Source organism: Lepisosteus oculatus, chromosome 14, assembly GCF_040954835.1.
Source record: "Lepisosteus oculatus isolate fLepOcu1 chromosome 14, fLepOcu1.hap2, whole genome shotgun sequence".
NCBI lineage: Eukaryota > Metazoa > Chordata > Actinopteri > Semionotiformes > Lepisosteidae > Lepisosteus > Lepisosteus oculatus.
The window spans coordinates 18578706-18650794 of NC_090709.1; the positions used below are offsets into that span (position 1 = coordinate 18578706).

The 72089-nt window shown below is 41.2% G+C and overlaps 5 non-coding genes across 5 annotated transcripts; 4 read left to right on the top strand and 1 right to left on the bottom strand.

The window, feature by feature from the left end:
- The first annotated feature begins 27459 nt into the window (after positions 1 to 27459).
- Positions 27460 to 27532, top strand: trnak-uuu (transfer RNA lysine (anticodon UUU)). Its single transcript has one exon. It is a non-coding gene; the product is annotated as a tRNA-Lys (tRNA).
- Positions 27533 to 35656: 8124 nt separating this feature from the next.
- On the top strand, positions 35657 to 35750 carry trnai-uau (transfer RNA isoleucine (anticodon UAU)). The gene is made up of 2 exons: positions 35657 to 35694; positions 35715 to 35750. It is a non-coding gene; the product is annotated as a tRNA-Ile (tRNA).
- Positions 35751 to 58522: 22772 nt separating this feature from the next.
- trnal-caa (transfer RNA leucine (anticodon CAA)) lies at positions 58523 to 58633 on the top strand. Its single transcript has 2 exons — positions 58523 to 58560; positions 58588 to 58633. It is a non-coding gene; the product is annotated as a tRNA-Leu (tRNA).
- A 7122-nt stretch (positions 58634 to 65755) lies between these two features.
- trnat-agu (transfer RNA threonine (anticodon AGU)) lies at positions 65756 to 65829 on the bottom strand. The gene has a single exon. It is a non-coding gene; the product is annotated as a tRNA-Thr (tRNA).
- Positions 65830 to 69475: 3646 nt separating this feature from the next.
- trnaa-ugc (transfer RNA alanine (anticodon UGC)) lies at positions 69476 to 69547 on the top strand. Its single transcript has one exon. It is a non-coding gene; the product is annotated as a tRNA-Ala (tRNA).
- Positions 69548 to 72089: the final 2542 nt, after the last annotated feature.

Consider the following 72089-nt stretch of genomic DNA (forward strand, 5'->3'; position numbering starts at 1 on the left):
CTGTTGTTTCATCAGTGAAAAGTACATCATGAAATGCCTCTCCCTGTTCAATCCACTGGAAAAAAGAAAAGGAGCATAAAGCTTCTGATGGTCATAAACGATATTCATTTAGGAGCAGCATCAGAGGTATGTTTTTAACTGCACTGCATTGGAGAGAATACCATAGTGTGTTTTTTTTTTACTCCCTGGCGGAAACTGGCTTCCAGAAGAATCAGTATGGCTCAGAGATTAAATAAAACTTCACTCGCACCAAACAAATGTATATTTCTAAATATCACAACATGATCGAATTTAAGTCATTTTAATAACAATGAATAGTCACCTATGCGTTACAATATAAACATTTATATTGATTTAAATCGCGTTTAAATCACCTTTATTTAAAACCCATAAATAAAGCTGATACTGTTTAGACTTTCAATTATTTAAAACTGTATTAAAGCAGCACGATACACAATGCAACGTAAATCGCTATCTTTGTCTTCTGTGTAATAATGTTCACCTCTCTGTCCAGCAAATTAACAGCTTAAAAACAATACTGTTAGGCTGGGAAAACGATTTTTTTTTAAGAAATACAAAATGAGATATAATGATATGTTCCGGCTTAGACATTAACGAAGAGCATAACGCGTGTACTGTATACACTGCAAGTACAACCCCCCTCTCTGCAGGAGTGCTGGCTGTGACGAATTGAACCGGTTTCACGGGTATTTTCAAAGTAGGAGGCGAGATTTCCAGCGAAAGACACCTCCCCCCCCTCAAAAACCCAGTAAGTACAGTACTTACTAGTTAAAGGCTAGGCTCCCGACTACGGCGAAAGGAACCCTTCTTTCATTAGAATACAATGAACATATTTTAGCCCTGAATGAATTAATAGCAAACATGGTTTACATAAAAGACATTTTTCCAAGAAAGTTTAGCCTTTGTCACTAATGAAACCACTAAATAAAGACATAAATATAAAAATCTTAAGATTTTTAAAATACATGACTTTGCTAAAATTTTTTTGAAAATAAAAACAATTACAACCGCCAGGGGAGAGAGAGAACAGGGGAGGGATGTTGGTTTTGCATAAGGGGCGGGGCTATGGAAATTAGGTCTGTTTGGGAATGTGTAGTTATATGTTCTGGCTGTTTGTGAATTATCGTTGTTGAGTATGGAGTGTTGAGGTATTGATTTTGTGTAATGCTTTATGTTGAAAATTGAGGTGGATTTTGTTTATGATAAACAGGATAAACTGGGATGGGAGGAAGGTTTGGTTTTGCATAAGGGGCGGGATTATGATAATTGGAGGACTTTGCGAGAGTAAAATGGTATGATATATTTGATTTTGTATTGTGGTTGTTATCTATGTTTTTGGTTGGTATTATGTTTATATGGTTGTTTTTGTTGGTTGGTTGTTATTATGGTTATTAATAATACGATCTATAGTTGAAATCTGAGCCTAAATAAAAAGAAAAAGCAAGTGATTAGGTTTATGAGCAATCTAATTACTTATTCGTTTAAAACGCTATATAAAATAAAGTTTATTATTAATTTGCTGGACAGAGCGGTGAATATTATTATGCATAAGACAAAGATAACGATCCTGATCAGTTTAGAAATCTGTGTACGCTGTAAGGTTTTTACTTCTTAAACTTTTAAAATACACGTTTTGAATAGAAAGAAATCCTCTTCCTGGTACAGTATGTATAGCAAACCAGCACGTCTTTTTTCTCCAATCAGAGGGGTGTCAGATGGTGTCAGCCAATCACCATTCTGCGTTGGGTAGCAACGGGTGACTGTTCTCAGGCGGAAGATGTAAACAGCTTAATGTTCGTGTTAAATAATTTTTTTAAATTCAATTAAACGGGCACAGTTAAGACATTAAATATACATATACATACTGTATACAGTACAGTTTGCATACGGTAATATGTTTATGTTACGCGATTAAAAAATAAATAAATAAAACTGGAAGGCCCAGCACCCGCTGGATTCGAACACACAACCTGCCAGTTGGTAGTCACGCACCTAGACCAGTAGGCTACAAGACAGCTTGCATGAGCAGGCAGGCGAAACAGCCCTACACAGCCCTGCCGCAGTACACGGATATAATCATACCGTTATTAAATTCTTGAGATACGCGATTCCATATTATATTCCCTTTTAATCAAATTCTAAAAGTATACTTGTTGACTCCGGTATCACGTTAAAGACTTCGAAGCTTACAATGTTTAGGGAGAAATGGAATACTGGTGTGTATTTTTTTCTTTAAAGTACCAAGACCAGCTATATACTGTATGTTTATGTTCCAAAATTAATATCGTTTATGGCTTTCACACGCGTTACAGTATGCTCCTATTCTTTTTATGCTCAGCTACTAAGATTTCCCTTCAGTGGTTAAATTCAATATCTACAACGGGCACAGTAAAGACGTTTACTGTAAGTCTTTCTACGACAGACCAACGGACCACGAGTGCCCCTGTCGGTCAACCAATCACGTACTGCGGTGCCGCGCGTCATCTTGCGTCATACTGAGCGACATCACCTGCGGTACGTGTCTGTAACGCGCACTTTGAATGGCTGCATCTGTAGGTGATGTAAGAAAACCGGCTCAGGGACGCCAAAATGTAAAGTATGCCATAGCCAAAATGTAATGTAGTGGCTCTCTGAAGGCACCAGTTCTGTAGGGTTTGGGCATTTACTGTGACAATTATTAATTGTAGCAGTAAATCACAAAGTTGATTCTTTTGATGGCTTTAGAATCCAACCATGCGACATAACTCAAACAACGCACACACACAGGTACTAATACACGAGGATACATTTATTAATACATAAAATATGCATATAAAACTAACAGATCTTATCGAGAGGGTTATCAGAATACAAAAGATATATATTCATTCAGTTACGAAGTGTTACACATATCAAGAGGACATACGTTCAGTATATCATTCATTAAGACCGTTTCATAAATGAACTTGGTTATAACTTCTACATTAGATACTCAAAACAAGTACATAACTCTTAGGAATTAAATTGATATCAACTGGTTTGGATAACAATTGAATTCTCGAGCAGTAATGCAGTGAAGTTGAATACTCATCCAATCTCTGGGGATTCAGATCTCCTGCAGGCACAAAGAATCAGCTGCAGGCTTGTTGCTGTCCAATCCGCGCTCTCTGGCTCCGTGCCAGGCTGTGCTGTGCGGCTTGCGACGGTGCGCTGCTGATGCTCACTGACCGGCTAGTTAGTGTTGGCTTTAACTAGCACAGTTTGTGCACAGGAGAAAAGATGACTGTGGGTCCCAGCAAGTCAGGAAGAGGACCGGTTCGTTCCTGATGAAGACTAGTTCTGAATAGTGATTCAGCTGTCCACAGTTCCGACCTGTTCACGAGGCCTGCTGCTGGTTACTCTCTGGCAACCTCCACTCTAGACTCTTAGAACAAAGGAAAGTTCTGGCACTCGGACACACTGGCCGTTCCGTGGTTGTCCGGGCTGAGTCTCAGGATGGTCAGGAGGCGCGCTGCGAGAATGTCCTGCCCTTGGGAGCCTTCTGCCCCTGGGCCATCCTGCCCTGGAATTCTCCTTTGAATTCCCTTTAGAACAGTCCACAGAATCCTCTCCAGAATCTCACTGAATCTTCCAGGCTCTCTGTGTTGCCTGTTTTTACCTGGAGGAACTTCAGCTCGTTGATTGGCTGAAAGTTCCATGGGCATCAGAGTCCCACGTGGGTTACTCGGCCCTACCAGTCCCTGATTGGTTGATCAAGGTGAGATATGAGTCACTTACTCCTGACACTTAGGAATGCAGTCCAGATGTCCAACTGGCACTCCCTAGACAGATAGGCACCAATGGATGACCATTGATCATGATAGCCAGGCTTAGCTAAGTGCATCCCCCTTTGGGAGCTGTCCTAGGACCTTAAATCACCCTGCACTAATGGTCTCTCTGTGGCTGCACCACAGAGATGAACAGAGAAATGGGGCCTCATTTGGGAAGCTCAGAAACACTTAATTCTGCCTTATTATTAAGCCTCGCCGCTACAGTGAGCATGTTGAAGTTGACAGGAAGCCAGTGCAAGGACTCCAGGACAGGAGTAATGTGATCACATTCCAGTGCTAATTTCTTTCTTGTGGCTGCTGGTTCATTTTCAACTGTGGACTCTTAAGAAGTCCTTTATTTGACTTGATCAACACCAATCCCTAGAGGATTTCCAAAGGTTCAATCAAAATGATATATGACTTTGGTGGGACTCAAACCCACAACCTTTGAACGACTTCATTCTATCATGGCCTAGAAGTCCAACGCGCTCCCTGTTGCGCCACAGAGCCAGCTGTGTGAAAAAGTGTTTGCCCCCTTCCTGATTTCTTATTTTTTTGCATGTTTGTCACACTGAAAGTTTCAGATCATCATACAAATTGAAATATTAGACAAAGATAACACAAGTAAACACAAAATGCAGTTTTTAAATGAAGGTTTTTATTATTAAGGGAAAAAAAAATCCAAACCTGAAAGCTGTTTTAGCTGTTTTATATAGCTATATAAAACAGCTACAGAAAGCTGTAACTCATGCTTCTCCCGTTGTCTTTCAATTAAGCCCCATAAATATTGACAATGAGTGGCCTGTTGTCTACGAATAGATACCGCTGGGATTCGCACCCAGGGTCTCTTGGTTTTTAATGAGGCGTCTAAACCAGCTAAGCCATGGCGCCAAACCTGCTAAATGTTATCCACAACTTCAAACACCAGTGAGAAACGGGCAACTGCAGTGTTACACCTGCTGGCTCAACAGATAATCCTTTTTGAAGTTTAAGGAGAGGATTTCTTTGTCAATTCAATTAAACATTTCAGAAAAACTGAACGATTTATGTGTTTCATGCACAGCGCGGGCTCTGCTTTGCTTACAAATATTTTTTGCACTCAACTACGATTTTTGCTGAACATTGTTTGATTGCTTCCTATTGTATACTGCACTGATTTCTGTATTGTTCAATTTCCCTGTTGATTTTAATTTCTTGTCTTCTAAGACAATCAGACCAGCTGTTCTGACCTTAACTTGCACTGGAGCCACTCTTTTCTTTCCAAAGGCATGGAGAGAGATACTACCGCAGGTAACACCCCATGAGAAACATCATGAGCATCTGTAAAAGCTCTCTACCTGCCCGCTCCCCACATCGACGTGTGTGAACAGGGATTTAAAGGGACATTCTGAAGTATAGAAACATTTTATCGTTACGTACTTTTTCTGTGCAGTTAGTTCTCCTTCAACTCTACCCAACAACAGAGGTCGTTTTTAATACAGGAGTAAAGGCACACTGCACATCTGCAAAACATCACATACAGGTTTAGGGAGAGCGACATCAGTTTGGAAGGTAGGAAGTTTTGGGTCACTTTTTTATTATAGATTCAAGCAGCCCTGAATACCTTTTCAAGAAACATTTCAGAATCCCAGTCACATCCAGTACGATTGCTACACAGGTCTACAGTATACAATTAGAATACTGTTTGTGCGTTATATAAAACACACTGCCCAAAGCATTTCTAAAACAGGAATTACACATTTCTGAATGCGCCCTCCTTTATAAATAAAATAAAAGGTCTGAAGCCTGCTGTCACACAATGGCCTGAGCAAGGCCAAAGGAGGTCTGTTTTTTCCAAACTGGCTCCACCACAGAAGCACCCAAGCAAACAAGTGCAGTCTATTTACAGTGCTCCCAGTCCCCCACAACAGAAAAACAAAACTAATTATCCAAATAAAGGTAAGCCCGTAAGCCCGTAAGCCCACCACCAACAACAAACTCTTAGGCTGATGATTCAGCTTAAATAGCTTGTAAGCCCCTCCCCCTCTGGAGCAAACCATTTCTCTACTTCAAAGTGTTTTTTCCCCTTTCCATAAATAACCCTAGAGAACTGGGGTTAGGTTTGGCCTTTTGAGGCTACCATAGGCTGACTCACCCCAGAAGTACTGACACCAAACAAACAGTGAGTAACATCCATTTTGAGAGCGCTCTCCATTCACACCACAACACTCACTCATACCTGTGTTTAAGTATTTGAATTTATGTGAAATAAGGTATGTTTGTGTACGTGAATGTATGTGAAATTAAGTAATAGCAGTTACTAGTCAAGCCCTGAGTGTGCACCCTCAGGAACTTATCTAGCAACCACTCAATGGAAGGTGTATGAATGTTGTATTTTCTGTGCTATCTGTACCCCGTGACAGACTCCTCTGTCACATTACCTCCCTCCCCTTCAGGATTGCCAAGGAGGGGAAATCTCGACAGGTAGTCGGCTGTAATGTTGTATTTGCCCTCTCTGTGTCAAACATGAAATTTATAGGGCTGTAATGCCAGGTACCATCTTGTCACCCTGGCATTTTGATCCTTCATTGTTTGTAACCAAGATAATGCTCGATGTTCAGTATCTATCTCAAACTCTCTTCCTAGAAGATAGTAGCGTAGACTATCTAAGGTCCATTTAATTGCTAAACACTCTTTCTCAATTTGTGTCTCGAATTTGTGTCTCCCGTGATAACAATTTCCTACTTAAATAAAGGACTGGACGTTCTTCCCCCGTCTTCCCTTGTGCCAACACCGCTCCTATTCCCACAGAAGAGGCATCTACCTGCACCAGAAACCTTTCTTGGAAATTTGGACTCTTCAGTACCGGTATTGAAGTTAACCATTCCTTAAATGTGTTGAAGGCCTGTTCACATTCCTCTGTCCAGACTACTGGGTTTTTGGCGGTTTTGATTGGGAGGTTCGTGAGGGGAGCTGCTATGGACGCAAACTGTGGTATGAACCTCCGGTACCACCCCACTAACCCCAGAAACGATCTGACCTGTTTCTTTGTCCGTGGTCTAGGGCTATTCCGGATGGCCTCTACTTTACCCACCTGAGGTTTGACTTTGCCCTTCCCCAAGAGATAACCTGGATACTGAGCTTCTGACTTGGCCCACTTACACTTCTGGGTATTCAAGGTTAGTCCTGCTTGGTGGATCTTCGTAAGGACTTGTCGCAAATGTTGGATATGATCTTTCCAGGTGTTACTGAAGATGACTACGTCATCTAAGTATGCTGCACTATACGCATCATATCCCTCCAGTACGCGGTCCATGAGTCGTTGAAACGTGGCAGGAGCTCCATGTAATCCAAAAGGCATTACTGTGAATTGATACAGGCCTAGTGGTGTCTGGCATGCTGTGTATGGTCGGGAGTGTTCTTCCAGTGGTACTTGCCAATACCCTTTACAAAGGTCCAAAGTTGTAATGTAACTGGCTGATCCAATCTTTTCCAGTAGATCATCTACTCGTGGCATAGGATAGGCATCAAACTTTGATACTGCATTGAGCTTCTGAAAATCTAGACAAATTCATAGAGAACCATCTCTCTTTGGTACAATCACAATGGGGCTACTCCATTCACTAGTTGAAGGTTCAATAACCCCTACGTCTTTCATCACTTGAATCTCTGTCTTTAACGGTCCAATTAATCTCTCTGGTACTCGGTATGGTCGTTGACGGATCGGAGAGGGGTCCTTAAGGTTTATTGAATGATGGAGTACCTTTGCTTTTCCTGGTGTTTGTGAAAACAGGATGGGGAATTCAGTAAACATTTGCGGCAATTCTATTCCTTGTGTAGTTGTCAAATGTGTAAATGAAATTTCTGTCTGCTGTTTCCAATCTCTTGGCTCTCTGCTATCGTCCCCATCCTCTTTCTCAATCTTCCATGCCATACACACACTTCCTTGAACAGGTTCTTGTTCCTTCCATTCTTTAATAAGGTTCACATAATATGTCTGTTCCTTTCCCTTTTTCTGGATGATGAATTTCATATGTTACTGGTCCCATCCTCTGCAGAATAGTATATGGTCCTTGCCACTTTGCTAACAGTTTGCTAGTTGTAGATGGAAGCAACAGCAGAACCTTCTGTCCTTGGTGATATTCTCTATGCCGTGAATGTTGGTCATACCATCGTTTTTGGGCTTGTTGAGCTTCCTGGAGATTTTTCCTTGCTCTTTCCTGGTATGTCTCTAACCGGTTTCTCATCTGGAGTACGTACTACAAGATTCCCTTTTCAGTTGTTTTAGCAGATGAGCCTTGCCAACTCTATTTTAATAAATCCAGGGGTCCCTAGACAGTCTACCCGTACAACAGTTCAAAGGGGGAGAAACCTGTAGACGCCTGTGGAACTTCTCTATATGCAAACAACAGGAAAGGTAACCATTTATCCCAGTCTTTACCTGTATCGGATATGAATTTCCTAAGCATATTTTTAAGGGTCTGGTTAAACCGTTCCACTTACCCATCCGTTTGAGGATGATATGGACTTGTTTTGATTGCTGAAATACCAAGTTGTTTATACAGCTGTTTCATTAAACGAGATGTAAAATTGGTGCCCTGGTCTGTAATAATTTCCTCTGGGACGCCTACTCTTGCGAATAATTGTATCAAAACACTAATGATCCTGGATGTGGTAATAGCTCGCAATGGAAATGCCTCAGGAAATCTAGTAGCATAATCACAAATTACCAGTATATATCGGTACCCGGTGCTACTCTTTTCTAGGGGTCCCACTATGTCCATTGCAATTCTCTGAAATGGAGTGCTAATGATGGGTAATGAATGCAAAGGAGCTCTATCAGACCTACGGGCATTACTGGTCTTCTGACAAATGGCACAGGTAGCATAATACTTTTGTATGTCTATGTACATGGTTGGCCAATAAAATCGTGAACTAGGTCGTATGTATGTTTTATTTTGTCCCAGGTGTCCGGCCCATGGAATAGTGTGTGCCAGGTGCATTACCGATGGTCTACAACTAGTTGGTACCACAAGACACTTGTTCCCAGCTTTCCCATTATACAAAATGTCATTTTCAATAGAAAAAACATCTTTGTACTCATACTTGGTATCCGTTTTTTCTTTGTCAACCATGGCCCTATCAAATAAAGGCTTTAACGATGGATCATTCCTTTGCAACCTAGCAATATCATCAGGGACCTTCCATTCATGTATAACCAGTTCAGAATGATCAACTTTGGGTTCTGGTGTACCTATATATTTAGCCAAACGACGTTGTTGACGCGTTTTCCTAGGCCCTTTTGTCCCACCTTCACACAGACTATCGTCTAGGTCTGGCAAGGGTTGCAGGCCAGCTTTTGCTTGGACCCTAGTGACCACTGGACATGATAGGTGTACATTAGCCATTATGGAAGCATTTACATTTTTCAGCAAATCAATCAAAAACGGTAAATCCCTTCCCAAAATAACATCTGCAGGTGAGTACTGAACGACTCCTACAATTAATCAATAAAATTGCCCCTCTACTTCTATAGTTATCTCTGTCATTGGGTATTTTCGTTTATCTCCATGTACACACTGAACCATAATTTGCGTTTCATAGTCTATTCTACTAATCTGAGACTAATGAATGTTTCACTAGAGACACTGAACTGCCTGTATCCAGTAAAGCTTGCACAGATTGACCATTGAAAATTACTGGCCAACATGAACAGTTTTCTTTATCTCCATTTCTTTCCTTAAATATGTCCCCTTCTCTAGGTACATAACAAAACCCTGTCAATTTTGGTTTACGCACTGGACACACTGCGGCTTTATGTCCTGCCTGTTGACAATAAAAGCAAACCAGTTCTTTGACAAAAGTCCTCCTTATAGGTGCTTTATCCTCCACTTACAGTCTTTGCATATCTATTGCGTTACCTCTGAAGTCCTGACCAGTCCGGATACCTCTGGAAACTACCGATGGATACTTCCTTTGTTCCCCTTGACGAGCATGCACGTACTGTAGTGCCAATTTTGCCACCGTTAATCCATCTGGTGGGTCAAGTTCCTTTACCCAAGTCCTGGTTTCAGATGGAAGTACATTCAGTAGTTGCTCCAAAATGATAGTCTCTCCAATTTGTTCCTTGGTACTCTGTTCTGGACGAATCCATCTCTTATATAGTCCCTTTAGGCGGTTATATGTCTCCGTTGGTATCTCTCCTAGTGGAAGTCTCGGATCTCTGAAGCCCTGTCGGTAAGTCTCTGGAGAGATGTCGAACTTCACCAGTATCGCCTCCTTCAGGTCTCTGTAGGTGTTGGACCAGTCCTCGTCCATAGTACTATAGGCTTCCAAAGCTTTGCCTGTTAGTAATGGCACCAGTCTGACTGCCCATTCTTCCTCTGGCCATTCCCACATCCGGGCCATGCGCTCAAAGCGCAGCAGGTAATTTTCAATGTCCTCTCCCTGCTGATATGAGGGCATTTTGGGCTCCTTCCTCTGGAGGGGTTTGTTTGATAATGCCTGAGGAGCTGCCTTGGGGGCTTGTCGTACTGCTGGTGTAGGAAGAGCCAATCGTGGGCTTCCTGGTGGAGACGAGGCTTCTGTCAGTGCCGTTCGCAATTCAGGCGTACCCTGTGAAGTGGAAATCTAATGAGTAAATTGATTCTTAAAAATGTAGAGAGCTTTAAAAAAATATATTGGTGCTTTTAGATAATATATTTCAAGGATGTAACTGCTGTGCTACAGTGCGTGCAGAATTTTAGAAAACAGTTCGTCAACAAAGTACACTGTTTAGGTTAGTTTAGAAGACAATGTACCAAAACAATATATGCTGTCTGGGTCATTAGAATTAGCTGAAAGTAACTGATAAGCTTTGAATAACAAATCTAGTTTTTCTTCTCTCGCTCTATGATGTAATCTGTTTTCTCTTAGAGAAAGGGGAAGTTTTAGAAGGGACCAAGTGCTGAACTTTTTTACAGCGCAACGTCTTATAAAAACCCTGTACTGCTAGTAACAAATTGAGTCTCTGGTTGCACTTTGCGAAGTGGCAGCAGGGCTCCCAATATTGCAATATTGAAATAAAGACCTTACTCAGTGAGAACTCTCTCTTGTGGCTTCCTTGATAGTTATATTTCCATGACAATTTGGGGGCTCGTCCGGGATCACAAACCTGAACGCGAACGGCTGCTGAAACTCCATCCGGACCCGGAAAATTTTAGCAAATTGGACGAACCTCGGAGGATAAACTGTTTATCCTTCCAGAGACGCGTCTGGAGAATTGGCAGCTGTCTGACGTCAGTAAGTGATCCTTTAAAATTAATAGTTTGAGAAGCGAGCCACAGGGGTGTTCTCACGCGGGTTTGATGAGTCCAGGACTCATATAAAGAACTTATCTTAACACAGACGTGTGGTTTTTGCTCTGCGGAGTAGTTAATGTGATAAGGTTCTAAGTAAGGCACCGATCGGTAAAAATGGGAAATTAAAATTCAGAGACGAAAATGGGACCGAGCAGTCCAGCAAAAGTACATGTACGACAAATTCAGAGAAACAATTATAGCCTGGGTTAGAGTAAAAAAAAAATTATGTTCATGAACTGTAAAGCTAGGGTAATAGGTGTAAGGGAACTTGCACATAATTTATATATGATAATTAGGGGCCCATAACTACGAAGGATCTTTGTAAGTGAATCAGAATGGACAGAGGAAAGTTGAATTAGGAAAAAGAAGAAGAGGAAACTTAGAAGAGAAGGAGAAGAAAGGAAAGAAACTGAATTGGAAAACTTATGTAATGGAAAGAGGAATCACAGAAATAATGGGAAGCTTCAAAAAAGACTAGTCTTGAAACTAAAGAACAGCAAGCTGCAGCTAAAGTCATGGCCATGCGTACTAAAAAGAAAAAGTCTCCACCGCAATTAGAAAGCGGTCCGGAGCCAAAGCCTTTTCACTTGTTTGTGAAATGTCAATGTGCACTTTTCTAGGTCCAGAAGGAACTCCAGCATATGTACATTGACATTGGTCTCCTAGTGAATTATTTGCATTAGTTAAGTCTTTTCCTAAATTGCCTGATGACCGTAAAGAATTTAGAAAAAAGGCAAGCCTTGTTCTTGATTGTCTTAAGCCTAATTACAGTGACATAACCTTGTTGCTAGATCATATTGTTCCTAAAGGTTTACAACGTCCTCTAAAAAGGAGGAGGCAGATTGGCGGATACGTGACCCAAATGATGAAGAAGTATCCATCTAAATTAAACCACACGGACATGGAGAGGAAAAGTTAGGCGGCCGCTTCTAAAAAGAGGTAAGGACTCCTCTTTTCTAAAAAGTCCCTTGTCCTCTCCATGCTGCTGTGGTGGGTTCAGGGTTTTCCTGAAGCTGAAGCAAGTACAACAGAAAAATGAGTTAATGGTGTATGTGTTTTTAGATGCCTGTTGTGTGAAGGTGGGGTAGAAAAAGAGGGATTGCTGAAGGAATAGCGTCTCGCCCTGCCCGTGCGAAAAAATCCAGGTGTTGCATCCTGGTACACGACTGCAGTACGGCTGAAGGTAGTAACTAGAACTGTACTCGCAGAAGAGCCGAAAATGGTAACTCGATTCAACTGTGTGTTTAAAGCCAGGATTTGGAACCTGGTCCGTTTCCCGATGTGTGATAGTTCGTCAGTTTGTCTCGACTGGGGGATTCCGCGGGGCGCGTGGGAGACGCCATTTTCAAATGGTTTGGTGTGAAGAAAAAAAGTTTGATTAATCCAAAGTGAAACTTAAAAGAAATATTGACTGTCAGACGGAATTTAGGCTGAACAGGAATGTAGAAAAGTGTATGAACATTTGGATAAAAATAGTTAGAGGAATATTTGAGAATTCAACAGAATATCATAGATGAGACGCAAAAATCCCTGATGGAAAAGCTAAAAGCAATGGCTGAACGAAACGAAGTTGTATATGTAGAAAAAGAAAAAGCAAAAGAAGAAATAGAACGCCTTGAGAGAGAATCTGGGAGAAGGGTGGGAATTAGTGTGGAGATTTTTGAAAGAGCATTACCCACCGAAAACTGATTAGAGAAAAGTAACAGCATGTCAGCAGAAGGAAGTGAGGATGTTTTCAGATTTTACAGAAAGGTTTATAGCTTTATGGATAGTATACTCGTGGTTAGCCGATGAAAAGGAAGTGAATGAAGATACTTCCACAGTAATAAAACAAATTTACTTGAGTGTGTTAAAACCTGATGTTGCCAAGAATGTACAACTATGCTTTCCTGATATTACGGACAGCGGAGACAGATTTGATATAATAACTCGCGAAGCATGCATGCAGAAGTGCGAGCGCTGCAAATGGGAGGTAAAAAGACTCCCAAGGAAGAGAAAAGGGAGCCGCCAGTTTGTTGAAATTATTGTGCGACTTTCATGTTATACCGAGATATAAAACCCCAAAGACAAAACTACTAATAAGCTGGTGTGCAGTTACTAAAAAAAAATGTGTTTTTTGGAGAAATTGGAAGAAAGAGGCGTGATTTCACAATTAAAGAACATGTCAGAAGCTGAAACGAGAGCCTTGCGTGAACTAACAGTTTTAATCTAGTAAACCCCTCTGTAGCCTTCCTAAATTTATCTCAGGATTGAAATAAAAGTGAAATAATCTTACAGTGTGCAGTAACTGGGGGACACCCCAGACCTATTTTAGGCCCAGACTGCAGCATTTTATAAGGAATTACTGCATGAAATAGCATTTATGTAAACTAACTCAATAGAGTTATGTGATATTGTGATTGTTTTACCTAATGAGGGAATCCATAAGGGCTACTCCAAGTACTGGATCTTGAAAAAAAAAGGAGTATAAAACCAACTACATGATAAAGCCAGGGTGAATGCCTTCTCAGAACGAGCTTGTCTAGTGACATATTGGTTTAAGGGGGGTAGTGCAGTCTAAAGACAAAATTGCCTTGACCCCTGCAGCAGAAACCGTTTTTGATGTTTTGAAACAAGCTTTCTTGCAGACACTGGCCCTGGACTGGATTCCCTCAGACGGATCATCTGTGTGTAATCTGTATGTAAGTGAAAGAAATGGGTTGTGAGCCGTTGTGCTGGTGCAGGAGCATGGAGATAGGCATCGTCTGGTGGGTTATTATTATTCAGGACCCCTTGATGCGGTGGCCAAGGGGCCGTGTTTATGTGTTGTGCAGGCTACCTGCCTGGCTGTATAAACTGTGAATAATCTGGTGTAGAACTAGCAGACCGAATGAAAAGATTTAATTGAAACTTGTAAATATGCTAAATGGAAAATTGTAGCAATTTATATAGACTGTATATATACATTTGGTGGATGCCACAATTTTGGATGGCAGTGAAGGAATAGGGATTTCCCCAACATGACAGGGACTCCAGTTAAGAATGCTGGGTTTGTCTCTGAACTGTTAGAAGCTTTGCAGCTACTGACTGAAGTAGCTGTGGTAAAGTGTAAATCACATAATAAAGAAATGTTTCCAATAACTCGAGGGAACAACTTTGCAGATGTAGCTGTCAGGTGAGCAGTACTTGTAGAACAGGAGTCTGAGACCCCTGTGAAACCTCTGTTGGTGAAAAGGGGACAGCTACAGGATATTCAGGCTGAGGCCTCTAAAGCAGAGAAAAGGACATGGTTAGAAAAGAGTGTGGTGCTGCCAGCACACTGGACGCCCTGCATGCCCTCACAGCCTAATGCCCTTTGTAGCTCGACAAATGCACTCTGTCAGATACCTGGGTGTGAGTCAAATGTTGTGCCGGTTACCCAAACCTGGGTGGGGACCGTGTTTGAAGCAGTAGCCACTTATGTGGTATCTCAATGTGATGCTTATCAAAGGAACTCAACTACAGTTCAGGTGCAGGTGCTACAGCTCAAAAGGCCTGCTCCTGAGAAACCTTTCATGCAGTAGCAAATGTTTACAATTTACAACTGTAAAGGGAAACCTTGGCTCTTATAATCTGTTTTCCCAGTGGGTTGCTGTCACTGCCTCTGTGTCTACCAAACACTTGATGATGGAGATAAGCCCTCGGTGGGCACTGCCCTACCGCTTGTATTATGATCAAGGGACAGGCTGTGGCTGCATTATTTGGGGTGAGATGGACTGAGATCACCCTCAGTCTGCTGGAACAGTGGAATGAAGGAACAGAACTCTAAAAGATCGACTAGACATCAGACTGAAGGAGCGCCATGGGATGCGGGCTGGATCAAACAGAACTGTGTAATAGAGCCTGTTTGCTATCATCACAGGCCAATCAACGAAACTTCCTGGAGGGATGAATTTGGCTAATGGATTGTTGAATTTGCTAATTCTCTATTGTAGTATTGTAGGTTGTTAATTGAAGTGGTGCACGGGGCTGGTGAACAGGTGCTGGACACTTGGAGACCTCCAGTAGAGGGAAGACACGACCTGATACCTGGCGAGTGGGTGTGGTGAGGAAGATATACCCTGCCAGATGTTGCAACCCTGCTGGGAAGGACCATATCAAGTGCAACTGACTACCGACTCTGCCATCTGAGTGACAGGATGAGATTGCTGGATCTACGCATTGCGCCGACACCGAACCACTGCACCAGAGACTAAGTGAACATTAATTATTATATTGTCACTGTTTCTGTGTTTGTTGAGCTTCCTGAGGGGGGGCGACAGTGTACCTGTTAAGTGTAAGGAGCTTTACTTTGATAAAATGGGGATATAAAATCAATACTTTATCAGTCAGCCACAAATAATAATCGGAGCTCATGTTGGGATTGTATTGCTATAAAAGATGCTCATGGGAGTAATCCCCTTTGATAGAGGTGATTATTTAGGTTTATTGGCATGGGTAAATAGCCCTGCTTTTAGTCTGAGTGTAACTCAGATGTATTAGAATGGAAATAACTGTATGCTCCTCACTATAATCACAGTTTTAGGCCATTCTCTATTAGGGTAAGAAAAATGCTGGGCTCCAGCCCACAGGGATTTACCTGTGCTGTAAGAACTAATGCATGAATAAGGAGACTGGATTCTGGTGAAAGACTTCAGGAAAAAGAAATGGTGTTCACTCAGGTGGAGGGGGCCGTGCCAGGTGCCCTGGATTCATGCTTCCCACTGTAAAAAGGTCACAAACGAACTGAGCAAAGCGCAGGAGTGATGTCTCCACAGGGATAGATGGGGATCACCTGCTTGGGACTGATGTGCACAGCCTTTTTCCTTTTTATGTGGAAGCCTGTCACCACCCAGAAAGAGGAAGAATCTAAACGCGAAGCCTCTTTGTATACAAACTGGCTGAATGCAACTGATAATGAGGGGGATATGAGTAATTTGTGGTATAAATTTATAAATCATACTGTAAAGTTAAAGAAATGTAATGCATCTTGTTATGTATGTGCTTTAATGCCTCATTCTACAGCCTCACCCATTTCTCTCCTGGTTAGAATCACTGTTTGGGCCAGGGGGAATGTTTTTCTTTAAGTTACTAACACTGATTATAGGGGCTGTGATACTTGTCTTCCTGTTTTTGTGTTGCTGTACGAAATATATTATTCCAATGCTTTGAAATATGGTAATGAATATGTTTGCGCATCAGTATGTTCTGATAAGAACGCAAGAATCCGAAGTATGGGAGCCTCCTGGGAGTCCATATGAAGAATCTAACTTTTAATCATTTTCAAGAATAAAAAGGAGGGAATTGAAGTGGAAATCTAATAAGTAAATTGATTCTTAAAAATGTAGAGAGCTTTGAAAAAAATATATTGGTGCTTTTAGATAATATATTTCAAGGATGTAACTGCTGTGCTACAGTACGTGCAGAATTTTAGAAAACAGTTCGTCAACAAAGTACACGGTTTAGGTTAGTTTAGAAGACAATGTACCAAAACAATATATGCTGTCTGGGTCATTAGAATTAGCTGAAAGTAACTGATAAGCTTTGAATAACAAATCTAGTTTTTCTTCTCTCGCTCTATGATGTAATCTGTTTTCTCTTAGAGAAAGGGGAAGTTTTAGAAGGGACCAAGTGCTGAACTTTTTACAGCGCAACATCTTATAAAAACCCTGTACTGCTTGTAACAAATTGAGTCTCTGGTTGCACTTTGCAAAGTGACATCAGGGCTCCCAATATTGCAATATTGAAATAAAGACCTTACTCAGGTGAGAACTCTCTCTTGTGGCTTCCTTGGTAGTTATATTTCCATGACACTGTATATTTATAGGACTCCCCATGAGAGACGTGTGGGAGACGCTGAATCCCAGGGCTGGTGTGGAATCACACACAGACAGGTCTTCTGTGTGATCTGAGTCCCACTGCTCAGAGCTACAGACTGGTCAACTGGTCACTATTGTAGACACGACCATCAGTCTGCTGCTGCTGATAATCATATTACACTTATAAGAGTGGCAATGCTGCTGTTCATTAAATAAGTAAAAATAATAATAAGAGATAATCACATATTGCTCAATTGTCAGTCAAACACTTCTGACAGATAGGTTTATTCCATGCTGAAAAAAAGAAGAAAGAGAACATAAGGTTTTGGCCGTGGAGCCTTCTTCAGGTGTAAGAGAGACAGGGCAGTAGGCAAAGGTAAAGTAGTGGGAGAACAAAGGCTGGGAGGGAGGAGGAGTGAGAGGCGGGAGCAGGGGACAGAAAGAGAGGCCAATCAAGATGTGTGAAGTCAGAATAGATGTAGAGAGGTGTGACAGAAAGAGGGTCTTGGAACAGCTGTGAAGAGACGGAATGCTGGTTTAGTGAGAGAAGCAGGCAAGTGGCCCAGGGAGGAAGAGATTTAATCTGTTTCTCTACTGTGCATGTTTAAATCCACTTAATATTGAATATTAATATGGAATTTTACAACTAAGGCTAAATTTTGGTAGCTGAAACAGAAGTACTGTATAGTACAATTTTGTTTTGATTTGAACCGATGTTTGCACCTCAATAATCCATTCGCCGTCAAAAGAAGCAAAGGCAGATGTGTTTTGAATCTCACGATGATCCTGTTCTCAATCCAAAAGAAAGGTTTAATGTGATCCCACTAGGAAAAGAGTCAATTTCTATATCTAATGATGTCCCTCAAACATTTTGTAATATCTCTGGAAGTGTATACAGTAGAAGCCTGGTTAACTGCTTAAATTCAAACTAAGGACTATGGGAATGAGATTTGATTTCGAACTGGGATTTAAATAAATAGGAACGCTGCACTACATTGTGCTTTATGTAAGACAAAAGGTGGGCTTCCTGTGTTTTCGATAACTCAGTTGTAAGAGCGGAGGAATATAGTGGAAACAGCTGGGAACACTTTGTTCTCTGGTTTGAATCTGGCTGGAAGAAAGGTTTTTTATGTTCTTTAATCAAAAAGTGAAAATTTTTCATTCACTTAGTTGTCCAACGAAAGCTGAGTAAACGGTGAAGCAGAGCCTCTTGTTCTGAATTCTTCTAACATTTTCTAGGCTTGTAGACTCCTCACTCTTCCTAAAACAAAGTGCTGGAGATAAAGATACAGTAGTTGTCGGAAGTTTAGTTCAGTGGTAGAGTATGTGGTTGTTTTCAATCGCCGGCGTCTCCACTCTTGATTTCTTCCTAAGCACGATATCTTTCCTTACTTGTGTGTGAATTTCAGCACGACACATAAACCCTTTGTCTGTTTTATAAATATTCTACTTTAAATCAGTTAAAACAAAAAAAGTATTAATTACATACACGTAGAAAACACATGTATCTAATTTGAAAATGTGGGCAATGTATTACTAGTTGTGGAGCTGAGCTCACAGTAGAGCAGTTGATATCGTTAAACCACGTATTGTTTTTAAATGACACTACTAAGCACTGGCACGGTGTTTGTGCAGTCCTACCCAAGCTTTCTATCGACTGGATGAGTCTCCTGTTCCATCTCCAATTCTTTCCGCACATTTCACCTGTTTCACCACCGTTATCATTAGACTATAGCCACTAATACGAGAATACTGTTCTGAAAGACTGTCTTAAATAATAATGTTGAAAAGGTTAATGATAAGAGTTTTTTTCATTAAGGTAACCATACATTTGCCTGTATAGTACAACTTATTATCTGTATCCGCAAATCCCCAATATTAATGCTGTCTCCTGAGAAACAGAAGTGTAGAGTCAAATAATATTACAACAAATCTATTCAATTAACACCCCTATGTGACAGAACACATTTAAGACTTACACCCCTTTTAAATATGTATTTCCTTCATTTCAGTTCTCTCCCCGGGATACCTGAAAATTCATTATAGTATAATAAAGTCTGTGCATGCATTACCTGTAATACAGCTACTAATATAGATAACTTTAAACTTCATTATTAAGATATTACACTTTTATTAATAAAATATGTATTGATAAAATTCCTTGTGAATAATTGTAGTGTCTGGAAAGCAATTGTTCATTACTTAATGACGATATTATTTCCACTACATTCAGGACAGTTCCAATGTAATCTATTGTTCCACTTCGTCTGCTTAGTCTCCTACTTTAGTAACATCTAATGGGGAGCAGCTGTTATTTTAGGTTTGTTGCAATTGAGAACAGGTTTGCTACAGAGCTGCTGACAAATTTCAGCAGCCAGTTTGTTGCAACTGACCCGTTGTAGCTACCAATCAGAAAAAAAAACAAACGCAACAACTTCAAAAGAGAAAGAACATTAAAAACAAATCTGGGGAACAACATAAACACAGAATCTAATGCAGAACTTTATCAAGTCTTCAGTGCTCCTCTTGTCTCAGTAGACCTCTCTCATATATTTGTGTACAGGTCAACTGGAGGTACACAGCTGTAATTTAAGTAGGGAGCTGCATCACAGCATGCGTGGGCTGCAAATGGAAAAGTATAGGTTTATTCCATGCTGAAAATAGAAGTAAACACAACGTTTCAGCTGTGGAGCCTTCTTTGATTGTGACTCGAAATAAATCTTTACTTGTTCGTTTGATGTTAATTTATCTCCATCAAATACCTAAGAGTATCTAAACTCGACAGTTGCTCTCAGTAGCTAAAGACACTGCTCCAGGTGATGCTTGAACTCACAACCTTGGCATGACTCTGCTGTGCACTGCTGTATAAGTACCACACACCGACCAATTGCGCCACTGGAGCTGTGCAACTTGTGATCTTCATACAGACTGACGCTGCAGAAACACAGGGTGAAAACGGTTTCGGTTGTGGATCCATCTATACATGGGGAACACTAAAATAGCAAGGAAAATACAAGAAAAGAAACTGAAAGAATTGTGCTAACAGCAAAGGGGAACTGAGGGAGGTGGTCAGACAAGTAAATCAGCCTGGCAGATTATTTGTATCGACAGTTTTTGAGTCAATCAGCAAACAGATTTCTCTTCATGTGCCTTAAACTGTGCAGTTTGTATCTTCGCTGTAGATAGGTTTCTTCAGAAGTCCGGTAAACTGACAATAATGGAGAACTAGCTGACGCACCCCGTCGTGAAGACCCTCTGTAAGGTGATTACACGTTTCAATTTCAAGTCGCCTCCTTTACACTCAATTGCAGCCCCGAAACTGAGAGAAAGCATGAGAAATGGCTTCAATTTCAATGTGAAAGTGCAGTACAGGCTCGATGGCTTCACATCTCCCATCAATCAAATAAAATTGCAGTAAAGCGATCTAAATATGACTCTGAAGTACTGGGAAAGATGATTATTTTGAGCGTGCCTCCAAGGGTCTGCTACGAGGCTTAAGTTGGCTTCTTATTCGCCAGCTTATGCGTGTTTTTCGTTCCACCTTAAATGGTGCTGCTGTGATGTTATGTCGCCTTTCGCCTGTAGATGGCTCTCTTCGATCAGTACTAATCCGGCTGGAATACTGTAGACATCTTCACTGAAAAGGAATATCCAAATAAATAGCGACTGTCCAAATTATATTTTTGTATGGAATAGATTTCAGAAAATCGCAAACCAATTTTAAAAACTCACCACAACACGGACTTACACTGGGAAAAGGTGACTGTACTTTCTGCTTATTGCTACGGCCTTCCCCCCGATTATGAAAATGTCTCACAGTTCTGACACCGATGTGTGAAAGACAATGTAACAGACTATCAAAATCCTGAAGTACAAGAAATTTTAATGCACCAGTTTTTTAAATATGACCCTCTGATCCTGGGATGTCAGGATACATTTCGAAAAAGTATGGCACGAATTGCACGAATTGCAATGGCACAAATTGTTGAGAATATCACTGACCTTGCCGATATTTGCAGGGGATACGAATGTTTTGCACATGTTGAACTACAACACGTAAAAATTGAGCTTCTTAGTCAATATCACCGGGAATGTCCAATAATGACGAACATCAGTAGCTTCAAGGAAACTTAGACTCGCACATGGAGTTTTATCTTCGAATGGAGGGTGGGAGAATTCATTTATACTCTCGTTGCTCATTAGCTAAACTATTTTAAAAATATGACACAGATTTGTTCGAGAAACTTGTAATCGCCTTAAAGAGAGTCTTCTTGAAGATGTGCACCAGCTAGCTCTCCACTGTCAATTGACAGGACTTTAGAAGAAACTGTTCTCATACAACCAACATACAAATTACACATCTTAAGGAACAAATCCGTGTACTAAATAACATAAAACTGTCGCTGCAAATTATCACCAAGCTGTTTTATGTGTCTGACCACCTCTTTCCTACTTTGCAGCGAGCACAAATCTTTTTGTTTCTTCATCGCTATTTTACTGTCTCTTTCCCCCATGTGGAGATGGATCCACAGCCGAAACTTTAGGTCAATTCCTGTTACTCTGTCCGATTGAAAGAGCTGTATTAAAGGCACTCCCATCTCTGCAGGAAAGTTATTGCTGCTCTCAACACAATATTCTGCAGCCAAATATAGCGATACTGTCACTGCCTGTGGGCCACGTGTTCCTACTGTCAGTCTATTATGTCATGTTCATCCACACCCAGAAACATTACTGCTGGAGCATAAGAGTTATATAGGCGCAGTCCATAGAGCAAGAATCTCTTAATCTCAGAACTGTGGGTTCAAACACTTCAGCATTTACTGTTCGAATACCACACTTTGTCAAAACACTGCCGCTTCTTAAGCTAATAAGTAACGGTTTTTGAGCACGCATTGTATTGTTAATGCTTATATTAAAAAAGCATAAATTCACATAATGGAATTTTGACGGAACAAAGTAGTCCAGCCCCTTTACAACATTACATACCCACTGATTAAAGCTTAAAACTACAGCAGCAGGAGTAACAATAATGGCAACAACATGTTTGGAGTTCGGCATTTCATTTATTCTGCGGAAACATCGTATCGGAATGAACTGCCCGAGATAAAAGAGTAATTGCTGCTTCAGATCGTTTTTACAGAGCATTGCGTTGTTCTGTTCATGCTGACTACACGCTTTAAATTTGTCATTTACTGCAAGCGTTGCTTTTCCGGGTTTTTCTGAAATTCCTCGCATTTGAGCCAGCACTAAAATATTTCATTCCCGTCGCTGAATACATCGTGGAAACGGTATTTGCAACGGAATGCTGTCACACATGAAACCTTTTTGTTATTCGGTTCTGAAGTTTGAAAATGAAAATAAAACGGGGGTCACCTCATAGGCTTGAAAGAAGTCCAAGCAGCATAAAAACCCGCGAATTCTCACAAAGGCTGCACCTTTCTTCTGCTGCTTTTATAAATCAGCCTAAAACATTTGGATGCATACCTTACTGCTGCTAACCACATTCACGTGTTTACAAAGCTTTTTTCTGTCCGTTATGTTTTTGCTAAATAGTTTCTCCGTTTCCCTCGTACTGTGATTGTCAGCGAGCACAACAAGACTGAAACAGTGTAAAGGCAGGTAAAAAAGACAGGGTAAAACGCCTGACTGTCGGGAGTGGGATTTGAACCCGTGCCTCTATTTGGAGAGCGAAACACAAAGCTTAAAAGACACGAATCTGAATTTGCTGTTTTTAACCGCTCGCCTATCCTGAAAAAATGTGTGCTGCTTGCACTAGTTGCATGCGATTTTCCGTAACTTTAGGACGATTGATACGACTGGACGAACACAATTTGTGGCGTTTAGCATGATAGGACTTTCGGAGACACAGGCCACACACTCACAGCCCACTCAGTATTGATGGAACGGAAGTGGAAACAGTCACCAGCTTTAGGTTTTTGGGAATTCACATCTCTAAAGATCTAACCTGGACTGTGAACACTGACTCTATCATGAAGAAGGCTCAGCAGCGCCTTTATTTCTTGAGGTGCCTCAAGCGATGGGGGATGCCAATACATGTGTTGGTGAACTTCTACCGCTGCACTATCGAGAGCGTCCTCACCAACGGGATCACCGTGTGGTATGGCAACACCTCTTCGCGAGAAAGAAAGGCACTGCAGAGAATGGTCAATATGGCCCAGAAGATTAAACACCGAGATTAAACAGCTCTATGAGGACCGCTGCCGTGGTAGAATTCTGGCCATCACAGAGGACAGTCACCACCCAGGGCATGAGCTCTTCACCCCACTGCCCTCAGGCAAGAGATATAAGAGCATACGGACAATTACCACTAGATTCTTCAATAGCTTCTATCCACAAGCAGTGAGACTGGCGAACACATTTAGCCATCCCCCTCGGACCACACCTACACCATCACCATCTACCTCATTGTAATTTATTAATTGTACGTCTCCAGTCATTGTTTACACGTCTGTATTGTTTACATTCAAACTGTCTGCATGTTTACTTGCACATTGTCTATTGTTTGTTTGTACATTGTCTTGATGCACTGTTTGCACTTTGTTTTGTTTTTTACACTTGTTTTATAATCGAGAGACTTTCTGTAAGTAAGAATTCCATTGTACCAGTACCGGTTACATATGGCAATAAAGTTCAAGTTCAAGTTCGATATGGAAAATGGTACCGTTGCATTCGGGTCCGGACTACCAGACTCAGAAACAGTTTTTACCCCCGCACTATCAAACTATTAAACTCCCAGCCTCTCTCACTCTCTCCTCACCTCTCACCTATGATCTGAACCTCACAGTGCCTTCTTTCTTACCAAAAACCCAAACACACATTGAAAATCTACCTCTCCCATACATGTCAAAAGCTCACTCCCCATCATTTCTATCCCTTTATTTCATTCTTTTGATGCATATTTTTGCACATAACCTGTTACCTTTTTGTTGTTTTGCACACTGCCTGTTGTTGTTTTTTGCACATCGGCTGTTGTCTCTTTCTTTTGTTATACAATTGTATTGTTGTTGTGTTTTTTTCTTTGTACTACTTATGTCCGAGAGCTAGCTAAATACCATTTCGTTATTCCATATACCTGCGTATGAGTATAATGACAATAAACTTGAACTTGAACTTTTAACTTGAATTTGAACTTGAACTTGACATAGTCTTGCAGGCAGTATATTATTTTATCGTTTACTCGTATAAAAAAACATGGTCTTCTCGTTCCTAAGTCAGATTTTTAGTGCTTTCGAACGTTACTTCCAACCTGGACTGACAGCTCACCCGATCTGTTTGTGATCAGACCATGGAGTGGGGGACTGTACCAAGCGTAGGTTCCTTCCCAATGCTGAGGTGATCATTTGGAAGATAGGTGTGAAGAGAGACAAGCTTTGTCGACTAAAAAACAAGGCAGGATAAGCATGAATACTAATCACTGGCGACAGTTATGCTCTCTTGCTATTGAGACTCCTACATTTTTTTTGAAGACTTTGAAACTAAAGGTAAGCGGAGACAAACGAAACAGGTACGGGTGGGGATTGAACCCACGATCTTCGGTTTACGAGACCGACGCCTGGAGGCAGCAACAACAATAAAACGGATACTTAACAAGGAGATGCGCTGTAGCAGTGCGACTCCAACAGATGCTCCTGAAGAGACTGGAGGTTTAAGCCAGCTCCTTAGAGCGCTCGGCCGTGTTACTCTCAACAGCGGCTCTTCAGCTCTTGTTGTTTGACCTAGTGGTTTTATAACGCGTGGAAACGACCGCAACTTCATTTTCTGAGATGCTTTCTCTCATGTGGTGAAATCTCGACCTCTTTGGCATCTCTGGCTATAGTTTTTCCTGTAGAGCACCTCTGCTTATAGTGCCCTTGAAGTCATTTTATTTTTACAGGAAAGCGCATTCCCTAATGATCTCTCCTGTTTTAGAAATGCTTCATAAGGCATGTTTGATTCAATGGACAAACAGTATACTAATTGTACAATGCAGATCTATGCGGCATTTGTACTGGATTTGACTGGGATTCTGAAATACTTCTTGAAAAGGTATTCAGATTTTCTTGAACCTATAATAAAAACACAGACCCGAAACTCCCTAGCTTCCAATCTCTTGCTGTCCTTAAACTCGGACGTGATGTTCTGCAGACGTGCAGTGTCCCTTTACTCTCGTTGTTTTCAAAACGACCTCCGTTGTCGGGCGCAGTTAAAGTGGAACTGGCCTGACCGCACAGGAAAGTACAGAATGATAAAATGTTTCTACGGCTCAAAATGTCCCTTTAGACCCTCGTCATGTCTCTGTGAGGAACGGGTAGGTAGAGAGGTTTAACAGATGCTCACGATGTTTCACACGGGGTGTTACCTGTTGTAGTGTTTCAAAAGATGTGTTAGCGGACCACAGATTATCTTGAAAAGATTTGGGTTTGCACTGGCTGGGATTCAAACCTGACTCAATTATTTGGAAGGCGCCTGTACCACCAACGCACTTCCGAGAAGCACCTACAAATTATTACAATCCTCTCTCTCACCTACAAAGTTATGGAGACACAGACGTCCAATGAAAGCTCAAGGCTCAAATCCTTTGTTGTGATATCATTTTAATTAATATTAGCTTTGATAAGGTGTCATTTTTGCCACTTAAAGGTAAAGTCTGCTCCTTTTCTCCTGGTATAGAAAGAACGTGTTCCATCTTTGTTTAAAAACACCACTAAAAGTAAATTATTCAGCTCTACCGCCTGTGAGCATTGACAAGACATCTCAAAAGGACATATTAAATAAGAACACGATCCTTCCTGTTACCATTCCTGTGGTTGAGGCGTTGTTTCACCCTTTTGCGTTAAATCATCAGTACTGCTGTTTTTCTATGGATAGTTTAATCAAGAGCACTTAAAAGATGCAAAAAGCTTTCAAATAAAATAGAATTGAAAGACAGTCGAGTAAGGAGGTAGAAAAAAAGCACTCCCCCGTCTGGGAATCAACCACCGTCGCCCATGTAACTGGATACAAAAATAACAGATTAATTTGTGCCCAGTCTCTTGAAGCTTCGATGCGATTATTTTTCCTTCCTTATTTCTTCATTCCTATGAATTTACTCTGTAGTAGAAGAAACGTGAAAGTGGGAAACTGCAGGCATTCTTCGTGAGTGGTGTGATCAGTGAGCATTTGCACATCTCTAAGTCTGTTCCATAAACTTTATCATCGGGGATGTAGCTCAGTGGTAGAGTGCATGCTTTGCATGTGTGAGGTCTTGGGTTCAATCCCTGGTATCTCCAGGTGCTTTTATATTAGAGTACTCGCATCGCAATCTTCTGTTGAGTGAGAACTCTTTGCTCGTGTTCAAAGAGAGCCAGGTTTACACAATTAAATGCAGTTTACACAATTAAACTCGACGTGCTGCAGGGTTGCGCTGCTATTTTAAATGTACCTCTTTTAGTTCTGTTAAATCCTAAATTATTTGAACTAATAATTTAGTTCAAAGTCAGGAAATCCAGAGATTGCTTCACACTTGTCGTGGCTGTTGCAGAAAACACCTGTTGAATCTCACCCGGGATTTCTTGATTGATCATTCAGCGAGCGAATCCTCCTTCTGAACTCAGCACTAAACTGAAAGCTTCACGAACTCCTCACTCCGTGTCCTGTACTGCTCTCGTGTAGATGTGAAGCACAGCCGTAAACACACCTTGAACTTTTTCCGTTTGTTAAGGAAAATGCAAAAGAGCATGACAAGTATTGATCGTATAAAATATCCATGGCACAACTCGAGAAAGTACTGAAGGACAACACATCGACTTTTGATGATTACAAGAGATTCAAGAAACACAATCGTCCGCACCTGGGTTTGGATCCTGAACGCTAGAGTTAAAAGAACATAAGCGACGGATATGACCTATAAACTCTCTTAATTGTCTTATAGTTTATGAAATAAAACAATTTCTAAATGAATTCTAACTGTTGATAGACGATTTATTGAATTTTAACAAAATCACAATTACAACCTTTTTCGGTTAAACTGTTATTCACATGCTCTAACGTAAATAAACGTTAGTGTCTTCCGGTGTGTGAGTCAATTTCTCCAAAAAAATATTTGTTAGTCTGGCGGGAGGCTGTGCAAGGTGTTAAGAAATAGAATTTCTAAAAGACAGGCTCCCTAAGCTTAACATCAAGGCTGTTTTCTCTACAAAAATGCTCTTTAAATTTCAGCACTGTTGCAACTCCCTTTATAAAGGGTGTGCACACGTATACAACCAAGGCATTGAAAGTTTTTTTTTTAATTATTGTTCCAAAAGATGTTCCATTTGTTTTCTTTTTAATGTTGTTGATTAAAAGATTTTATTAAATGTGAAAAAAATCTGAATGTGAAAAAAGGTCAAAATGCTATTGAAAAAAATCAGTAATGTGAGGAAAGATGGACTGTGGGAGCCCCTTAACTACCCATGTCATGCTGTATTTCTCACTCATTCTACTGGGAATGGTACACGTGACTTGCGAGGATCCCGACAGTGTTGACTTTCTTTCAGAGCCCGGATAGCTCAGTCGGTAGAGCATCAGACTTTTAATCTGAGGGCCCAGGGTTCAAGTCCCTGTTCGGGCGGATGTGCTATTCTTAAGTCTATTGTGAATGTCATTCTAAATAGTCTTTTATCTTTCACTCTTCGAGCTGTACTGTGGTTATTTTAAATGTCCATTACTTGTATTTACAGTAGTGTATTTAGTGTTTCATTTCACAAACCGAAAATATTCAAGTAGATCTTGTCACTCTACTCCACGTCATTATCTAAATTAAATCACAGTAGAGTACAGGACACGCAGTGAGAGGCTCACACAGTGAGTACTCTTGAATACGACAAGAGGAAAGGCACACTGCACATCTGCAGAACATCACGTCCGAGTTTACAGTGACAGCAGAGGTTGGAAGCGAAGTAGTTTTTTATTACTCGCTCGCTGAACGATCTCTCAAGAAACCTCGGTTGAGATTTAACGGGTGTCTAATAATCACGTTCAAAAAGGTGACGATGTTTTTTTTTTTAACTAGGTAGCCTTAATGGCATCGCGGTGTGAGTAGATCTTAAAGCAGCTGCAGACAGAGTACCCGTAATGGCAACACGTTTCTGCTTTGAGTTCGGCTTTTCTTATTTCTTCTGCAGAACCAGTGGTATCGGAATATACTGATCCGCATAAGAAGCGCTTTCGGGTTCTGATCATTTTTATTGAGCGCTGCTCTAAACTTTACATTTGCTCGGGCTAGTTTTCCCCATGAAAAAAAGACATATCCCTAATTACATGATTTCACTTTTTTTCTTATCAACGAGTAGAAAGAAATAAAATATATACTTCATTATAAGTACCACAGGCAAGATGCCGTTGCGTTCAGGTCGCAGTTACCCCTGGAGACGTTTGTTAAAATCTCACTTCTAATAAAGAGGTCTTTCTCGTTAGAGTAGAAACGATAGAAGCCTTAAGCGGGGGAAAAAATCACAACATCTCGCATTTCACGTGTTTAATGTTAACTGTCTCAGTGGTTGCTTTGGTGATTGATGGCTCTTCTCCCTCGCAGGGTGACGGCAAACGTCCTCAGGGAGGGAGTCTCCCATGCACGGCTTGTCTTTATCAAGAGCTGAGACAACAGAAACAGACTTCCAACTGACATTAATTACTTCTTGAGCGTTTATGACCGTCTTTAAAAGTTGAGAGCAGGTGAAAAAGTCTTTGGAAATGAGGAAATGACTGCCGACAATAAACAGAGCTGACGCTCAGCTGCAGACAAGCGCTCCTCGTTAGTACAGTATAGTGCTGAGTACCCCCGCTTGTTGCGCGGGAGACTGGGGTACGTTTCTGTGACAGGGCGCTGGTTTAATTTTTTAACAACCTGACTTCACTTAAAAAGTGTGTACTGTGTACTACGTTTCGGACTAGTTAGTGCGGTAGAATATGGAGATCATCTCCAGCTTTGAGCTCAACTGCAACAAGAAGTCATGCTAAATGTAGTTTAGTGAGTAGACATCGCGAGACAACAGAACGAGAGTAGAAAGCAGGAATATAAGGTGTAAGGGCATGATCTGTGTAGTTAACAAAATAGTTAAAATAATATTAAAACGTCTCTTTATTAAGATACACAACATTTATGGCGACGAGAGATGAGTGCTTGACGGACTCAAAGCGAGCAGAACACTGCAGATTTTAGTTCTCTTGCTGGTAGAAACGAACTTTTGAATTTTCTGACTGTTCGTTTAGCTTGCCCATTGGAAGATATGGCAGCCGCGCCGAGAAGCTTTGCTTATGCCCGGCTTTTTTCACCGCTTCTACTGAACCTCGTAGCTCCGGATTTGTATACGGAATACAAGATATGGATGGAGTCGTACAGATTTTTTTTAAATAGCCGGTGGATCTACAGAAGCTCAGGATGCCGTGAGACGTGCTACATTACTGCACTGTATCGGGGCTCCCGTGCAGCGGATTTTCGCCAATCTCCCTGGAGAAAAAGGTACATATGAACAGACTGTAGCTGCCTTAGACGCTTACTTTACACCGCGGAGAAATGTGGTTTTGGAACGGCATAAATTTAGGCAGAGAACTTAGTCTCAGGACGAATCTGTTGATGCTTTTGTGACTGCACTAAGAGAATTGGCTAAATCTTGTGACTTTGGAGTATTGGAAACTGACATGTTAAGAGATCAACTTGTGGAAAAATGTGCACATAAGAGACTATAAATTGCTGCAGGAGGAAGGGCTGACTATAGAAAGAGCTCTTACAGTCGCTAGAATTCATGAAGCAGCTCAAGCAGAATCAAGAATGCTTTCTGACCACAGTGACAAAGTGACACTGAACGGGGCGCTCGCTCAAACTTTACAAACAAAAGCCGAGCAGCAGGACACAGTCATGCTAGAGAAACAGAAGAAGAGGGGACGGCTAACATTACATGTTACAGGTGCGGACTAACAACGCACAAAGCAGATGAATGCGGAGCGTGAACAGCAAAATGTCTACACTGCAAGAAAACAGGACATTGTGCACATGTCTGCAGAACATCACGTCCGAGTTTAAGGACAAGTATACCTTTTATTGTTGTTGCTGCATCCAGGCGATGTAAACCAGATTCAGAAAAAAATAATTTGAACAACCTTATTCCCATGCTTACTCAAAGGCGCGTTGGCCAAGTGGTAAGGCGTTGGCCTCGTAAACTGAAGAGCGTGGGTTCAAGCCCCACCTGTGCCTGTTTCATTTGTCACCGCTTTCCTTTAGTTTCAAAGTCTTAAAAAAACTTGCAATGTAGGGATCTCAATAGTAAGAGAGCATAACTGTCGCCAGTGATTAGTATTCGTGCATATCCTGCCTTGTTTTTTAGTCGACAAAGCTTATCTCTCTTCACACCCATCTTCTGAATGATCGCCTCAGCATTGGGAAGGAACGTGCGCTTGGTACAGCCCCCCACTCCACGGTCTGATCACAAACAGATCGGGTGAGCTGTCAGTCCAGGTTGGAAGTTACGTTCGAAAGCACTAAAAATCTGACTTAGGAACGAGAAGACCATGTTTTTTTATACGAGTAAACGATAAAATAATATACTGCCTGCAAGACTGTCAAGTTCAAGTTCAAATTCAAGTTAAAAGTTCAAGTTTATTGTCATTATACTCATACGCAGGTATATGGAATAACGAAATGGTATTTAGCTAGCTCTCGGACATAAGTAGTACAAAGAAAAAAACACAACAACAATACAATTGTATAACAAAAGAAAGAGACAACAGCCGATGTGCAAAAAACAACAACAGGCAGTGTGCAAAACAACAAAAAGGTAACAGGTTATGTGCAAAAATATGCATCAAAAGAATGAAATAAAGGGATAGAAATGATGGGGAGTGAGCTTTTGACATGTATGGTAGAGGTAGATTTTCAATGTGTGTTTGGGTTTTTGGTAAGAAAGAAGGCACCGTGAGGTTCAGATCATACGTGAGAGGTGAGGAGAGAGTGAGAGAGGCTGGGAGTTTAATAGTTTGATAGTGCGGGGGTAAAAACTGTTTCTGAGTCTGGTAGTCCGGACCCGAATGCTCCGGTACCGTTTTCCATGTCATGCTAAACGCCATAAATTGTGTTCGTCCAGTCATATCAATCGTTCTAAAGTTACGGAAAATCGGATGCGACTGGTACAATCAGCACACATTTTTCAGGATAGCCAAGCGGTTTAAAACAGCAAATTCACAGCTTCATGTCTTTTAAGCTTTGTGTTTCGCTCTCCAAATAGAGGCACGGGTTCAAATCCCACTCCCGACAGTCAGGCGTTTTACCCTGACTTTTTTATCTGTCTTTACACTGTTTCAGTGTTGTTGTGCTCGCTCACAATCACAGTACGAGGAAAATGGAGAAACTGCTTAGCAAAAACATAACGGACAGAAAAAAGCTTCGTAAACACGTGAATGTGATTAGCAGCAGTAAGGTATGCATTCAAATGTTTAAGGCTGATTTAAAAAAGCAGCAGAAGAAAGGTGCAGCACAATGCAACACAATTTGTGAGAATTCGTGGGTTTTTATGCTGCTTGGACTTCTTTCAAGCCTATGAGGTGACCCCCGTTTTATTTTCATTTTCAAACTTCAGAACCGAAAAACAAAAAGGTTTCATGTGTGACAGCATTCCGTTGCAAATACCGTTTCCACGATGTATTCAGCGACGGGAATGAAATATTTTAGTGCTGGCTCTGCTTTAAAAAAAACACTATTGTTCCAACCCCCAAAAAGACAAAAGTGGCATGCCTGAATAATTACCGCCCAGTAGCATTAACATCTGTGGTGATAAAATGCCTGGAGAAGCTGGTGTTGTCACACATCAACTCCTCCATCACAGAGTCCCTGGACCCCCTGCAGTTCGCCTACCAGAGCAACAGATCAGTGGATGATGCTGTCTCCCTGGCTCTGCATACAGTCTTGGAACACCTGGACACTAAGAACTCGTATGTGAGAATGCTGTTTTTGGACTACAGTGCAGCATTCAATTCCATCATACCCAGTCAACTGGTGACAAAGCTCAGGGGATTAGGTCTGTGCAACTCTGTCTGCAACTGGCTGCTGGACTTTCTTATCGAGAGACCACAGGTGGTGCGGATAGGCAATAAAACATCAACACCACTCACCCTGAGCACTGGAACCCCACAAGGCTGCTGTCTGAGTCCAAGGTTGTACTCCCTATTTACTCACGACTGCACAGCAAGACACAGCAACAACCACATCATTAAGTTTGCCGATGACACCACTATAATAGGACTGATCAGTGATGATGACGAGTCCACTTACAGGGATGAAGTTGTACAGCTGCTTCGGTGGTGTCATAGCAATAACCTGGACTTGAACATAAAGAAAACGAAAGAGCTAATAGTGGACTTTCGGAGACACAGGCCACACACTCACAGCCCACTCAGTATTGATGGAACGGAAGTGGAAACAGTCACCAGCTTTAGGTTTTTGGGAATTCACATCTCTAAAGATCTAACCTGGACTGTGAACACTGACTCTATCATGAAGAAGGCTCAGCAGCGCCTTTATTTCTTGAGGTGCCTCAAGCGATGGGGGATGCCAATACATGTGTTGGTGAACTTCTACCGCTGCACTATCGAGAGCGTCCTCACCAACGGGATCAACGTGTGGTATGGCAACACCTCTTCGCGAGAAAGAAAGGCACTGCAGAGAATGGTAAATATGGCCCAGAAGATCATCGGCTGCGGTCTCACCAAGATTAAACAGCTCTATGAGGACCGCTGCCGTGGTAGAATTCTGGCCATCACAGAGGACAGTCACCACCCCGGGCATGAGCTCTTCACCCCACTGCCCTCAGGCAAGAGATATAAGAGCATACGGACACTTACCACTAGATTCTTCAATAGCTTTTATCCACAAGCAGTGAGACTGGCGAACACATTTAGCCATCCCCCTCGGACCACACCTACACCATCACCATCTACCTCATTTTAATTTATTTATTGTACGTCTCCAGTCATTGTTTACACGTCTGTATTGTTTATATTCAAACTGTCTGCATGTTTACTTGCACATTGTCTATTGTTTGTTTGTACATTGTCTTGATGCACTGTTTGCACTTTGTTTTGTTTTTTTTACACTTGTTTTACAATCGAGAGACTTTCTGTAAGTAAGAATTCCATTGTACCAGCACCGGTTACATATGGCAATAAAGTTCAAGTCAAGTCAAATGCGAGGAATTTCAGAAAAATCTGGAAAAGCAACGCTTGCAGTAAATTACAAATTTAAAGCGTGTAGTCAGCATGAACAGAACAATGCAATGCTCTGGAAAATATGATCTGAAGCTGCAATTACTCTTTTATCTCGGGCAGTTCATTCCGATACGATGTTTCCGCAGAATAAATGAAATGCCGAACTCCAAACATGTTCTTGCCATTATTATTACTCCTGCTACTGTAGTTTTAAGCTTTAATCAGTGGGTATGTAATGTTGTAAAGGGGCTGGACTACTTTGTTCCGTCAAAATTCCATTATGTGAATTTATGCTTTTTTAATATAAGCATTAACAATACAATGCATGCTCAAAAACCGTTACTTATTAGCTTAAGAAGCTGCAGTGTTTTGACAAAGTGCAGTATTCAAACAGTAAATGCTGAAGTGTTTAATACTTGATTGAGAGCAGATCTCCCTCGATTTAGACAAACTTTTGTTCGGCCGATGATTTCAGATCAAAATCTGAATCAAGTGGAAAGAAAGCTGAATTACGCTGGGTACTGGGTATCACTGTTACACCATCAGGTCATGCTAGGAGGATTTGGGGGATAAAACTGACACAGAGGGACCCAATGTGGGGACTGAACCCACAGTTCTGAGATTAAGAGATTCATGCTCTATCAACTGCACCTATAACTCTTGTGCTACAGCAGTAATGTTTCTGGGTGTGGATGAACATGACATAATAGGCTGACAGCAGGAACACGTGGCCCACAGGCAGTGACAGTATCGCTATCACATTTGGCTGCAGTATATTGTGTTGAGAGCAGCAATAACTTTCCTGCAGAGATGGGAGTGCCTTTCATACAGCTCTTTCAATCGGACAGAGTAACAGGAACCGACCTAAAGTTTCGGCTGTGGATCCATCTCCGCATGGGGGAAAGAGACAGTAAAATAGCAATGAAGAAACAGAAAGAATTGTGCTCGCTGCAAAGTAGGAAAGAGGTGGTCAGATACATAAAACAGCTTGGTGATAATTTGCAGCGACAGTTTTATGTTATTTAGTACACGGATTTCTCTTCATGTTCCTTAAGATGTGTAATTTGTATGTTGGTTGTATGAGAACAGTTTCTTCTCAAGTCCTGTCAATTGACAGTGGAGAGCTAGCTGGTGCACATCTTCAAGAAGACTCTCTTTAAGGCAATTACAAGTTTCTCAAACAAATCTGTGTCATATTTTTAAAATAATTTAGCTAATGAGCAACGAGAGTATAAATTAATTCTCCCAATCTCCATACAAAGATAAAACTCCATGTGTGAGTCTAAGTTTCTTTGAGGCTACTGATGTACGTCATTATTGGACATTCCCAGTGATATTGACTAAGGAGCTCAATTTTTACATGTTGTAGTTCAACATGTGCAAAACATTCGTATCCCCTGCAAATATCGGCAAGGTCAGTGATATTCTCAACAATGCGTGACATTGCAATTCGTGCCATATTTTTTCCCGATGTATTCTGACATGCCAAGATCAGAGGGTCATATTTAAAAAACTGGTGCATTAAAATTGTTTGTACTTCAGGATTTTGATAGTCTGTTACATTGTCTTTCACACATCAGTGTCAGAACTGTGAGACATTTTCATAATCGGGGGGGAGGCCGTAGAAATAAGCAGAAAGTGCAATCACTTTTTCCCAGTGTAAGTCCGTGTTATGGTGAGTTTTTAAAATTGGTTTGCGATTTTCTGAAATATATTCCATACAAAAATATAGTTTGGACAGTCGCTATTTGGATATTCCCTTTCAGTGAAGATGTCTACAGTTTTCCAGCCGGATTAGTACTGATCGAAGAGAGCCATCTACAGGCGAAAGGCGACATAACATCACAGCAGCAGCATTTAAGGTGGAACGAAAAACAAGCATAAGAAGCTGGCGAATAAGAAGCCAACTTCAGCCTCGTAGCAGACCCTGGGAGGCACGCTCAAAATAATCATCTTTCCCAGTACTTCAGAGTCTTATTTAGATCGCTTCACTGCAATTTTATTTGATTGATTGGAGATGTGAAGCCATCGAGCCTGAACTGCGCTTCACATTGAAATTGAAGCCATTTCTCATGTTCTCTCAGTGTCGAGGAAGCAATTGAGTGTAAAGGAGGCGACTTGAAAATGAAACGTGTAATCACCTTACAGAGGGTCTTCACGACGGGGTGCGTCAGCTAGTTCTCCATTATTGTCAATTTACTGGACTTCTGAAGAAACCTATCTACAACGAAAATACAAACTGCACAGTTCAAGGCACATGAAGAGAAATCAGTGTGCCGATTGACTCAAAAATGTCGCTACAAACAATCTACCAGGCTGATTTACTTGTCCGACCACCTCCCTCCGTCCCCCTTTGCTGTTAGCACAATTCTTTCAGTTTCTTTTCTTGTATTCTCCTTGCTATTTCAGTGTTCCCCATGTATAGATGGATCCACAACCGAAACCGTTTTCACCCTGTGTTTCTGCAGCGTCAGTCTGTATGAGGAGCACACTTTGCACAGCTCCAGTGGCGCAATCGGTCAGCGCGCGGTTCTTATACAGCAGTGCACAGCGAAGTTATGCCGAGGTTGTGAGTTCGAGCCTCACCTGGAGCAGCGTCTTTAGCTACTGAAAGCAACTGTCAAGTTTAGATATTATTAGGTATCTGATGGAGATAAATTAACATCAAACGAAGAAGTAAAGGTTTACTTCGAGTCACAATCAAATAAGGCTCCACAGCTGAAACATTGTGTTTCCTTCTCTTTTCAGCATGGAATAAACCTTGACTTTTTCCTTTGAAGCCCATGCATTCTGACGCAGCTCCCTACTTAAATTACCATCAGCTGTGTACCTCCAGCTGACCTGTACACAAATATATGAGAGAGGTCTACTGAGACGAGAGGAGCACTGAAGACTTGAAAAAGCTCTCGAATTAGACTCTGTGTTTTTGTTGTTCCCCAGATTTGTTTTTAATGTTCTTTTTCTTTTGAAGTTGTTGCATTTGTTTTTTTTTTTTGTAGTTGTTAGACTACTACAGGGATTTACCTAGGTTCCTGGAAGACTTCTTGTTTTGTGTTTGTTGTGTTTTCGGGTTAAAATTGTTTTTTTCTATTTATAGGACCCCACGCATTACTATGGGAGTAGATAACTTTAGTTCTTACATTGTACCTGAAATTACCACATAAACTACTACTCTGTTTCCCTTTTTTTAAAAGGCACAAGTGAAGTTTGTTTTTCCTTGCTGCTGATTGGTAGCTACAATGGGTCAATTGCAATAAACCCTTATACAATAAACTCCACTGAAATTTGTCAGCAGCTCTGTACTAAACCTGTTCTCAATTGCAACAAACCTAAAATAACAGCTGCTGCCCGTTAGATGTTACTGCATTAGGAGTCTAGCTTAAACCACCTCTTCATAGGTTTTAAGCTACTCAGTAGCGGACTAAGCAGAACAATCGATCACATTAGAACTGTCTTGAATGTAATGGAAATAATGTACTCATTAAGTAACAAGCTTATGCACCACTTGCTTGAAAATTATTATTATATTTAACTAAAATTGCTTTCCAGACACCACAAATATTCACAATGAATGTTATCATTACACGTATTTACTAATAAAAGTGTTATTTATTAATAATTATGTATATGTTCCATGTATATTTTTATTAGTAGCTGTATTACAAGTAATGCATATACAGTCTTTATTATAGTTAGTTTTCAGTTATCCTGGGGAGGGAAGAGAATGGAAATTAAGGAAATAAAAATTTAAAGGGCTTTTAAGTCTTCAATGTGTTCTGTCATAGCTGTGTGTTGTCACATCTGGGTGTTAGTTTAGTATATTTGTTGTATTATTTATTGTGATTTAACACTACACTTGTGTTTCTCAGGAGAAAGCAGTAAGATTTTGTTTTATTTGAGGGTACAGAAAATTGTATTGTACGCCCAAATGTAAGGTTACGTTAAGAAAACATTATTGTTACCTTTTGCAACGTTATTTATTTAAGACGGTTCTTCAGAATAGTGTCCCTTACGTATCTGTGACTGTGGTCCAACAATAATGGTGCTGAAATAGCCGGAATGTGTGGGAAGAAGATGGAGATGGAACAGGAGGCTTATTCAGTCGATAGAAAGGTTGTGTAGGACTGAACACACTACGGTTATGGTACTGGGTTTAAGAGCATTACGATCCTAAAGTCTCCTGATCCATAATCAGATGCGTTATCCAATACGCCACTGGCCCTTGTACCGCATTCCTCAAGTGCACCACTGTGAGCTTGCGCTGCTACAATAATACATCGCCCCAGTCCAAATTTTCTCAATTAGGTGCACGTTTTCTATGTGTATTTAGTTAAACAGTCTTTCATTTTGTCTGTTTTAAAAATTGCATCTCTTAAAAACAGACAAACGAGTTTATGTGTCGCGCTGAAATTCACACATGAGGGAATTCAAACGAAAGAAATCACAAAAAAGATATCGCGCTTAAAAAGAAATCAGAGTGGAGACGCTGGTGATAGAAAACAGAGCTTCATACGATGCATGAGATGCTTTACCTCTGAACTAAACTCGGCTCTTTAATCGTGTTAGGAAGAGTGAATAGCCAACAGTGTACATTTTAAAAATCAAAGCAAGACAATGAGACAAGAAGAGAATTCGGAACACGAGCCTCTCTTTCATTGTTTAATGAGCTTTTGATGAACGCCTAAGTGAAAGACAAATTCACTATTTTCACTTTGTGATTAAAAAACACTTTTATCACACGTTAAGCACTCCTGATGGTGTCGAATAGTTCTCTTTTCTACCCTCATCATTTGAGGATCCCCAGCTAAAATATATTTTTAAACTACAACAAAATTGCAATATTTTGAATACTATTTAAGTTTACATAGTCACATTCCCGGTGATATTGACTTAGGCACTCAACTATTAACTTCTTGTAGTTAGCCAAAAGTTTGAAATCTCTGCAACTATCAGAATGCTAAAGGACATCCAAAGAAACCCCATCACATTTAGGGGAGACGGTTGAGGTCAGATTAATTTGAAATGCATCTCTGGGGACTTTTGATTTACCAACGTTATGTTTAACTGAAGGATATGCTGACTGACTGTGCCATAGAAACTAACGCACATCACCTTTTTTCTACATTCACAGGTTTTTGACTAAAGACAAAAAAATCATTTTTGTTTCCTTGCCAGCTGGCAGTAATTCCTCTGCACTGACAAAACAGATGAGTATTTTATCTTTCGCAATTTGTATGGATTTTTTTAAAAACAAGTTGTTCCAAAAATTGAATGAACACATCCATTAAATTTAATGTAGAAGCATGTTGCTGTCCATAATGATAAACTATGCAGCAAGACAGGAAGGAAGGCACCACAGGGATTCAAATCCACAATCTCTTGTATAGTAGGCAGGTGCTTTAACCAACTAAGCCACAGCATTCTCTCATCCTAGTGTTAATCCCGCATCAGCAGGGTCAGCTTGTCGGCACACCCGTCTCCATTTGGTGGTTTGAGCTGACGCTGCCATGACGTTCCCATTAAATGCGACTGAGAATACTCCAACCGGCGCGCCGCTACGCCTGCTGTCGGAGAACTAAGCCACGGCACTGGCATCAAATATCCCTTTTACAGCCACTTGGACACATCTCAATTGCTCTGAGACACCTGCATTCAGTGTGCGCTGAGCCTGCTCGCTGAGCAAGTGACGAGAAATGGCTTATGTCCAAGGAGCTCAATTTGCTTTTTATGTTCAACGGGGTGTCCACTACAGCCGGCACTGAAACGCAGCACGGGCTCTGTGGTTTGACATCTCCCAAGGTAAATGTTGAAATTGTAGGTGGAAGAGGAAAATTACCCTCGAGCATGGGGAAAGAGCCAACTCATGTCCGGAAGGCGCTAAAGTGTGTATGGAGGTGGCCTAGTGGTTAAAACAACAACTTCTTAATACATGATACTCTGCACAAGTAGGTTTGAACCCCATCCTCGTCGAGGAAGGGCTTTGACATGTTTTGACCTTTTTAAACTTGGTGTGCTTTCGTTTCGTTTGTTCGCTCCTATACTGTAACAGTAATATTTCTAGATGTGCATGAACATGGTAGGCTGACAGCAGGAACATGTGGCTCACAAGCAGTGACAATATCAGAGGTGTCTGCAGTGTGTTGGTTTGTGAGCAACAATAAAATAACTTGACGTGGAAGCAGGTGTGCCTGCATTAACACAGCTCCATCGAGCAGAAAAAGCAACACAAGAACAGACTTAAATTCAACAGCGAGTTTCTGTAGCTGAAAACAGAAACTACTCCATGTGATGATTTAACTCACAACCTCAACATAACTACGCTTTAAAAGCACCCCAACCTGACCAATTGCGCTACTGGAGCAACACAGCACAGTAGCACATTTTCCTCAGTGCACTCAAACAGTGCTTCTTCCCTAGCCTACCAGTTTCAAGACTTTTTTAAATCGATCGAAGATTCATTGGAAAAGGTTTGTCGATGGATCAGGTGGGAATCACACCCAGATTAACTGCTTTCAAGGCAGCTATGTTCAACATTATACCCAGGACTGGCGCCAGGTGAATGATCTGTAGGGGGGCATCTGAAATCCTGAGGGGGGCAGTGATATTTTGGTTTAAACGGAGCCGTTGCAACCATCCAAGTGAATTCTCACAAGCATGCCACAGATTAGTATTTCATGTTAGAAGATAACGACAAGCAATCTGGTATTTAGTGATGAAGAACAGTTCCACGTTCATCAGAACTCACGTGATTATTTTTGTCTGGAGCATCAACCATATGTGTTCATTTTTGCAACAACATCAACAGTAACGAGGTTCTGAATCATTAAGAAATCATTGTAAAACCAACAGAAAGTACAAACTTCTATAACTACAGTCCTAGTTATATAACGATTGTACTATAAGTATAAGGATAAACAACTGCAAGGCAGTGGTCCACCTGAGCAAATAAGGTCGTAATAATGTTGACACCCCAAAACATAGACACTATGTAACATGCTGTTCCTGGACGGATAGCCCTCCTGCACATCAAACAGTCCGATGTAGTAACTGTGAATTCGGGGTTAGTGTAGTTATCTGACCATTGACAAAGTACAACTATTTTTTACGGGGCAAGTTAAGTGAAAGTGTTCAAAAACTTTTTATCCAAACCTTTTATCCAAAACTGAGGGGGGTGGGACTGTTCAGTTGAGGGTGCAATTTTGGCATGCCAGTAACATTTTCACAAAACGTCCTAGAGTTACAAAAACACTTACTTTGTGTATAAAGTGCATTGTGTACACACTGTAAGTTCACAACACGATAAATACTGCTCAATATGGGATCCTGTCCAGGAATATCAGGGCTGTAGAGGGTCAGATCTACAGATGTAGTAAACACATTATTGGAGTCGGTGTGTCTGCTCTCTGTGTGAGAGCCAGACAGGAAGAATAATCTGTGGTCTGGGAAGAAGAGACCCTCGTTGGAAGACCGGCATCCTCACAGGAGAGAATGAAAAAACCACTTTTTCAGGGACGCTGATTTTTCTCCTTGGGGGAATTAAAAGCACTTCTACGGAGTGACCTGGTGGTGCAATGGTAGCACATCTGACACCACCTCAGAAGGTTGTGTGTTCAAATAATGTCGAGATCGGCTGATGTGTTTTCAGGTCCAGCTGGTGCTGAACCCAGACATTACACCATGCAGTCCAGTTTTATCTGTATACCACATAGATAATCTAAATGAAATAACAGAGCAGTACAGAACACACATTCAAGAGATTGCACAGCGAGTCATTTTGAACACGACAAGAGAAAAGGCACACTGCACATCTCTGAAACATCACATACGTAAGACAGTTACATCACAGAACGGTTTCAGGCCCCTTTTTTATTACAGGTTCAAGCTAACCTGAAAGTTACAGAGTTTTAGGTCACTTTTGTATTAAATAAAATAAATATTATTTGCCCTTTTTTAAATTGTGGATGAAATCTACTCCCATGTACCAAGACCTTACAGTATATTCATGTTAATTAAAATGACCAACGCTATTGGACATTAGCTGGTGCTTTTTGTAACAATTTGCTATTTCATGCAGGAAAGAAAGGAAACCTGACCCAACGTTTGCTTTCAGGTGCGGTTCATTCACATAATGGACATCTATTTCTGAGGAGCCTGATTTAAAATCACACGAATCCGGTAGAAGTCGAACCTACAATCTCATGATGCAAAAACAGATGCGTTTTCCATTAAACCACTGGCCAATCATGTAACAGAATTGCACCATGGTGAGTTTAGCGCTGCAACTAGTAATATACCACCCCATCTAAAATTTCTTAGTGAGAAACGTGTTTTCTACATTTTTATCAGTTTTAAAATATCATATCTTTAAAACAGACAAAGGGTTTGTGTGTCATTCTGAAATTCTGATTGATTTAGAATTCAAAGAAAAAATGTTTTCTTCAACAAGGCAGTGAAATTATGACATCTTCACTCTACTTCTCTCTTGTAGTAAAGCAGACCTTGCAGTGTGAGCATTTGCTACAGTAAATTAGGTCATGTATCATGTTAAATCACTTCTTCAAAACAAAACATTTCCTGGTGCACATTTTCTCCATGAAAAAAAATACATTTTTCCCTTACATGCTTTCTCGTTTTTTTTCCATCAGAGTACAGAAAGAAGAAAAAAGGGAAAAGCAGTGTCGCAAAAGAACTCCATCACCCTTGGGAGATGTCAAGCTCATCGGATATGAAAAGTGCCCAATAAAAGCAATTTCTCTTCATTTATCTTAGCTTCGGGGCTGCTATTGTGTGTGAGGAGGCAACTTGCTCAGCCAGCAGACTCAGCGCTTACTGAATACAGGTATGTTTTGAGTGTCATGCTGATCATCTTATAAATGCAAAAGAAACTTTTAAAGCTGATGAAGTAATTTGCATGTGGCTACAACATCCCTGGAAGAGAGATTTTATCAGTTGCACATAATCTGTATTTTTTACTTTTTGTTCAGCACTGGAAATATATTTGTTTAAGTTTTCTTAAGAAGATCTCATGAAGTATTGCCAGGACCTACCTTTAACACTCAATAGCGATATTAATGGAGTAGAAATATAAGATAAATTGATGATCTGAGCTAAAATAGTCCTTATGCGCCTCATGTAACAGTGTTCGTATTCATAGCAAGTAATATTCTTTTTCAACCCCAAACGTTGCTATTGCATTAAGCTTTGTGCGACCATTAGAGGTTTCGGTAGCTTCTGGAGAGCGCACTTTTCCAAACTGAAACCTATAAGAACATTATTCAAGGTACACCATGTCCCAGAATCGTTCATCGGGACTAGGATTAATATCAATGGAAATTACTTCAAGATTTAACTGAAATATTAAAAGAGTAGGAAAGCATTTAAAATAGAAAAAATCAGTTTAGATGATATTTAATTTTTGAGAAATGGGCACATACTGTACATCAGCTCAGTGAGCAGTGCAAGGTGCTCTCCTGGAGATGATGTTAAATTAGTTAAAATCATGTGATAGTTGAAAAAGCTTAATACTTAGTGAAACAGCCAGCACAAATGGTTGCGTTTGTGATTATGTCGTTTCTCTACTATAGCAGTGTCGATAATAGACCCTCTGAAAGCAGTAAAGCACTGCACAACTGAATTCGTTGCTATTTGGAGAAATCCACAAACTCGTGTTTTTCATGTGCTTTAAAAGACAGCCATACTCACCGACAAAATAACGACACTGCAGCTGATTTTTTCCGAAGCACAGTTGACCTTTCTGAGCCAAATGATGAAGCTCACCCAGTGAATACTATAGCAGAAGGTGGAGGAAAGTGCAACTTTGTAACTACTCCAACCACAGGAACAACTGCAAGAAGCAGAATCAATTTCCCATCGAATGGTGGTGTTGTCTGAGGTACGCGATGTGAACGTGTGCAGAGAATCCCACAATCTCTTCAAAACTTGGACAAAGTATTTCTGATGGAGCGCTGTGCGGAAAGATTGAATAAGCTTTGCTCCTGCCGATGATTCTGCGTGAAAAAGCACAGCATTCAAGTTTCACAGACAAATGCACCATGCCTACAGTACCAATTTTAAAAACAATTGCGGCACACTTCGATTCACACTGACTCAAAAGTGATCACGGCAGATGTTGTTCCCTGCATAATGCTGAAGGGACCTAAGAGCATTGCTGTTGGGAACACAAAATGAGGCTTTTTTATGCCTTGATGTTAAGTTGACAAAGACTATCTTGAAACACCTAGTTCAGTCTTTCGACAGACTGTCAAGCAAAGCTTTTACCCATTGAAGTCGCAATAGAAGGAAGGTCTTAACCCACCAACACTTAGCAGCGGCAAGATTCAAACCTAACCCAGCGAAGAAAATGGAGCACAACCCCAGCACTTAGACCACCCAGCCACACTCCCAACACCTTACTCTTTTGGAGAACGTCGGGTGTCAACAGAGAACACCGTTGAAATCGCTGAACTGCCTAGCGGACACTTTGTCGCCTTCTTCTGACCTGTATTTAATGCGGTTCTCTGAAAACTTGGCACGTTATATCTGTGCTACCTTTATCGAGGGCACACTCATAAGAATCATAGATTCGATCACAAGCATCTAAAAATGAGCATGAGAAAATGACATCACGCTATAAGGCTGAATGGCACAAATTCTCCTGTTACTTCTGCAGCAAATGTGTGTTTTTTGCTTCTTAACACTGAGATAGTTGGAGATATTTGGCAGCAGTGGGGTTCCAACTCACACCAAGAGACTAGAGCTTTAATCCAGCTCTAAATTAAAAACTGGGTGACTTGTAAGGGCTGGTAGGAGAGGAAAGGAATAAATGCTTCTTTTTTGGATAAAGTCTTTATCTACTAAAAGAAGGAAAGAAATATTTGATTATTATTTTTTCACCAGTTGTTTTGATCAAATTATTGTAACGCAGTGACATATTAGGGTATAATATGTACATGAACGTCATGTCTGAGTCGATGATGGCAGCTGAGTATCGCTGGAGTACAGTTCATCATGAGTGGGTAAGCCTGCATAATGAGGGAGAAGAGATCGGCCTCTCTGACGCAGTGTCCAGTGACACTAACCTTCTGTCCTACTGTTCTCTGCTAATGTAGAGGGTGAATGTAAGGTTTCATTCTTGTAAAATATTTCCAAGCACTTTTTTTGTTGCTGAAAATTAATCTTGTGCATTTGAATGAATTCCGATATTGTCACCTAATTCTATACATTGTTTCATCAGACTAGAACATTGCATAGTGATAGTATTTCTTTCCGTTTAAATACTTCAGTCAAAAATGTAGAGAAGGTGCTCCTGTTTTCACCATTATAAGAACTGTGATGCACCAGTAATATTTACTCTCATAAAAGTATTGTAATTGTATTGTTCTGTTCTGTAACAATCTTGAGTGACACAAACCTTCTGTTTTACTGCACTACACTTCTCCAGAGGCCAGTTCGGCACACAAGGATCCTCAGTCAAACAAACACTGCAATCGCTTGATAAACGCCATTTCTCATCCTTTCTCTTAGTGTCGGTGCTACTATTGTATGCAAAGGAGGCGACTTGACAATGAAATCTTAAAGAGAGTCTTCATGAAGGTGTGAGCCGGCAAGCTCTCCACTGGCAATTGACTGGGCTTGTGAAGAAATCAATCTCATTCAACAACCATACAAATTGCACAGCTTAAGGCACATGAAGCGAAATCTGTGAGCTGATTAACACAAAACAATGTCACTTCACATTATCTGCAAAGTTGTTTTGCTTGTCTGACCACCTCTTCCTACTTTACAGTGAGCACATATATTTCAGTTTCTTTCCCCCATGTGGAGATGTATCCACTGCCAAAACTGCTGTCTGATTATTTAAATTATCTGTAAAACTGTTACATGACTTCATCTAATTGTAAATTTATAAGACGGTCTGTGAGACATTTGTGAGAGTAGCTGAATCCCAGGGCTGGTATGGAATCACACACAGGCAGGTCTTCTGTGTGATCTGAGTCCCACTGCTCAGAGCTACAGACTGGTCAAATGGTCACTATTGTAGACATGACCATCGGACCATCGGCTACAAATAATCAATATACTGATCATAGTGTCACTACTGGTGTTTATTACATAAATACTATATATAAATAATAAAATAATTTCACACTCATATGTGTTATAAAACATTTATAAACATTTTGGGAGGCTGACATACAGTAAAGAAAGTAATACTGAAGGGCTGGAAGTCCTGGAAAGCGTTAATAGAACCTTCTTGCTTTCGACCTGGAACAGAGCCCACAGCTGCCAGATCAGTGACCCCTGAGCCCTCTCACAGAGAGGAGAACCAGGAGCTCTTTCATGTCTCTAAGAGGGCTGGGAGGAAGGATAAAATGGGGAAATGTGACATGAGTCCAGGCTGTTCTGTCTGATATTGTTCATGTAGCAGCACTGATTTTCTGAATATCTTCTGGTTCTGAATTGTGAGGATAGAGAGCAGTACGGAGTTGAGATCCTGTCTGAGTGTGAGTCTGAGCTATGAATCTGACTGAGAAGAGAATAATTATTTTTTATTCTGCCTGAGAATTTTCCTGAGAATTTTTCTTCTTTTCCAAGTGGTGTTACATCTCCTTCAGAAACTCTGCACAGACTGCCAGAGTAAGAGAAGAGGAGAGAGAGATGGACAGATAAGAGCAGACACAGCAAGAGATACATACGTCTTGATTTACTTTGAAGCAAGTGTTCATTTCTTTTCTGGAACAAGTTTTTTCTGAACTTCAAGAAATTCATACAACTTCTGAAAGATAAAATACAAAAACTTGCTTCTCAGGACAGAAGAAATGCTGCAAAAAATGCCAGTGATTTGTGAAAAGCAACGGGAATGTGTCCCTGTGCAGCTGTTAAACAAATGGCTGGTGGGTCAAACGCACTTAGGGACGTGCTTCAGATTGTGATGATGTAAACATAATCTGCGCTAATAATTGAAGTGATTTCTTCGCAAACCCTCTTGAATGTTGCAGGAAATCTTCGTGTTTTACTCGTGTGCAACTAAAACAAGTAAACAATTCAGTACCTAAGTCAATGTCCAAGAAAACCATCCTCACGTGTGGAATTTTTTTTTAACTGGCTGTTGGGAGAATTCATTTATACACCCGTTGTATCCTTAGCAAAAATATTTTAAAATTAGAACACAGATTTGTTGGAGAACTTGACAATCCTTGACAATCATTATTAAATGAGCATTATACAAATGTGCGTTGATATTTTTAATATGTACCTTAATTGTAATATATATAATTGCTTTGATATGGATGTTAATTTGAAGGAATTGAGGAAACTATGAAGGATCACAGAACAACCAAAGATACATTTGGGCATCTGCTATTGGTAAAGATTAACGAATACAATTAACGAAGTGTGAAGCTTCCACACACACGAGAGAAAAAAAAAGGTTTAAATTCACTTCATTAGACTGACGGTGTGTATAGCAGAGGATGGTTTCGATCCATCGACCTCTGGGTTATGGGCCCAGCACGCTTCCGCTGCGCCACTCTGCTAACAGCTGTCGTAGTGTGATTCAACACAACTGCTCTATCTTTGCTTTCTAAAAGTGCGCCCGAGATGAAAAGTCTAAACGGTAAACGCAGACGTCACTTTGAGCACTTGGTCTTTTATAGTACAAATATCACACGCTGCACTACATGGGCGTGTCTTCAAGATCGTTGAGAACCAAACCTTCTGCTTTCCGAGGCAACTGATTCTTTCGTCGTTAATTCACGAATCTTCAATGAGAATCAGTGAAACGAAAACCAAACACATGTACACACTCGCGTCGTAGCGTGAAAGAAAAATGATGGAAGCATTTGAGAAATAACAAGAGTAGTCTGAACAGCTCCAACCTATCAACTGTTCTACAGTGATCGCTCCCTCAACACCCACTTTATAACACTGAAAATGATGCAGGAAGCACAGCAAAGTTCCAAAACCAGCGGTTGAAAAGCGTCTAGATACATAAAATGACAATTTCTCAAAAGTAAAATCTTCGGCTTTTAAATATTGTCATCCACATATTTTCGTTTTTCTCTTTTTTACATAAAACGCTTTCGAGAAATAGACTGTCTTGTAATGAAGGCTGCATTAGAAAATGTGTATCTAAATTAAAATCGGGTTTATGACTTCTGCATTTTTCAGCTTTCTTAGCGCTTGGGTCTCGATTCAGATGAAAGCAACAGGGGAGTAAGTTTTCCTTTTCTAAATCAAAGGTGATCTGCTCACAAAGAAGTATAAAAACTTCAGCGTTTACTTTTTGAAGACCGCAAATTGTCGAAACACTGTTGCTTCATAAGCTAATAAGTAAGGTTTCTGAGCACGCATTGTATTACTAATGCTGTTATTAATAAAAAAAAGCTTAAATTCACATAATGGAATTTGGATGGCTCAAAGTAGTCTATTCCTTGTACAACTTTACTTGCCCGCTGAGTAGAGTTTAAAGCAACGGCAGCAGAAGTAGCAGTAAAAGCAGCAGCGTAGTGTCACAATACACTCAATGAAAGAATTGCGGCTTCAGATCGTTTTGTTCTGTTGAAGCTGCCTACAGGCTCCGAATTGTTGACATTGGCTGTGATCTTCTTTTTTCAGGTTTCATGAAATTCTTCACATATTTGAAATATTTCATTCGGGTTCGCCCAATACACGGTGCAAACCGTACCTGCAGCAGAATGCTGTGGCACATGAAGCCGTTTAGTTTATCGGTTATAAGGATTTAGGAACGTACTATAAATCGAGCAAGCGAAAAGAAAATTAAACAGGAGTCACTTTTTGGATTGCTAATTCATTGTGCTCTGCTCGTCTAGGTTCAAATCCCATCCTTGTCATGGTTAAGGCCTGAGACGTGTGTGTTTTTTCTAAACGGTGTTTGCATTTGTTTCCTCTTTTACTCCTGTAAACTCAGGATTTTTTTTCCTTGGTGGGAACAATACGCTTTTGCAATACAGTAAATGGTAGACTCTGCTTTCAAATTAGCTGCACCAGGCATTCGGATACAGAAAAACACAGGGATTTAAAATTCAGGAATATGAATGGCCAATTGCTTACAGCTAGGGTTTTTACGTTTTCTTATTTAGAGATTTGTATATCAATCTTTTAACAATTCATTAAAATGCTAACAATATGTAAAATCAAAACAACAGCACCGTTAAATGCTGGGGAGACAGGTAGTTTTTTTTTTCAATCAGATGCCAATCTCCAATGCTGTGTGTGAGAGCTTACGTACCTTTCCTTTTCTCACATTTTCTGACAACTATTCCAAAGGGGCACCCTGTCAGCTCCTAATACTTTTTAAAAGTCTGCCTGCATGTTTGATTATTGTCGTTTTATTTAGAAAAAGTTCAATATTGATCATAACTAAGGAAAATAAGGATCACGAATAAAAAAAGGGCTGAAGATGCGAGTCGCTCTTGAATCAGAGCTGGGCGACACGGGCTTCTGTTCTGATATGATTGTGCGAGAAGCAGGAGGAATCTCTTCTCTCCTATGGAGCATGAGCTGAATCAGGAGTGAGACATTTCGTATGCTCGTGCATATGTCAACGCATGACCTACATCGTAAAACTAAATTAAAAACTAACATTAAGTTGTCAAAGACATTCATTTACATACAAACAAAAGACAGACATAGTAATGATTCTACATTAACTTGTCCTACATACTGTAGTAATGTACCGCAGAATTCCGACTAAGTAACTCAGAATTGCGACCTAAAAACTCAGAATTTTGACTTTATCTCTCACATTTGCAACGTCGAAATAGCCCATATTTCATTGTCTGTCCTTTTGTTATTGTAACGGATTCGGGTTCTAGGGCTTGTGCCCTCGCCGCTTCTGTATCTTATTTCATATTCTAGCCAGCAAGACCTGGGTTTGAGCCAATACGGGGTTTGAGGCACGAAGTAGGGCGGGAGCGGCGAGGGCACAAGCCCTAGAACCCGAATCCGTTACAATAACAAAAGGACAGACAATGAAATAGGGGCTATTTCGAAGTCGCAAATGTGAGATATAAAGTCAAAATTCTGAGTTTTTAGGTCGCAATTCTATGATTTTAAGTCACAATTCAGAGATACCATAGTGCGTTTTTTTTTTACTCCCTGGAGGAAACGGGCTTCCATTGGTTCTCAGTGCTGCGAAGCAAAAGCAATCTCTGGAAAATCAGACAAATTATTATCAGATCATGTCAAAAGCTGATCAGTATTTCTTTACTGGAAAACAAAGAAATGCTTGTATTACACATTTTAATATGACATGCAATTACACATGAAAAATAGTAAAATTATTGTTGGTACATATCATATCAATTATTGTTGATAGAACAGCCCCCTCGATAAAAGAAAGTGTGGACGGACGTGTCGCATGTTCCGTACTCTGTCTGACAGCGAGTTTAACACACTGTCCTTGGAAATTAGAAACTAATTGAACAATAAATTAATCTGAGCAAATTTTACACGTGTGGGTGATTTAATTCTGTCGAAATTGCGTGGAACTCCTCCGCTGAGGTCAGATACACACGGGAAAGTGTTCAGGAGGCTTCACGGAGTCCCGCCTCAGACTGGAATCAGGTCCTAATTAGACCCTGAGAACAATCCGAGTCTCTGTGTGTAATTGATTATGTTGATTGAGCGGTAGTGTGACCAGGTGTGTGGTAGCAGGTCCTGCCAGTATAAAAACCTATTCACCGCATTCACACTTTATGCTTTCTTGCTTCAACACAGTTTATTGGTTTACTTGTTTTACTCCTGTAGCAATTTAGCGGGGCGTTAATTTGGCGATGCGCTCGTTTCTCTTTATGCTGTGCCTGTGCGCAGGGGCTGGGCTCCCCGCATTGATCTCCGCCGGGCCGGCTGGCTGGGACTCTCGGGAATTAGCGCTCCAGGCCGACCTCCCGGCTCTCGAAGACGCAGCCCAGTCGGAGGACTTGAACCTGGCAGATGCGCCCTCCGAAGACCTGTCTGCAAGCGAGAACGACTCGCGGTCCTTAGCTCCCGACTTCCGCCGCCTTCCCGTATCCAGAGACGCGTACTCGCCCTACTTCGACAAGGAGAAGATGAAGCCGGCAGCCGCCCCTTACCCGCCTACATCAAGAGCGTCCTGTTTCCTCCCCAGCGAGGGCGGCAGCCGGCTCGCCCGGCCATCGGGGGCACCCGAGGAGTGGCTGTGTGGTGCGACTCCAGCAGGATGTACGTGAGGGTCAGTCGGCTCCTGTTCGGCTTCAGCTGTCGGCCATCGGAGGTGACCTTGGGCAACTGCAGCGTCAGCCGAACCACACGCAGTTACTTCTACTTCATCTACGGGCTTCACGAGTGCGGCACCGAGCGATCGGTAAGCGGGTCTTCATCTACAGGCAGTGTATCGATGTGAGCTGTAGGGCCGGTATCGGGGTTGCCTTTTCTGGGAATATCCCTTCCTCTGTGACCCTGCAGGTTGTCCAGGGCCGCCTGGTGTACTCCAACACTCTCCGCTATGCCCCACCCTCCTCCAGTGCGCCTGTGCATCACTTCATTCCCTTCTCTGTGCCTGTCAAGTGCTCCTACAACAGGTAGGCAGGGCTCTGCTGCTGCGGAGAAGCTGCTGGGGAAAGTGTCCAGATGCCCCTCAACCCCTCTGTCCTGCAGGTTCCACTACTCCTACAAGGTTGGCTATGTCCCCACATGGGCCAGGAGAAGGACCTTCTTCAAGGACCTGAAGAACAAGCACAGCTTTGTGCTGCTCACCACCAACTGTAAGCTCCTTGAGTGAGTGGCTCCTGCCTGCAGGGGGTGCTGTGTGCAGGTGTAATGCTGTCTCTCTCTCTCTCTCTAGCCCGCTGGGTCCGGCTCTCTCCTAAGGATGAGTACTTCCTGGGTCAGCCCATGTACTTCCAGGCCACTGCCTACTTTGCCACAGTGGAGCAGAGGCTGTACATCCACTCCTGTTACGTAACAGAGAAACCGGACCAGCACTCCCAACCCCGTTTCCCCGTGATCGACAACTTGGGGTACGGCCCCTTCTGGGAGGAGAGGTGGGCAGGAGCCCTGAGAGCCTGCAGGGGTTCATCCTTGTCCTTGTCCCCAGGTGCATGGTGGACAGCAAGGCAGATGGCTGCCTGTCCAGGTTTGTCCCCTCCAAGCAGAAGGATGTGCTCCGCTTCACGATTGATGCCTTTCTCTTCCAGAAGAAGCTGTCCAGGAAGGTACTGCTCTCAAAGGCTGCTCAGCCTTCTTGCTCTACTGATCCATGGTCTGCTTTTCCATCCATGATCTAGATGTGAACCAGACTGTGGCAGCTGTAGTGCCTAGGGTTGCCAGCTTGCCTTCACTGATGGCAGAAGGTCCTTCTCTGTCCCTCTATTGGCCTTGATCCCTTAATGCTGTGACCTTCCCTCTTGTAGCATGAAGTGACTGAGCTGTACATGCACTGTCATGGCTGTGGCTCCTGCTAAAGCAACACCAGGGACCAAGTCCTGCACCTACAACAGGGAGGCTAAGAGGTACTTCTGCAAGGAGCCTGCTGAGGGTGCTCTGGGACATGCCAGGTGGAGGCCTCACCTGTCCTCCTCTCCTCCAGGTGGGAGGAGCTGTATGGTGACCATGAGGTCTGTGCCTGCTGTGAGTCCAGGTGTGCTGGCAGTCGGAATGAAGGTGGGTCTGGTTCTCTATCCCTTGTGGATGCATCTCTGCCCAAGAGACAACTATGCTTGGACAACTGAGGAATGATCCTGTGCTGGACAAAGGGACTGTGTAGATGAGTAGACTGTGGGTGTCTGGGTATAGCAGATCCCTCACTCCTGGGTGTTGCTTGTCCACAGGTACCAGGAGCCTGGTGACCAGTAGTCAGGTGGCTGTGGCACCAGTAGAAGCTCCTCTGGAGGTGGGAGCTGACTGGACTGAGGATGAGGAGGGAGACCCTCAGAGCTCCAGTGAAGATGCTGAGAGCACCAGTGAGGATGTGGAGGGAGCAGAGGATTTTGGAGATGTTGGCCAGTGGACAGGTAGGGTCTGGCGGGTGGAGCCCCTATAGGGGTGGGTGTCCTGCAGTGTAGCTGGATTGTTCTCCTTCTTCGTCCCCAGGTGCCTGAATGAAGGCTCCAGCCTGGCCCTTGTGACTCTCCTGCCTCCAGTCGCCTTGTAATGGCAACATTTCAATAAAGCTTCTGCCCTTCTGCCTTCTGCCTGCCTGCCCTTGTTTCTTTATGGTTTATAGGTTTGAATGGGGTGGAGGAATTCAAGGGACGTGAGACCCATTAATCAATGGAAGTATTTGTGGGGGTTCCCCTTTCAAGAATGCTTCCCGTATTGCTGCCAATGAGGACTGAAAATGTCTGGAGTAATAAAGCGTTGTACTGGGGGAAGGTGGCCGCACTATTCCTTGGGCAGGGCAGTGTGACACTCTTTACTGGGGGAGAGACAGAGGTGTCCAATATACTGGAAATCCTCCCATTTCCGAGAGGGGTAGTGCTTATGGAGTGTGAGTTGCTACTGTAGTGCCCAGTAAGGGTGAGATCTGGTGTCCTATTCTAGGCTGCACAAACTGTCTAAAATAAACACAAGGAAGGAATTGTCAACAGGGGCTTGGTGTAAAGTAGGCCTTCCATTCCTTAGCAAAGGAACAATACTGGTGCACAAACATCAGTGAATAATGGTGCAGTTAGAATCTCGGAGGTCTTGTCTTATGGGCGTTGGTTTCACAGCAGTGGTAGTGGACAGTCATGAGGAGTATTAGGATTGAGACTGGAGATCCCAGCACTTGACTGGGAAGACAGGTGTTCACAACCACCTCTACCAGCAGCACAGACTGTGTGGATTGAGACTGAACACTTACTACACAAAGCCTCTCCCCTGTTTCAGTGTCCCATGTCGTGAATCCTAGTCTCCCTTTGTGACTACCTATAATTTGCACAAATCATGATGGCCCACTAACACTGTTAATTTTTAGCCCTACTGCACTGCCCTATTAAAGCTTCAAGGTTTTAGGACAAACTATTTTATATAATGGTTCCAAAGGTGGCTTCTCAAAGTACTTGACATAATTACAATTAGAATACACAGGATAAAACAATTAAAATAGACAGAGGAGACCATGGATGGTGGTACTAAGGAAAGTAGAAGCAGAGGGGTAAAGAATGGAACCAGTTCAGTAAAGGCTCTTCTACAGAACAAGGTGTTGAGTCTGAAGTTGAAGGAGTTTAGGGAAGGTGACTCTGCTACCCTTGGGCAGAGAGTTCCAGAGCCTGGGGACATAACAGGAGAAGGCCCTGTCACCCATACAGTGTAGACGGGCTTGGGGGACAGTTAGGAGACCAGAATTAGAAGAGCGAAGGTTATGAAGTGGGGAGTAGTGTGATAATAGATCAAACTGCAACTGAAATCTGAAGGCACGTTCTACAGTTTATGCAAGAAAGGGTAATGTTAGGCTTTTATGGGACGGGGGTAATGGCAGCACTTTTGGGGACCGTTGGTAAAACAGCAGTACTCAAGGATTCATTTCTAATATTGAGGACAATGGGTTATATACCCATCGTTCTTACCAAAGGCTCAGAGACCTTTTGCTATATAAAAAGACTCTTTTCCACCACTAATTTATTCAGGTTTGGTTCATTTGGGTTTTATCAGTTAAACATTTAATATTGTATTTGTCAGTTTGTTGATGCCTGTATATCACAGTGATCTGCACACACACCTTTGACTGAATATGGGCTGCCAAACCTCTCCACCTAACTTATTTATCACTGTATGTACATAAAAAGTTTATTTGTAATAACAGGGTTGTTGGTGCCAGTAGTCAGATTGGGTCAATTGCAAGGTAAGAACAGCATCACATTAACTGGAGATGATCCAGAGATTAGCATGCAGCTCTGTACGCCAGATTAGTACCGATTTGCAACTCGCTCGTCTGCTGACTTAAGTCCCCTGCTCAGTAATCACAATGTTACCAATTGCAATGAGTCCAAGGAAACAGCTGCTGCTCTCTAGAGGACACTACAGGACAGGACTAAGTACAATTCCTGCAATAGACTAAGCAGTTTAGTGCCAAACTGATGGAACACTGAATCCTATGGGACAGTTCCGAATGTAGTAGCATCTTAATACTTAAATAATATCGTAAATACCTCATGATCTTAAGAATCTGTCGCTGTTAAAAAGTATTGTAATAATAAGCTAAAATTGTACTGCAGCCACAACACAGTGGACCTGCAGCTCCTGTCCTGATCATACAGAAAGATGTCATCACTATAACACCTGTTAACAAACATAGCGCCTGCAGTCTGTGAAAGAGAGCTCTGAGGTAAATATTCCTTGCAGGGAAGTGAACTGAAAAACAGGCAAATACATCACAGATGAAGAGCAACGACTGTCGCTAAAGAAAGTGAGCGAGGGTACACCTATAGTAGTTCATCCACAGAAATTCAAACACGCACCAGAGTACCACAAAGCTAGAAGCATGCCTTCAACTGGAGTATTGTAGCACGACTATGTATAAGTAATATTAACTTATTCCAGGCGTTCATCTGGTTTAAGAATACGAATCAATGCCTTCAAATAGACCTTTAACAGTCCTTTGATGTAGAATTAAGAAAATGGGGAATTATTTGAACCCATTCTCAATCCAGTAGTTTATGGACAGGCGCTCTCAGCAGACTGTGTGCAGGAGTGATGGGTGATGTGGAATTCTATGGGCTCAGTGGGAATCTGGGAGTCAACTCAGGGCTCTGCTGTAGATTCCTGTAGAACCGGTGTGAAATAATAATGTATCGTTGGCTGGTATTGTTAATGTAAAGTTTACTGGTACATTTTGGCCAAAACATATTTTCTTTCTTCTTTTTTTCAGCATGGAATAAACCTATTACTTGTTCCTTTGCAGCCTACGCATGCTGACGCAGCTACCCACCTGAACTACAAATTGTATGTTGGCCGTTCCGTTACACTATATTGATGAATCGTACAAGATCATAGGATCTATAAGCCTGAAGACTTGTCTTGTACAGTGCCCTGATAAAAATCAAATTAATTACACTAATTTTTATGGTAGTGAGGCTTCCATAGTACACGGATGGAATAGTGGACGGTGGGCTTTTAATTTTTTTTTTAATTTAAACACCAGAAATACAAAAACGAAGACAGAATATGAAATACGATACAGAAATAGACACTTCACATCCAGAAGAATTCACAATTATAAAAGCTGAAACTTATACTTTTAAAATATTTCCATTGTATGTCCTTTTTTACTTAAAAAAGAAACTCTTCTTTAGCTCAGCTGGCAAGGCCTGGGTTCGAGCCAATGCAGTGAGGCACGAACTAGGGTGGGAGCGGCGAGGACACAAGCCCTGGAACCCGAATCCGTTACAATAACAAAAGGACAGACAATGAAATATGGGTTATTTTGAAGTCCCAAATATGAGATATAAAGTCGCAATTACGAGATATAAAGTCGGAATTCTGAGTTTTTAAGTCGCAATTCTCAGTTACTAAGTCGGAATTCTGAGATACCATAGCGCGTTTTTATTTTTACTCCCTGGCGGAAACGGGCTTCCATAGAAATGGTCAGATTCAGAGCCATTGCAGTTCGTGCTAATTAGAACAACGCCAGTACTGAACCCTCAGCACCGTACTGACTACTGAGCACAAGTTCAGCTGCTCGCCAACTTTGTTACGCAGTTTTGCATTACTATTGAGCTCAGAGCAGGAGCTGATCGTCAGACAGTACCGTGTTAAAAAAGCAACATGAGCCAGGCAGGAGTCAAACCTACAATCTTCTGTTCCGAAGTCAGATGCGTTATACATTATGTCACTGGCCCTAATCTTACGGTGCTCAACTGCACCATAGTGACCTCAGCGCCACTACTAGTAATGCATCGCCCCCGGCCAAAATTGCTTAGTAAAAAAAAACGTTTTCTATACTGTCTGTTTAAAAATATTATATCTTTAAAAAAGACAAAGGGTTTGTGTGTCGCACTAAAGTTTCGATTCATTTCGAATGCAAAGAAAAAACATTTTCTTCCAAGAAATCATAAATTTGTCTCATCCTCCATACCATAATCCTCTCTTGTAGTAGTAAAGCATTTTGAGTCAAACCGCACAATATATTAAAGGAACAAGTAATAGGTTTATTCCATACTAAAAAGAGAAGAGAGAAAACACAACGTTTCAGCTGTGAAACCTTCTTCAGGTTTGTTTTCTCTCTTCTCTTTTCAGCATGGAATAAACCTACAATATTACTTGTTCCTTTGCAGATATGCATGCTGACGTAGCTACCCACCTGAATATATTAAACGTTTCATCTATACGATTAACATAATGTTCTCCTTAATAACTAAAGTAAATGACAAAGCCTTAGAGCCACAGAGAAAAACAAATTGCATTTAAAGTAATTTTAAAGGCTCGAGATAACATTGCACTATAAACGCAAATGTCTGTCTTCTTTGTGGCGCTTACTTTTTGTTGCTTTAGCAAATTTCATGCAGTTTATTTCTGACACAAGACATTACAAGCTTGTGTATTTATGACAAAAAAGCAGGGCAACAATTTATATCGGCCTTGAAATTGAAAGTGTTAAAAAGTGAGTTAAATGCAGATATAGTAAATATATTTTCTCATATAATGGTGTGTTTTTTTGTCTAAAAATCCTTCATGAATGGTTTAACAGACACTTTGCATAATAAAAAAAATATATATTTACGAATTTTAACTTTTTATACAGTAAAGTTTTGTTGTGAACATGAGCCCTGTTTATCGATATCGCCAACACAGTTCTGGATTTTATTCTGCCTTCCTATGAACATATGAATTTTCATTCACACAACAGCTTGCATGAAGTGCGCAGTAGCTTCTACTTAATAAAAATATACAATTCACCGCTGGTATAAACAGATGTGTGCCATGTCTGCCTTTGTAAGCATTTGTTTCAAAAATAAGTTCACAATATGTTAAAAACACAAAAAGCACAAACTTAATAATACAACGATACAAAATCAAAACCAAATCATAAAGCCAATTAAGTACCTATCCTTTGAAAACAGAGAACACCTTTATATCTACAATAAAAATGTGACATTTGTATCTACTTTTGAATTACTGTACAAAGCAGACAGAGTAGTCCCTGAATTCAAAGATCAGATCTTGGCCAAAACAAGACAATCAGATGTGAGCTGAATCGGAACAAGAGCCTCTGCTTCGTCATTTATTGAGCTTTTGATCAAAGTCTGAGTGAAAAAAAGATCAGCTATTTTAACTGAAATACACAAAGGGCACCTTCCTTCGAGCCAGAGTCAAACCAGCGACCTAAAGATGGCCTCTTGTTTCCACTACAGTCCTCCGCTCTACCAACTGAGCTATCAACAGATGTCGGGAGTTGCTCTCTGGCACATACTGCCCAATGTAGTGAAATGTTCCGGATGATTTAAATCCCAGATCGACATCGTTTCCAACTTGTTTCCTTAGTCTTGTTTACCTTGAATTTAAGCCACAAACCAGGATTCTACTGTATAAACTTCCGGAGATATTACAAAATGTTTGATGGAGCATCAATCATTCCAGGCGGAAATTGACTCCTTTCTTTCTCGAGGGATAATATTAAACATTTCATTTAGATCGAGAAGAGGATCACCATGAGACACAAAACAAACAGTTTCATTCTGTCTTTATTAGAATCTGTATCACAGCTAATGCATGTAAAGCCTTTAGTATGCGAGAGTGAGAGTTCAGTTATGCCAGGGAGTGTGAGAAAAGAGAACTGAAATTTAGTAAATTAATATTTAAATAGAGTGTAAATCTTCAAAGTGTCACTGCAAAACTATTACAGGGGTCTACCAGCTGCCGGACGTACTTGTTTTGGGACTATTTCCAATAAGTACCACATTAGTAGTTGTGTGTCCTTACTGGTATCTTTTAAACATCCGGTTATATACAAACGGGACAGAGACACAGTAATAATCCGATTTTAATGTGTCCTGCATTTTAACTTACTGAACAGATAAATTGAAATGTTCTGATTCAGAGCCCCTGCAGTTCGTGCTAATTAGAACCACAACAATACTCCTGAGTCCTGAGCACCACACTGAGCAAAGGTTCAGCTGAACTCTGACTTTGTTCAGCACGACTTGTTGTTGCAGTTGAGCTCAGAGCTGGAGATGATCTCCATATTCTACCACACTAACTAGTCCTAAACGTAGTACACAGTACACACTTTTTTAAAACAATTTAAAATATTACACAAAGGCTGTAAAGCACACTCTAAATCGATCCGAATATTTGATTTCTGTGATCCGTTTAGGCAACATTAGGCAACGTGGCGCTTCTCCAGCAAAGCATTTCTCAGTTTTGTGAACTACTGGTGCTTTTAACACACCATCTTGCGTGCCTTGTCAGGATGGCTGAGTGGTCTAAGGCGCCAGACTCAAGGACTCCTGTCTTTCCATTGCTTGGGTGTTCTGGTCTCTGAATAGAGGCGTGGGTTCAAATCCCACTCCTGACAGCTTTTCCCTCTCCTGCATTTTTCCTGTCTTCTTGTGCTCGCTGACAACGACAGAAAGAAGAAAACAGAGAAACCGGCTTGCGGGCACATGATGGGCAGGGAAATGCTTCGTGAACATTTCAATGTGATTAGCAGAAAGTCAAATAGGCTTCGATTTCTCCCTTAAGAACTGTTTGGGGTGCCTGTAATCGAGTAAAGATTTACGGTCAAGGTATGCATTCAAAGGTGAAAGACCGAAATATAAATCCAGAAGAAGATGTATTAAAACATATTGTTTTCCTTGCGGTTTCCCCTGTATTTCATTAAATGTGGCATTGTGAAATCAGCCTGTAGCCCTACGGAATGCAGCCACTCTCCCAGTGACAGCGGCAGGAGCCGAGAGGATTAAATCAGAGCTCGAACAGAGAGTTAAAAATATATGGGCAACTAGAACATAGATCATAAAACATTTTTATTAAACTTTCCTATCTGCACGGCCTTACTGAAGTATTTTAGCTGCATTTTAGCTTCTATTTATATACTTTACAGTAGTTAGTGTTTAGTAAGAGAAGAGAGATACAAGCGCTAAACCCCCACAATAACCAAACCTTAACTAAAGCAGGAAGATCAGTTTCTGCTCGAGACAGCCGTTTTCTGAACTGTAAACCTTCAACACTGGCTGGAGACGCTGTGTCCGGACTCCGCGAGGTTGTATAAGAAAAGACTCGGAGAGCTGCAGGCCCGACTCATTGCTCTGCGCTCCCCGTGCAGAATGCGCGTGTCCTCCCTCCTTCATTACCTTCATACACTCCTCTCAAACCACTGCAAACTCCTGAATTATTTCGGTGAACAGATACTGGGTCTTTCTTTCCGAGATATCATAGGCAGAAACAATAAACGGTGAAAACAGGAAGGTATTCTGATCGTATAGAGAAATGCGCAAAAATACATTTCCTAAAATCCAATAAAATCTAGTTACATTCTGATGCTATTCTGATGTATCTGAATAGTTTTGGCACAGTTGTTACAGCAAAGAGACAAATAAACTTTTTTTTTAATTTCATTCGAGCTGTAGTTTTGAATGTTTTTTCAATTATCTAAATAATACAAACACAAACACCCGTTGTAAGCGTCTGACCATTGATATTCTTGAATTACAGTATAAGCCCGTACACACGCTGGCACGCAGTTCAGCGAATATGATGCCCCTGCAGGGGCCGAATATTAGACAGACGTATACATACAGTCATCGTGTGGAGTTTATTCCTCCTCTGCCGCAGTCTTTGCCTCTTGTCACATTTGCGCTTAATTGTCGATTTTTTGTATAGAACACCGAATATCTTGAGGAAGCCTGTCAAGCGAAGACTGATGGATTATTGAGGTGCAAACCCTGGTTCAAAATCAACACCCTCTGCTATTGCCGTTGTTTCTTTGATAGTTTCTTCAAATTCCTCTTCTGACCTTCAATATCGAGGGATATTGAGCATAATACCATACAAATTGTAACTTTCTTTTGATTGCCAGTTTAATTAAAATGCCACCCCCTTTTACAGTTATTTTAGATGTTTGGCAAGGCGTAATATCCCCCCTCTCACCCTCAGCTAAAATATTTTAAAAGTACAACAACATTACATTATATTGAACAGCGTTTATGTTAACATTTATATTCAAATTAAGGAAAATATACGAAAATATTAAAATAGAACTCCGGCGATCTGTTGTTTTTGCTTGTCAAGTTCTCGAACAATTTTGCATTGTTTTTTAAATTACTTTAGCTGAAGATGCAACGGGAGCATAAGTGAATTCTCCCGCCACTCACTGGAACATATAATTCCATGGGTGAATACTAACTGCTTGCAAGTTGCCATTGTCAGTAATTATTGGAAATTCCCGGTAATGTTGACTCTGGTACTCAATTGTTTACTACTGCAAATATCAAAATAGTTCAGGTTTTGCGGAACAATTAAATTTTTGCGGTGATGATGTTTACTATAAACCCACCTGGGGGTTAATAGCTGAAAACGCTAACCGATTGCACCACAGAAATGCTTACACCTTGCTTTTTTTCATTTACATACTTTTGGTGAACAAAAAAATTCACTCGCATTTCATCTTTCGCAAGCTGTATGATTTTAAAAAAACAAGTTGTTCTGCAAAGGAAATGAATAAACGCATTAAACCAAATCAAGACCTCTTTGAGTGTCCCAAATGACATATTCTGTAAAACAAGACAGGAAAAAAAAGGTACCGCTGGAATTCGGATCCAGGATTTCCTCTTTAGGAAACAGGTGTTTTAACCAGCTTTACCACAGCACCGACAGAATACTATTCTTATACAGGTGGGTAACCACCCTCAAACCTTTGTTCTCTCACTATTTTACCTTTGCCTACTGCCCTGTCTCTCTCAAACCTGAAGAAGGCTCCACGGGCGAAACGTTTTGTTCTCGTTCTTCTTTTTTTCGGCATGGAATAAACCTATTACCTATTCTTATACAGCCGCTTGGACACACCGCTCTGAGACATCTGAGGTCGATGTGCGCTGAGCCTGGTCGCCGAGCAAAATCATGCCCAAGGGGGGTGGCGCGCGTGATGAGGTGGCCGAGTGGTTAAGGCGATGGACTGCTAATCCATTGTGCTTTGCACGCATAGGTTCAAATCCCATCCTTGTCAGTTTATGTTTTCGACTTGTGATCCGTTTCTAAGTCGGACTTGCTTTCTTTAGCTACTGTAGTAGAGCAGTAATATTTCTAGCGTTGGCTGAACATGCTTACAGCAGTAGCTGACAGATATAGTCTCTTAATATTTAGGTTAAATTTATGCTTTGTACTGCTTTCACCTGATATTAATAGTAGTCCTGATGAACGATTTAGGGACATGGCGCATCTTGAAAATGTTCTTGTTAATTTCAGTTTGGAAAAGATGCACTCACCAGAAGCAGAAACTGGTCGTATCTGCAAAATGCGCAATGCAATAGCAATGTCTTGCTATGAGTCCTTACCTATTTCAGGAGGCGTTGTAGGACTTTTTTAGTTCAGAAAAAGCTATCAATTCATCTTACATTTCTACTCCATTAATATTAGCAATGCTATCTTTACTAAGCTCTAAATATAGCTCAAAATAAATGCTAATTTTAAAATACTTTTTTAAAATAAATGCTATTCCATATGTTGTAACTTTGTGGTATTTAGAAATTTTATCTGAGGATGCAAGGGAAAGTATTATACAACTGTGAAAGAGGCTTGTATTTTAATACAATTTTCGATCAAAAGAAAACCAAAGTCCCTATGATATTACCGTCAATATCCCTTGATATCAACGTTCAGTTGAAAGATTTGAAGAAACTCTCAAACAAGCAACTGCAGTAGCAGAGAGTTTTGATTTAAACTGATGCTTGCAGCTCAATACTCCATTCATTCTTGAAAGAAGCAAAGACAGGGATATTTTGAGTGTCTCCATGATCCTCTTCTCAATCCAAAAGAAAGGTTTTATACAGTGCCTTGCGAAAGTATTCGGCCCCCTTGAACTTTTCAACCTTTTGCCACATTTCAGGCTTCAAACATAAAAATATAAATTTTTTATTTTATGTGAGGAATCACCAACAAGTGGGACACAATTGTGAAGTGGAACGAAATCTATTGGATTTTTGAAACTTTTTTAACTAGTAAAAAAATGAAAAGTGGGGTGTGCAAAATTATTCGGCCCCTTTACTTTCAGTGCAGCAAACTCACTCCAGAAGTTCAGCGAGGATCTCTGAATGATCCAATGTTGTCCTAAATGACTGATGGTGATAAATAGAATCCACCTGTGTGTAATCAAGTCTCTGTATAAATGCACCTGCTCTGTGATAGTCTCAAGGTTCTGTTGAAAGCGCAGAGAGCATCATGAAGACCAAGGAACACACCAGGCAGGTCCGTAATACTGTTGTGGAGAAGTTTAAAGCCGGATTTGGATACAAAAAGATTTCCCAAGCTTCAAACATCCCAAGGAGCACTGTGCAAGCGATCATCTTGAAATGGAAGGAGTATCAGACCACTGCAAATCTACCAAGACCTGGCCGTCCCTCTAAACTTTCAGCTCAGACAAGGAGAAGACTGATCAGAGATGCAGCCAAGAGGCCCATGATCACTCTGGATGAACTGCAGAGAACTACAGCTGAGGTGGGAGAGTCTGTCCATAGGACAACAATCAGTCTTACACTGCACAAATCTGGCCTTTATGGAAGAGTGGCAAGAAGAAAGCCATTTCTCAAAGATATCCATAAAAAGTCTCGTCTAAAGTTTGCCATAAGCCACCTGGGAGACACCCCAAACATGTGGAAGAAGGTGCTCTGGTCAGATGAAACCAAAATCGAACTTTTTGGCTACAATGCAAAATGATATGTTTGGCATAAAAGCAACACAGCTCATCACCCTCAACACACCATCCCCACTGTCAAACATGGTGGTGGCAGCATCATGGTTTGGGCCTGCTTTTCTTCAGCAGGGACAGGGAAGATGGTTAAAATTGAGGGGAAGATGGATGCAGGCAAATACAGGACCATTCTGGATGAAAACCTGTTGGAGTCTGCAAAAGACCTGAAACTGGGACGGAGATTTATCTTCCAACAAGACAATGATCCCAAACATAAAGCAAAATCTACAAAGGAATGGTTCACAAATAAACGTATCCAGGTGTTTGAATGGCCAAGTCAAAGTCCAGACCTGAATCCAATCGAGAATCTGTGGAAAGAGCTGAAAACTGCTGTTCACAAACGCTCTCCATCCAACCTCACTGAGCTTGAGCTGTTTTGCAAGGAAGAATGGGCAAGAATTTCAGTCTCTCGATGTGCAAAACTGATAGAGACATACCCCAAGCGACTTGCAGCTGTAATCGCAGCAAAAGGTGGCTCTACAAAGTATTAACGCAAGGGGGCCGAATAATTTTGCACGCCCCACTTTTCATTTTTTTATTAGTTAAAAAAGTTTCAAAAATCCAATAGATTTCGTTCCACTTCACAATTGTGTCCCACTTGTTGGTGATTCTTCACATAAAATAAAAAAATTATATCTTTATGTTTGAAGCCTGAAATGTGGCAAAAGGTTGAAAAGTTCAAGGGGGCCGAATACTTTCGCAAGGCACTGTATGATCCTGATCCCACTAGAAAAAGGGCCAATTTCAGCCTGCACTGATGTCCCTTCAAACGTTTTATAAGAACTCTAGATGTTTATACAGTGGAAGCCTGGTCCATTTCTTCTTCTGAACGAGACTATGGGAGTGAGTATTTTGACGTCGAACTGGGATTTAAATAGAGGAACACTACACTACATTGGGCTACATGTGTGACAAAGCGTTTCCTTTCCGACCTCTCGATAGCTCAATTGCTAGATCTTAAGACTATAGACAAAAACAGTGGGCATTTCTTATGTCCCTGGTTTGAATCCAGCTCGAAGGATGGTGTTTTCTTATTCCTTAATCAAAAAGTGAAAATTGCAAATTTGTCTTTCACTTTTACGTTCACCCGAAAGCTCAGTATACAAAGAAGTAAAGGCTCCTGTTCTGGATCCTAATCCCAATCCTCAGGTCTGATTGTTTTGCTTAGACCTTTAAAATGTACACTGTGGACTGTTTGTTCTTCCTAACACAATTAAAAAGCCGTCGACAAACTTACCGATCGGGAGTTTAGTTCAGTTATAGCGCGCACTTAAGACGCTCCGTTTTCTATCGCCGGCATCTCTGTATTCTTTTTAAACGCGATATTTTTTATTCTTCGTGTGTGAATTTCAGGGAGACTCATAAACCCTTTGTCTGTTTTAAAGATACATTATTTTAAACCAGACATAATGAAAGACGTAGTAACTAGACACACTTACAAGACACATGAATAGTAGCGGCTCTGAATGCAATACAAATGCCAATGGCGCAATGGATAACGTGTCTGATTACGGATCAGAAGACTTTAGGTTTGTACTCCTTCCTGGTTCGTGAAGAAGCTTTTAAACCTCACTACTCAACACTGACATCGTAGGGTGTGCGGTCCTACACAACCTTACTATCGACTGGATGAGTCTTCTGTTCTATCTCCGATTCTTTCCACACATTCCTGCTATTTCACCACCGTTATTGTAGGATAACAGCCACAGACACGAGAAGATATACTATTCCGAACAAATGTCTTAAAAAATCACGTTGAAAAAGGTGACAATACGTTTTTGTTTCTTTAACGTAATTAGTGGGGCCAGCAGGGGGCGCTCACCCTGCGGCTCATGTGGGTCCTAAAGACCCAGTGTAGTGACGGGGACACTATACTGTAAAAAACAGGCGCCGTCCTTCGGATGAGACGTAAAACCGAGGTCCTGACTCTCTGTGGTCATTAAAAATCCCAGGGTGTTTCTCGAAAAGAGTAGGGGTGTAACCCTGGCATCCTGGCCAAATTTCCCCATCGGCTGTTATCAATTATGGCCTCCTAACAATCCCCCTCTGTGAATTGGCTTCATTACTCTGCTCTCCTCCCCACTGATAGCTGATGTGTGGTGAGTGTTCTGGCGCACTATGGCTGCCGTCGCATCATCCAGGTGGATGCTGCACATTGGTGGTGGTGGAGGGGAGTCCCCATTACCTGTAAAGCGCTTTGAGTGGAGTGTCCAGAAAAAGCGCTATATAAGTGTAAGCAATTATTATTATTATTCTTATTATTATTATTATTATTACTTTTGCCTGTAAAGTTCACATTATTTTCTGTAGCCGCAAATCCCCAATATTTCTGCTGTCTCCCGAGAAACACAAGCGTGGAGTCAAATCATATAAAATAACACAACACATCTATTAATTTAACACCCAGATGTGACAGAACACATGTAAGACTTACACACAGCTTTTAATATGATATAGTGAATTTGCAGGTGTCCTGGGGAGGGAAGACAACTGATATTAAGGAAATACATATTTAAAGGGGATGTAAGTCTTAAATGTGTTTTGTCACATCTGGGTGTTAACTGAATACTTTTTTAGCATTATTTCTTGTGTTTTGACTCTATACTTGTGTTTCTCAGGAGACAGCAGAAATATTGATGTTTACATTTCTATTCACATTCCCGGTGATATTGACTGAGGTAATGCAGAAGCATGTTCTCTATAACAATAAACGGTGCGAGAAGACAGGAAAAAAGGCACCGCTGGGATTTGAACCCAGAATCTCCTGTTTACTAGACAGGCGCTTTAACCAACTAAGCCACGACGCCGGCAGAATTCCCCTCTTTTACTGCCACTTGGACACACCGCTCTGAGACACCTGCGATCAGTAAGCGCTGAGTCGGCTGGCTGAGCACGTTGCCTCCTTTACATTCAATAGGAGCCCCGACTGTAAGAGAAACGAAGAGAAATAGGTTTTATCCGGCACTTTTCATGTCCAATGCACTTGACATCTCCCACGGGCGACAAAGTTCATTTACGACACCTTTCTTTCTTCTTTCAGCAGGAGTACAATAATGGCAACAACATGTTTGGAGTTCGGCATTTCATTTAGTCTGTGGAAACATCGTATCGGAATGAACTGCCCGAGATAAAAGAGTAATTGCGGCTTCAGATCGTTTTTACAGAGCATTGCGTTGTTCTGTTCATGCTGACTACACGCTTTAGATATGTCATTTACTGCAAGCGTTGCTTTTCCAGGTTTTTCTGAAATTCCTCGCATTTGAACCAGCACTAAAATATTTCATTCCCGTCGCTGAATACATCGTGGAAACGGTATTTGCAACGGAATGCTGTCACACATGAAACCTTTTTGTTATTCGGTTCTGAAGTTTGAAAATGAAAATAAAACAGGGGTCACCTCATAGGCCTGAAAGAAGTCCAAGCAGCATAAAAACCCGTGAATTCTCACAAAATGCATTGTGCTGCACCTTTCTTCTGCTGCTGTTATAAATCAGCCTTAAACATTTGAATGCATACCTTACTGCTGCTAATCACATTCACATGTTTATGAAGCTTTTTTCTGTCCGTTATGTTTTTGCTAAGCAGTTTCTCCGTTTTCCTCGTACTGTGATTGTCAGAGAGCACAACAAGACTGAAACAGTGTAAAAGCAGGCAAAAAAGACAGGGTAAAACGCCTGACTGTCGGGAGTGGGATTTGAACCCGTGCCTCTATTTGGAGAGTGAAACACAAAGCTTAAAAGACACGAAGCTGTGAATTTGCGGTTTTAAACCGCTCAACTATCCTGAAAAAATGTGTGCTGATTGCACCAGTCGCATCGGATTTTCTGTAACTTTAGGACGATTGATACGACTGGACAAACACAATTTGTGGCGTTTAGCATGACATGGAAAACGGTACCGGAGCATTCGGGCCCGGACCACCAGACTCAGAGACAGTTTTAACCCCCACACTATCAAACTATTAAACTCCCAGCCTCTCTCACTCTCTCCTCACCTCTCACCTATGATCTGAACCTCACGGTGCCTTCTTTCTTACCAAAAACCCAAACACATTGAAAATCTGCCTCTACCATACATGTCAAAAGCTCACTCCCCATCATTTCTATCCCTTTATTTCATTCTTTTGATGCATGTTTTTGCACATAACCTGTTACCTTTTTGTTGTTTTGCACACTACCTGTTGTTGTTTTTCGCACATCGGCTGTTGTCTCTGTCTTTCTTTTGTTATACAATTGTATTGTTGTTGTGTTTTTTTCTTTGTACTACTTATGTCCGAGAGCTAGCTAAATAGCATTTCGTTATACCATATACCTGCGTATGAGTATGACAGTAAACTTGAACTTGAACTTGATCGTTTACTCGTTTAAAAAAACATGGTCTTCTCGTTCCTAAGTCAGATTTTTAGTGCTTTCGAATGTTACTTCCAACATGGACTGACAGCTCACTAGATCTGTTTGTGATCAGACCATGGAGTGGGGGGCTGTACCAAGCACACGTTCCTTTCCAATGCTGAGGCGATCATTCGGAAGATGGTGTGAAAGACAAGCTTTGTCGAATAAAAAGCAAGGCAGGATATGCACAAATACTAATCACTGGCGACAGTTATGTTCTCGTACTATTGAGACTCCTACACTGCAAGTTTTTTTTTGAAGACTTTGAAACAAGCACGGGTGGGGTTTGAAACCACCACCTTTGATTTACAAGACCGACGCCTTACCACTTGGCCACTGCGCTTTTGAGCAAATGTGGGAATAATGTTGTCCAAATTATTTTTTTTCTGAATCTGGTTTACATCGCCTGGAGGTAGCAACAACAATAAAAGGGATACTTAACAAGGAGATACGCTGTAGCAGTGCGACTCCAACAGATGCTCCTGAAGAGGCTGGAGGTTTAAGCCAGCTCCTTAGAGCACTCGGCCGCGTTACTATCAACAGCGGCTCTTCAGCTCTTGTTGTTTGACCTAGTGGTTTTATAAGGCGTGGAAACGACCGCAACTTCGTTTTCTGAGATGCTTTCTCTCACGTGGTGAAATCTCGACCTCTTTGGCATCTCTGACTATAGTTCTTCTGTAGAGCACCTCTGCTTATAGTGACCTTGAAGTCATTTTATTTTTACAGGAAGATGCATCCCCTAACGATCTCTCCTGTTTTAGAAATGCTTCATAAGGCGTGTTTGATTCAACGGACAAACAGTATACTAATTGTACAATGCAGATCTATGCGGCATTCATACTGGATTTGACTGGGATTCTGAAATACTTCTTGAAAAGGTATTCAGATTTTCTTGAACCTATAATAAAAACACAGACCTGAAACTCCCTAGCTTCCAATCTCTGATGTTGCTGTCCTTAAACTCGGACGTGATGTTCTGCAGACGTGCAGTGTCCCTTTACTGTCGTTGTTTTCAAAACGACCTCCGTTGTCGGGCACAGTTAAAGTGGAACTGGACTGACTGCACAGGAAAGTACAGAATGATAAAATGTTTCTACGGCTCAAAATGTCCCTTTAGACCCTCGTCATGTCTCTGTGAGGAACGGGTAGGTAGAGAGGTTTAACAGATGCTCATGATGTTTCACACGGGGTGTTACCTGTTGTAGTGTTTCAAAAGATGTGTTAGCAGACCACAGATTATCTTGAATAGATTTGGGTTTGCACTGGCTGGGATTCAAACCTGACTCAATTATTTGGAAGGCGCCTGTACTACCAACGCACTTCCGAGAAGCACCTGCAAATTATCACAATCCTCTCTCTCACCTACAAAGTTATGGAGACACAGACGTCCAATGAAAGCTCAAGGCTCCACTCAAGGCTTTATTCACTCAAGCCTCCACTCTTTTGTTGTGATGTCATTTTAATAAATATTAGCTTTGATAAGGTGTCATTTTTGCCTCTTGAAGGTGAAGTCTGCTCCTTTCTTCCTGGTATAGAAAGAACGTGTTCCATCTTTGTTTAAAAACGCCACTAAAAGTAAATTATTCAGCTCTACCGCCTGTGTGCATTGACAAGACATCTCAAAAGGACATATTAAATAAGAACACGATCCTTCCTGTTACCATTCCTGTGGTTGGGGCGTCATTTCACCCTTTTACGTTAAATCATCAGCACTGCTGTTTTTCTATGCATAGTTTAATCAAGAGCACTTAAAAGATGCAAAAAGCTTTCAAATAAAATAGAATTGAAAGACAGTCGAGTAAGGAGGTAGACAAAAATCACTCCCCCATCTGGGAATCAACCACCGTCGCCCATGTAACTGGATGCAAAAATAACAGATTAATTTGTGCCCAGTCTCTTGAAGCTTCGATGCGATTATTTTTCCTTCCTTATTTTTTCGTTCCTATGAATTTACTCTGTAGTAGAAGAAACGCGAAAGTGGGAAACTGCAGGCATTCTTCATGAGTGGTGTGATCAATGAGCATTTGCACATCTCTAAGTCTGTTCCATAACCTTTTTCATTGGGGATGTAGCTCAGTGGTAGAGTGCATGCTTTGCATGTATGAGGTCCCGGGTTCAATCCCTGGCATCTCCAGGTGCTTTATCTTACAGTACTCACATCGCAATCTTCTGTTGAGTGAGAACTCTTTGCTTGTGTTCAGAGAGAGCAAGGTTTACACAATTAAATGCAGGCACACTCGACGTGCTGCAGAGTTGCGCTGCTGTTTTAAATGTACCTCATTTAGTTCTGTTAAATCCTAAATTATTTGAACTAATAATTTAGTTCAAATTCAGGAAATCCTGAGATTGCTTCACACTTGTCATGGCTGTTGCAGAAAACACCTGTTGAATCTCACCCAGGATTTCATGTTAGATCATTCAGCGAGTGAATCCTCCTTCTAAACTCCGCTCTAAACTGAAAGCTTCACGAACTCCTCACTGCGTGTCCTGTACTGTTACAAGTGCTTTCGTGTAGATGTGAAACACTGCCATAAACACACTTTGAACTTTTTCCGTTTGTTAAGGAAAATGCAAAAGAGCATGACAAGTATTGAACGTATAAAATATCCATGGCACAACTCGAGAAAGTACTGAAGGACTACATATCGACTTTTGATGATTACAAGAGATTCAAGAAACACAATCGTCCGCAGCTGGGTTTGGATCCTGAACTCTAGAGTTAAAAGAACATAAGCGACGGATATGACCTATAAACTCTCTGAATTGTCTTATAGTTTATGAAATAAAACAATTTCTTAATAAATTCTAACTGTTGATAGACGATTTATTGAATTTTAACAAAATCACAATTACAAACTTTTTCGGTTAAACTGTTATTCACATACTCTATCGTAAATAAACGTTAGTGTCTTCCGGTGTGTGAGCCAATTTCTCCAACAAATATTTGTTAGTCTGTCGGGAGGCTGTGCAAGGTGTCAAGAAATAGAATTTCGAAAAGACAGGCTCCCTAAGCTTAACATCAAGGCTGTTTTCTCTACAGAAATGCTCTTTAAATTTCAGCACTGTTGCAACTCCCTTTATAAAGGGTGTGCACACGTATACAACCAAGGCATTGAAATATTTTTTTAATTATTGTTCCAAAAAACGTTCCATTTGTTTTCTTTTTAATGTTGTTGATTAAAAGATTTTATTAAATGAGAAAAAAATCTGAATGTGAAAAAAGGTCCAAATGCTATTGAAAAAAATCAGTAATGTGAGGAAAGATGGATTGTGGGAGCCCCTTAACTACCCATGTCATGCTGTATTTCTCACTCATTCTACTGGGAGTGGTGCCGTCGCTTCATGATAAAGTCTGTCAGTGGTCATTCCAGACGGGTCAGGTATGACTGCTCTTCAGCACAAGAGACACGTGACTTGCGAGGATCCCGACAGTGTCAACTTTCTTTCAGAGCCCAGATAGCTCAGTCGGTAGAGCATCTGAAATTTAATCTGAGGGCCCAGGGTTCAAGTTCCTGTTTGGGTGGTTGTGCTGTTCTTAAGTCTATTGTGAATGTCATTCTAAATAGTATTTTATCTTTCACTCTTCTAGCTTTACTGTGGTTATTTTAAATGTCCATTACTTGTATTTACAGTAGTGAATTTAGTGTTTCATTTCACAAACCGAAAGTGTTCAAGTAGATCTTGTCACTCTACTCCACGTAATCATCTAAATTACATCACAGTAGAGTACAGAACACGCAGTGAGGAGCTCACACAGAAAGTACTCTTGAATACGACAATAGGAAAGGCACACTGCAACTCTGCAGAACATCACGTCCGAGTTTACAGTGACAGCAGAGGTTGGAAGCGACGTAGTTTTTTATTACTCGCTCACTGAAGATCTCTCAAGAAACCTCGGTGGAGATTTAACGGGTGTCTAATAATCACGTTCAAAAAGATGACGATAAGTTTTTTTTTAACTAGGTAGCCTTAATGGCAACACGGTGTGAGTAGATCTTAAAGCAGCTGCAGGGTACCCGTAATGGCAACACAGTGCTTTGAGTTCGGCTTTTCTTATTTCTTCTGCAGAACCAGTGGAATCGGAATATACTGATCCGCATAAGAAGCGCTTTCGGGTTCTGATCATTTTTATTGAGCGCTGCTCTAAGTACCACAGGCAAGATGGCTGGTGGTCTTAGGCGTTGCGTTCAGGTCGCAGTTAACCCTGGAGACGTTTGTTAAAATCTCACTTCTAATAAAGAGGTCTTTCTCGTTAGAGTAGAAACGATAGAAGCCTTAAGCTGGAAAAAAAATCACAACATCTCGCATTTCACGTGTTTAATGTTAACTGTCTCAGTGGTTGCCTCGGTGATTGATGGCTCTTCTCACTCGCAGGGTGACGGCAAACTTCTTCAGAGAGGGAGTCTCCCACGCACGGCTTTTCTTTACCAAGAGCTGAGACAGCAGAAACAGACTTCCAACTGACATGAATTACTTTTTGAGCGTTTATGACTGTCTTTAAAAGCTGAGAGCAGGTGAAAAAGTCTTTGGAAATGAGGCAATGACTGCTGACAGTAAACAGAGCTGACGCTCAGCTGCAGACAAGCGCTCCTCGTTAGTATAGTGCTGAGTACCCCCGCTTGTTGCGCGGGAGACTGGGGTACGTTTCTGTGACAGGTCGCTGGTTTAATTTTTTA